A 56,590-nucleotide genomic window follows, 5' to 3' on the forward strand; every position below is an offset into this window, starting at 1 on the left:
TTAATTAGACCCGGGAACTAATTAATTAAGTTGTCCTTTTCAGAAATAAGAGGGTGATCATGAATAATGAATAATATTAATACCTTATCAATCTCTTATGTATACTCAAGCTTTTCATAGCCAAAAGGATTAGACAAGTAACCAACAAAGCCATGATAGCTATACTAGCTACCATATGTATATGATCATCACATTTGAGACCAGATAAACTATATATCACCCAAATTAAATTTCATCCAAATACCATCATTTTGGAGTTTAAATTAAACATTTTTCTAGGCCAAGGCCATTATTACTAATTACTTGATGCTAATAAGAGTTTCAAGTTATCTAAACATCGAAAATGATTGATTTTATATTTTAATATTTTCTTTCAAATAAGAGTCTCTTTTAAGTTTGTTTAATTTTTGTATAAGTATTATTTTTTCTTTTTATTTGTTTTATGCTATTTTTTTTAATCTTTTGGACGTAGAATTCTAAAACCATATTATGAAACCACTCATTCCAAAATCTCTAACATTTGATATATAATTTAGCAACATGATCAGTTTTTACTTAGTTTTTTTTTTTCTAAATTAAGCTAATTATACTTTATGTAAAAGCAAGGACATGCTAAAACCCCTCTTATAAATAATAAATAAAACGATTATATATATTGATGAAAATAATTAGCTAGCTTAATCAAGTGGTGTTTATTTTCATGTAAATTAGATGTCTCGATCATTTAAGCACATAGTCAAAATAGCTTTAATTTATTATATAATTTGGACAACCCTACCCGGCCTTAATAATTAAACTAGTTTTGTTAGGAAAATAGTGTTTTTAATCAACCAACCAAATAGGAAAATGAATAATAAGGATTGAAAGTTCAAGTTGTTGTACAAAGAAAATTAGAAATATTATAATAACTCTCACGTATCTCAGAAATATAATTTTTATAATATTTATAAATGTGAGACATTCTTTATCTTTTAAACTGATTTTGAAAAAATATAAAAAATTAATTTTCAGTTAATTAACTTTTTAAATTTTGAATATTTTGAAAAAAATTTAGGATTTGGTGTTTATAATTTAAAATTTAGAATTAAAAATTTATGATATTTAGAATTTAAAATAATTAAAAAAATAATTGATGTTGACAAAAAAAAGTTAACTTCCTAATATTATTCATTAGTTTTTTGAATAATACAATTATTTTTTAGACTGTTTTGGATGCGGTTTTTTTAAATTTAAATTAATGTGGAATTTTTGTGCATTGACCGGAGCTACATGGAGAGAAAGGGGGTAACGGTCTCTTAATTTTAATTTTTTACATGTAAATTATATATAAATTTTAGTTTAGTCATCTTTAAAATTTTATTTTAGTCTTATTTTATTGTGTAAATATTTTTGATTCCTTCTAATATTTTATCTAGTTTGGCCCCTGGCATTAACTATCATTTTAGGTTCATTTAAATATAGACCATTTTAATTTGTTTTCTTTTTTATATATAAAAAACCGTATAATCATTCATCAATAATTAAGCATCACTAGATTTATAGAAGTTGTATACATATGTATAAATATCTATCTATCTATCTATATATATTATGGGGTATGGAAAATTAAATTTGTAGATAAAGACACAATTAATGTAGACCTCTCTACACATACACTGAATGAGTGAATGGGAAGCAAAAAACTTTATACTAAAAACTTGGAAGAAATTGAAGTACCAATGAAATTCATTTGAAGTAGTTCTCATCATTGAAATTTGAGAAAATATATTGTGCACTTTTTATCCACATAGCTTCTCTTTTTGGTTCCTTGAGTGCTCATAGTAGTAGTATGGGTAGTGGTATATAGTGTCTCATCATCTTATCTTAATTTATTTGGGTAGGAATTACACCTCATATATATAGAAGGTGCTTTTATTCTTCATTCACAAATCATTAATTGTTCATTGTAAAACAATATATCACTAGCGTCTAATTAATAATAATAATAAATTTAAGAAGCATTGTATAAATTAAAGACGAGCATGAACATAAGTTAAGTACGATAAAAATGAATATATTAAAATAAATAAATAGTTATATATATATATATAGATAAAATAAAAAATAAAAATATAAAAATAAAGTTAGAGAGTAGAATTTATATATTATTGGAAAAATAAGGATAAGTATTGTTTTGGTCTTTCATATTGAGGGTTGAAATCGAATCAATCTTTGATTTAATTTTCGATTTAGAATCGTCCTTAACGTTTTTTTTGTATTAAAATTGTCCTTTTTAATAAAATTTTTAATTTTATTCCTAAATTATCCTTACTTTAATAAAAATTATAAAATTAAAAAAAAAACACGTGTGGGAGGAGGGGAGACGGGGCGGGGGTGGGGGTGGGGTTGGTGGTGGGGGGAGGGGAGGGGGAGGGGGGAAGGGGGGAAGGGGGCAGAGGAGGGGGAGAGGAGAGACCGGGTGTGGGAGTATTTTTGTCCAAAAAAAAATTGACGATTTTAATATGAAAAAAAATGTTAAAGACGATTTTAAATCGAAAATTAGATTATGACGGGTTCGATTTCGACCCTTAACGTGAGGGGCCAAATCAATACTTATCCCAAAAAATAATAAAATTTTATCCCAAATGATTTGAATATATAAGAAAAAAATTAATAAAATACTCACTTAAGAAGGTGGATAAAATAAAAAGTAGCATAGACATGAGACAAAATACAGACAAAAATCTAAAAATATTATACATGAGACCGTTAAAAGAAAATTACGACAATACTTTCATTGTAACATGATATATAATAAAAATCAATGGTATCATTTAATCTATATATTCGACTCCATTTAGTAGAATAAATTTTTGTTGTTTGTTGTAAGAAGCATTAAGATTTTTAATGATTCAATATTTTGATCGCTCAAGAATATGTAAAAAATTAAAAAAAAAATATAATGGCTGTTCTAAATTTTTGCAGCATAAAAATGTAAAAATATATAAGAATTTTTTTTAATAAAATCCTAAAATACTACCGCTATGTTCTCCAAGGAAATAAGAATTATGTATTAATGTATGTGATTATGTCAAACCAAATTAAATAATAATGGATTTATTTATGAAATTAAATTAAGTAATTAACACCTACACCAATGAATGAATTTGGCTTATCATCTGGATTCATGAAATTTTCGAATTATTAGATAAAGTAGATGAATCATATTCCTAGGATCTTATAAAATGATTTCCATGGCTGCCCTACATTTCCTAAAATTCTTAGTGCTAATAATATAATTTTTGTCGTTAAGTTTAAATATGATGATTGCACACAAGTGTAACAATAATATTGTGTATGACTCGGTTTAAAATTGAAAGTTCATCTGTTTGACAGCACCATACGCGGTTGCCATGAAACTAAGAGACCAATAAGAATAATAAAAGGTCCTACATCATGAAACTTGACTATGTTTGTGTTTTGATTTCAGTGATAAAATTAGTCACTACAAGCATGCATGTTCATTATATATAATTGGTGTATCATTCATTTGAGCAATTCATAGGTACCACTAATTGATATCTATTTCTAAATTTCTTATCACTTTATCAAATTTGACTTTAAACATAAAATAATGTAAATAATTATGCTACACTATATATATAAACTTCTAGTGTCTATAGAAAGGTTGTTTATAGATTTTGGTCCTTATTGATTGTTAGTGTTTTTGCTGTTTTTGTAGTCTCGTATATATCATTCTAAATTTTGGTTCTTTTATGCTGCGTTTGATGCTGACAATATAATAAAAATAAGACGCACAAAATAATGACATAAAAATTAGTAATTTTATATTTTATTTGGTGATAAATTATAAAAGTCTAATTTATTATTATTTTTTATTTAAAAAATTTGTGAAGAAATATATAATAAAAAATATAATTATAAAAAATTAATAAGAATAAAAAAATAAATTGCATTTTTTTATTAGTATTTATGTGTATTTTTATCAGAATAAACACAAAATATATTAATTCAATGTCTCTAAATATAATATTTTTATTTATATTTTATCTGTCAAATATAATTTTGTGTCTCTATATTCTTGTTTCAGTATCTCGCGCCTATAAACAAGCGCAGTGTTAGATAGGTTATAAATTTAGAATATGGTTCATTTAGCTTTAATTAAAAATATTGACTATTTTTCTATATTAAAAATTATAAGTATTTCCTAAATTTTAAAAATATTTATATATACATTGCGCCATTCATCACTATAAGGGTATATCGCATATATGTTTAACAAATATGCTTTAATGTTTTTTTTTTGTTACACTTACATTTTTTGAAAATAATATTTTTATTGTTATATCTTTATCTAATTAAATGTTTTTATTTACCTACAGTCGATTTTGTGAATTTTGAATTTTATGCTAGCAGTAGTTAGCACACGCATAAGAAATTAAGAATTTTAAATCTGATGCGGAAATTGGGCCTCAAAGTGGGTCACAGTGTGGAAATAGGTCCACTCCTCTATAATTCCTTTTGTTTTTGGCCATCACAGCTCCCGAAACTCCCACAAAGGCAAGTAAAGTAAATCGAGTGGTCACTGTATGTTTTAAGTAAATGTCGTGACTTTGAATTCTATTTTATATATACAATAATTTATTAGTTAATGATAAACTTTTAAATAAAAACTAATTCAAATGATAAAGATATAACAGTCTATAATGTCGTGAGTTTAAATTCTATTTTATATATACTTTTTGAAATAGTCTATAATTAGTTTTTAACTTTTTGAATTGAAGAATACTATAAACAACAAAAAAAAGACAAGTATGATTTTGTAATTTCATACATATATGGATTGCTTTATTCGAAAAATATTAGGATTGCTAAAAATGATCATTTTTAATTATTTTATTAATTTTTAAATAAAAATAAATTTTATATGTGATATTTTCAAGAATAAAATATATATTTAATTTTTTATTTATTCAAAAGTTCAGACAATAATAAAAAATGAAGGGAAATTCCTAATAATTATTACTCTTTATTTATTATGACTAATAATCCCAAAACAAAAGTATGCTTCATTTTAATTTGATTCGGTCGCTCCCAAATTCAGTTCATTTTTTTATTGGCTTAACAAGAACTACAATAGTTTAAATAAGTTTTTTATCCTTATAAAATATTCGATCTTTTATTTTTATGGTTTCTATATAATTTTCTTTATATAATTGCCTACCCAATCGGACGCGGAATCCAGCAAAAAATGAAATAAAATAAACTTATGCAATCTTTGAGAATTATGAAAAAATTATGTCATCCAGCACATAATCAGATTCTGTTTAAAACTCAAGCATATTGCACACTGATACTTTCCATCTAATTCAATTATTCAACTAACGAATGATCATTGATATGTTATTAGATCCCTGAACAAAACAAGAGTTTGAACGAGTTACAGTCCCAATTATTTGATGTAATTTAATAGTTATACTTTAGTCTTTAGCATTAATTATTATTATAGTGTGCACATAGCTATTTCCTAGTTAAATCAAAACCTCTACTACACACAAATGTAACCTATATTGTTAATTGATAATTATTGAAAATTTGAACTATACATTTTTGATTATCTTAATACTACTAGTTAATATAACAGAAATATTATGTATACACCCAAATTCAACTACTAAATTAATTTGTGTGTATTTATGTTTAATTTATTTTTAATATATGTTATATTTTAATATATATTTTATATAAATAATTAATTTGGTGATAAATTTTTTGTGTTTGTATAACACTAATTATTAATGTATTAGGATAAAAAATACCAAATATGAGATAATTTGGTATTAAAATGAAATTAGGTTTGAAAAAGTTTTTATTATTCACAAGTAGATTTAAAATTAGTTTTTAAAAGACTCTATTTTAATAAAAATTTGTGAATAATAAATTTTTTTTAAACCTAATTTTAAATTTATTTATGAATAATAAAATCTTTTTTAAACCTAATTCTATTTTAACACCAAATTATCTCATATATATTTGGTATTTTTTTTCTATTATAAGATTTGACCTGGTCAATTTAGGATAAACATATAATTGAAATAGTTTTAATTGTAAAAAAAATGAGAAACCATGATTTGATTAACAAATAGAGTATTTTTGTTATAAAAAGAGAATGAGTCCATTGAAAGGAAATGTGTTAATTTTATTTTTTTATATTTTACGTAATATATACCGTAGTAAATTGAATTAGATTGATTAAATTTATTAATAGATTTAGCCTAAATTTCAAAAATGATATAATATTTCTACTATTCTAGTAAATTGAGTTAGTATAATTCGATCTACTTGGATACATGTTAAATCGAATTGGTTTACATGTAAATACTTAAATCGAGTTTGCTTAATTTGATTCATATAAATTTATTTAGCACATAAATTTAACCAATTTTTTTTAACTTAAAATTGATTTTCAATTAATTTATTGACGTGAATTTTTTTTCAATTAATTGATTAACTTTATATTTTTTACATTGGATAATTTACGTCAATAAATTCGAACTCGAAGTAAAACTATATAATTAGTAGAAAATTAACATATTAATTTTTAAAATATGAAAGTTGTAGAGACTGCTATAAAATATCTTCTAAATTCATGTAATATTATCCGACACTCCTATGAAATATCGACATAAGAAAACGATAAGTAATAGAACAATTACCTCCAAACATAGGAAACTGTTGATATTATTTATTTAAGACCAAGAAAAATGACCCATAAACATTACTTCCAAAATCTTGAAAGAAAAAGCTAATAACAAAATATTTGGTGGAAATTACATGCTCTGCTCGCCTTATAATAATAATAATAATAATAATAATAATACCTGAACTTATGTTTTTGTGTGTGAAAGTGTAGATACAAATATTTTAACTAACAATTTTATATCATGAAATTTATAATTTACCTAATTCAAAAAAAAATGAACGGTTAATATATTAATGTTTGTAAAAAAATCTTAATAAAGAAATGAAAAAGGGAAGAGCAAACCCTAGGGGATACCGTTTCGTCACGATGAAACCAACGAAGAAGGAAGACACAGATACGCTGTCATTGGACCAAGACAAAGAATTTACCGAAGGGCAAAAAGGTATATTCGTCCTAGAATAAAATAACATCAACACAATTGGTAGTTAGCTGGAAAAATTTTACAATTTTAATTATATTATTTATATATTTATTTTATTATTCTAAATTTTATGTAAAATTTTATTTTAATTTTAATATACTATCAATATAAAATATTTTATACATATATATAATAAATTTTGCTAACTTATATCCTAAAAACATATTTTAAGATTATTATAAAAGAAAATATTTTATTAAAAATTATTAAAAAATTTAAAACAATTTTATTATTAACTTCTAAAAATGTGTTCTAAGAATGATATATTGATCTAAAAACAAATGTAATTAAATAATCATATAAAATAATACTTTATGAAGTAATAAAAATATAAAATAATGAAAAGCATAAAGCATAGTGTTAAACTTTGGTGAAGAAGAGTGTGAGAGTTAGCAAGGTTTCATAGGCAAAGCCGCCTAATTAATTAACTAAGTAAGAATTTGGCATTTAAGTTGAAAATATAAATAAATAAAGTGGCCCTGCCCCTGCCCTAGTAATACAGAGACTCGTAACACTTTCTGTCTCTCTCTCTCTCTCTCTCTCTCAAAAGTCTGAATCCAATTCCAACTCATTTCCCCAAAAAACGCAAAGGGAAGAAGAGAAGATAACAAGCAGAAGAAAGAGTACTCAAAACACAAAAGAGAAAGTGAAAAGCATTCATTCAGCACAACAACAACAACAAGAAAATTCTAGACATAGAGAGAGAAAAAGGTACAACACTTGCAGGGTTATTATCGTAATATTATTAATCATAATGCCTCTCACCTTACCTCGCCGGAGAATGCATTGAGTTTTTTCCGCCATCACTTTCCAACTCAAAATGAAATCCGACGCAGAAAAAGACCTTCTCAAGCCATCACCGCCGGCAACCGCGGTCGTCTCTACCGGCCGGAGCCGCAGGGTGACACCAACAAGTCTCGTCACCGAACCAGATTCCGCCGTCGAACGCCTCTTACCGAACGGCGATTTGTACACAGGAAACTTCTCCGGGAACGCTCCGAGCGGATCCGGCAAGTACCTCTGGTCCGACGGATGCATGTACGAAGGAGAATGGAAGCGCGGCAAAGCCTCCGGCAAAGGCAAATTCTCGTGGCCTTCCGGCGCAACCTACGAGGGCGAGTTCAAATCTGGTCGAATGGAAGGGTTCGGAACCTTCACCGGATCCGACGGGGACACCTACCGCGGGTCATGGAGCTCCGACAAGAAGCACGGGTACGGCCAGAAACGCTACGCGAACGGCGATTTCTATGAAGGTTCTTGGAAGCGCAACGTTCAAGATGGGCAAGGTAGGTACGTGTGGAGGAACGGGAACGAGTACGTTGGAGAATGGAGGAACGGCGTTATCTCAGGGAGAGGGACGCTGACGTGGCGTAACGGAAACCGTTACGAAGGTCAGTGGGAGAACGGTGTTCCGAAGGGGCAAGGTGTTTTCACGTGGCCGGATGGGAGCTGCTACGTTGGATGCTGGAGTAGGGACCTTATGATGCACCAGCACCAGCTTAACGGTACTTTCTACCCTGGCAGGAGTAGTAATGGGAAGGGTCCCGTTTGGGGGGATAACTTCACCATAACCATGAAGAAGAGGTCCTCCGTCGACGGTGGTGCCGGTGCCGGCGCCGGTGCCGGGAAGATTTGTATCTGGGAACAGGATGGTGATGCCGGTGATATCACGTGTGATATTATTGATAATGTGTCGATGTTGTATCATGATGGAACTGGTTCGGATCGTGAAGATGGTGATAATGTGAAGCTGAATCAGATTCAGAATCAGAATCAGAAGCAGAAGAAGCAGTTTCATACGGAGCCTCGTTGTTTCTCCAAGGAGGTGAAGAGGCCCGGTCAGACTATTTCAAAGGGGCATAAAAACTATGATTTAATGCTTAATCTGCAATTGGGAATAAGGTGAGTCTTTATTTATTTTTTGGTGTCTGAAATGAAATTTCGTCTTTCAATGCTCGCGATTTGAACTGTTTTTGGTTTTTGATTCTGCTAGGTACTCTGTTGGGAAGGAAGCTTCGATATCCAGAGTGCTGAAACAAAGTGATTTTGATCCCAAGGAGAAGTTCTGGACGAGGTTTCCTCCGGAAGGATCGAAGACTACACCGCCGCATCAGTCCATGGAGTTCCGGTGGAAGGATTATTGCCCCATGGTTTTTAGGTATTATGTCTGTTTCGTGTTTTCTTCAACACTTTTTTATTGGCCTCTTGCTTTCTGTTGATCGGATTCTGTTACTGTCCTTTTGATTTTTCAGGCAATTGAGGAAGCTATTTCAGGTGGATCCTGCCGATTACATGTTGGCCATATGTGGGAATGATGCTCTTAGGGAGCTTTCGTCACCGGGGAAAAGCGGAAGCTACTTCTACTTGACCCAAGATGACAGATTCATGATCAAGACAGTCAAGAAATCCGAAGTCAAGGTTAGACTTATAGATACATATCTGTGCTATATAGACTTGTAGCCTTTGTCTCGTGTTGAATCTGTAAACGTCTTTTGGTGTGTGCATTTGCAATAGTGTGTGGGAAATAAGTTCCAAAGTTTGATTGCACTAGTCATATGCAGTGGTCAATGGCCAAATAGACATATGTTTCTGTTTCAGTGATGCCTTGGCTTGTTGTGCAAGTCCAAAGGAGTAGATTGTTGTTGTTAACTTCCTTTCATAATACACACAGTTGGATTTTGTGGAAAGGCTTCTAGTTTTTATAATTTACTGATTATAATGTACTATTGCAAAATCAAAGCATTCAATTCCCTGCATTTGCAACTCTCTGGTGTTATGGACATCTATGTTGATACTTGGATTTGGTGTCTAAACTATAGGTGCTTCTTCGGATGCTTCGAAGTTATTACCAACATGTTTCTCAGTATGAGAATTCACTTGTGACGAAATTCTATGGGGTACACTGTGTAAAACCGATCGGAGGCCAAAAGGTATATTTTTGTACATATATTCTTGTGTTTTTCGGGGTTGACTTTTTGCATCTCAGTTCCTGAGAATTTATCATTCTTGAAATCCAGACCCGATTCATTGTGATGGGCAACCTTTTCTGCTCAGAGTATCCAATCCATAGACGATTTGACTTGAAAGGATCCTCACATGGCCGTACAACTGATAAATCCGAAGAGGAGATAGATGAAACTACCACCCTCAAGGACTTGGATCTCAATTTTGTCTTTCGTATACAAAGAAATTGGTTCCGGGATCTCATGAAGTAAGTTGTTGAGCATGTCCTATCTATTATTTGGCATTGAAAAAATTACAAATCTCTTGATTTAATCTTGTTTTGCTATTATGTCCAGACAAATTGAGCGGGATTGCGAGTTCTTGGAAGCTGAGGGGATTATGGATTACAGTCTTTTGGTTGGCCTTCATTTCCGTGATGATAATACATATGACAAAATGGGACTATCACCGTTTGTATTACGCTCTGGTATGGATTCATTTTCTCCTCATTGTATTCAGCTGATAAGTTTTATGTTATTGTAAAAAAGTGATAAAAGTTATTCTGTTGAACCTTTTAGGTAAAGAAGATTCCTATCAGAGTGAAAAGTTCATGCGTGGTTATCGATTCCTCGAGGCTGAGTTACAAGACAGGGATAGAGTTAAATCTGGACGGTATGTTGACATTTGTTCCAGCTCCTTTAAATTATTTTAATTTTAAATTGATATTGCGGCTTGTTTTAATTTGTAACTCCTGCATCCATACAAAGTAGATGGCACTATGAATTCCCTCAATCAGTTTTTAGTTCCCACAAAGACCAAAGAAAGGGTGCATGGTTATTGCTGTCTCTTGAAAAGCCTAAGATGTTGTATAGACTTGTATATGCAATTATGCATGCTATGTTTGAGCTGTGACTTTTTAATGGCATTCTAGAAGCCTAGTATTTCCCATGGTATTGTTGAATTGATGATTTCCATGGTAATAATTGAAAGTAGCTTGAATTATCTTAGGCAAGTGGGTGGGATAGTTTGGCAGGTTGTGGGGGCACAGGTTGTGGTCCTGATTTCCTTAGAAAGAACTTAAAAGTTATTATTATTTTACCTTTAGCTTGGCAATAATTCCTTGTCAATGGTGATTGTCTCTTGAGATAATTATTTCTGTAGTACCTCTTCATGTATGTTCTTTCTACTTTTGTAGAATTTTCACCCTGCAACTTGATGTATTAATTTTTGTTTCACTTGTTTCAGGAAACCATTGATTAGGTTGGGTGCCAATATGCCTGCAAGAGCAGAGCGCATGGCCCGGCGGAGTGATTTCGATCAATATACAACCGTCGGAATCAGCCATTTGACCCCTTATCGCAATGGAGAGACTAGCGATGTTGTTCTATATTTTGGGATTATTGACATCTTGCAAGACTATGATATCAGCAAGAAGCTGGAGCATGCGTACAAGTCTTTTCAGGTCGACTCTTCTTCAATCTCAGCTGTTGATCCAAAGCTCTACTCCAAGAGATTTCGCGATTTCGTAAGCAGAATATTCATAGAAGACAGGTAGACATGAAAGAAAATGACGGTTAAATTTGCCTGATTGATCCCAGTATCCCGCAAAAACAGCTGGAGATGGAATCCTTCTTGGAGGTTTAGAGTTTGCCAGTGACATGTTGGTCAAGAACAGGTCATCATTTTTATGGCTTAACGAGCGAGCGAGGGAGCTCGCCCAGTATTCAGGTTGTTTTTGTGGCTGAATTTTAACATACAGCCATTGTCAATTATAAGGAAGGTGAATTGAATGCAAGGAGATCTCTGTATATGGAAGATGAAGGAAAGGGTCTTTTTTGTTTCTTTTTTCCCCCTCTTGAAGGGGTTGTGGAATTTTTTTGTGGTTACATGATGTGAAGATGATAGGTGGAGGAATAGTTTAGTAATAAAGAAAATGTACAGTTTTTATAGAAAAAAGGATAATGGGTATGCGATTTTTTTCTTCTTCCATTTTTGGTTTACTAGTTTGAGATGTTTTGGAGACATGGTTATGAAGTGGACGAGTCACTTTCTTTTGAATGTAAATAGTACATATGGCACTCTTTCGTTTGAAGAACATTAAAATGTTTTGCAGTGAAAGCGACGAGGGTTGTGCTGCATGGAAATGGTAGTGGTATGAAAAGCAGAGAAAGCAAGAGAAAGATTCGGTTGGCTTCCTTGTTTATCCTCCTCAATTTTCTCTACTTTCTCACGCCTTCCACTGTTTGTACAACAACAAATATTAATTAAACTTGTTCAATGTTTGACTCTTCATTTTTAAATTCTTTCCTTTTCGGGGTTTATTGAGAAGATAAAAAGTACTCCTCCTACTTGTATTAGTATCAAGTTCTAATCTCGAAGCCTGTCTGATTGCTTAATTGTGGTCGTGGCGCTCCCTGATTCGCTGAAGTAAGTAAAACGGCTATGGATTTTAATGAAGAGGGGAATGGGATTTTGTAAAACAAATCTTATGTTATGTCTTGTCAATTTTACTTTGGGAACCGTGTAAGATGCGTCCCATTTCTGAATGCTCTTTGAAATTCACTGCGCAGGTCAAACTCAGTGGCAGGTGAATATTGTGCTTTTCTCAACTCACAAATTTATTTATTCTTCTTTTATTTGTCTACTTAAATATTTTTCATTATTTAATTGCATGTAAAGCTTTATACACACAGATTTACTATCCTTGATTCAATGTAATAGTTGAGGTGTATGTTAGTTTCATGGTATATAAAATAAAGTAGTTATTTTTATATAAAATTAATAATAAAAAATTATTAAATAAAAATTTAATTAAATTTATTAAATTATTTAATAATTTTTAATTATCAATTTCAAATGCAAAATTCGGCCATAAAATAAAGGGCTGTTTGTTCCATTGTCTTGTTGCTGAGACATGAAGCAAACAATGTACGCTACGTCACTGTGAGTGCAGGAAGGCCCTACCCTTCTCTTCCTCTTCTTTCCCTCATTTCATTTTAATCCACTAATTATTAATTAACCAACCAATTCCACCTACAACTTCCTTAATTACCTCCTTAATTTATTATTCATAAAAAAATCCTCTACAATAATAATATTAAGAAAATAGTAAAATAATACTTTAATTATTTTTAAATTTATAATATTTATTATTTATGAATTTTACTATCTTAATTTAAAGATAATTAATAATGTATTTTTTTTCTAATAACAATATACTTTTAGAAGAGTCGAAATCTTATTTATATTCTAATACTAGCGTGTGCCTTCCAAAATTAAATTATTTGACCTCAGTATTTGACAACTAATTTATCCTCTACATAAATTTTCCTACATATTTTTTTGTTTAACATTTAAGAGGATTTTTTAGAAAACCATACTACTTTTTGGATACTCTTTCGAACTTTATTATCAATTAAGAGTTTAATTAATCTAATTTCAAGAACTAGAACTACCCTTCTCAGCATAGCTTTTATCCTTTTATTATTCTAATTCAAATTCATGATTCACTATGAAGAAATATGGTAATTATCAATTTATCATTACTCTTTAAAATTTATGTTTCAATAAAGGAAAAGTATACGTTATCAAGAGAGAGTCTGCCAACTATTACCAACACGTGATAAATTAGGATTAAACCATGATTAATTTAGATGTGGCTTTATTTAATAGATGGACTTCATGTCCAGTCCAACTCAAGTTGGCAGATTTTGACAGATAAAAAGTTGGTAACGTAGCACTACTGTTCAATAAAATGTGTCAAATAGATGATAATGAAACGTTTCATTGGAAGATGGCAAGCACGTGTTAGATTGATTCATCCTTGACCAACAAGTTCATAAAAATTAAAGTGTCAAAGTGTTGCATAAACAAGCATTAAACCTCACCATATATTAATTATTCATGGATCCGTACAATAACAAATTCAAAATAAATAAAAAAAAAATCCCCGAAATTGTGCTTCTCCGTATTTAATAGGAACACGCCTTTGCCCTTTTTATTTTGTTTAAGCAGAGAGGCAATTGCTTTTTCCATGTGCTCTCTGTCATTCCCACCATACTATTGAACAATAATTATAAAATTACTTAGATTTAATTACGACAAATGTTAAAGTTGTTAATCCAAAAGATTTTATTAAAAAATATAAAATTTACATTTTGGGTAAAGCTTATTTTTTATTTTTGAAATTGTCCCAAAAATTTTTAATTTATATCAAATATATTTTTAATAACTAATTTTTTAAAACTTTAGTACCAAATTCAACAATTTCATAAGAACAACTTTCAATACAAACGAATCAAGCATAATTTTTATTCATTTTTGTTGGACTGATTCTAAATTCTTTAAAAAATTTGTTAGTTAGGGATATATTTGATGCAAATTAAAAAAATTTAAAATAAAATTAAAACAAAATAAAATTTAAAAATAATTTAAAAATATTTATTAAAATTCAAAGACAAAAAAAATTATACTTTATCTTTATATTTTTTATGTATTTTATATATTTATTAAAATAAAATATTTACAATCTTTTACTAATAATGATATTAATATATATTTTTACCATACATGTTGGTTAAACTTTTAATTATTTTATTACTTACCAAAAGACGAGTTTTGTGTATATCAAATAATAATCACTGCATATTGTAAGTACATATAACTTGTTTAATTAAATAATTAAATTAATCTGCACCCCCACATTGATTCAGACTGAAAAAAGCGACCATTCATCTCGATTTATGTTCAGCATGAGATTGAAGCAAATCGGTTTCTTGATCTCTTACAATGATGGGTTCCTTAAATCCCGTTTTAGAGAATATGGTAATGATAATGGCATTTGTTACTTCAAGTTCAATATTATTACAAACCATATAATAATAATAATAATATGTTACAGTGGCATATGCATCAAATTCCGTACATATTGAAATCACTACTTTATTCTTCGAGTCAAACTCAAAACACAATAAGTGCTGACCGACACAAGTATATAAGAATGGATCTGGTGTGATGCTGTATAAATAATCAATCATAATGTAATGTTCAATTTATAAAACACATCGTATTTAATTTGGTTAGGGATATAAAATACTATATTACAGATTAAAATATTATTTTTAAATTAATTGTTATGTATTTATGTATGTTTATATATATTTTTAGTATAAGTGGTTGATTTAATAAATAATTGTTGTTGTACATATAATATAATTGTCATGATATATATAATGTTGGTGGTGGTTATATATATATATATATATATATATATATATATATATATATATATATATATATATATATATATATATATATATATATATATATATATATATATATATTGTTACGGTGGGTAACCGGAGATAAATGCAATGGATGGCGTTGAGTGGCTCAAATGTGTGAAGGAGGAGGACTCCGAATGAATCTGCAACTCGGGAGGCTCCGTCCGACTTGTTCGCGTGGATGAATAGGGGGGTGGTACCTGCAAAGACACTCCGATGCTTAAGTTAGCAAGAGTGTGAGCAGGTCTAGAGAGTATTGGGCTTAGAAATACCTGATAGGTGTCAGTGTACTTATAGTGGTGAGCCAATAACCACCGCTGGTGTAGTGCCGTATCTTTAGGATATTAACCGTCCCATTATCTTGGGGAGGTTAAGATATGGCTTTAGGAAGCGGTTAGAGAGATTTTAGGAGCGGTTACTCATTCGAATGAGTGTTTATCTGCCAGCTAATCTCATATCCGACTTCTTTATACTAAGTCGTGGTTGACACCGACTTCTTAGGTGGAGGTCGGTGCTTTGCTAGGCTTAATCTATAGGGTCAGGCCTTTTGGTTGGACCTGGGCCCTTAGCGTTGGGCCAGGGTATGAACAGTGCCCCTACTTGAGCCCAAGATCTTTTTAAGGCTTGGGTTCAAGTATTCAACTCGGGTTCGTAGCCGACTTTCACGGGTTTTGAAACCGACGTGATTTTCGCGACCTTTTGTTTCTGACAGTTACGTCAATTCAAGCGTCGTGTCCGTTGAGGAAGCGTTTAGGGATTGAGGGCTTTGGTAACGGTGCAATCTCATTAATGACTGCCTCGTTTTTACCATTATGCCCCTCAGCCTATTTATAAATACTTTCTCTCTCTTTCGTTTTTCCGTTTCTGCAATCTTTCAAACTTTTGCTTTGCTCGTGCTGTATTCTTGTGTTCGAAGCTTCCCATTTTCTCCAGCCTTCATTTCTTCGGATAAAGGTTAGTTTTGTTTCTTCCATGTCGTGCCTTATGTTTGCATGTTTTGTATTGTGAGTGGGTAGGTTGGCCTGTAGATTCTAGCTTCGTATCTTTCCTCTTTAGGGGCCGTGTTTTTTGATTTTTCTTTTTCTTTTTTCTTTTTGTAGGTTTCTGCCACTTTTTTTTATATAAAAAATGGCTTCCGTAGATGTTCTTTCTCTGTGGGTTGATGACACTGTCCTTGGGGAGGAACCCCTGGTCGATGCTGAGTTTATCACTCATCTTCGTACTCATCACCGGCTCTGTACTTCGGAGGAGGACGAGCCAAAATATGAATTGATAATCCCGGGTCCTGAAGACCGGGTCTGTTTTGGGAGAGTTAATGAGGCGGCCCCTCATTTCTTCTTCATGTATGAATGTATGATCACCCGTTTGGGTGTTTTTCTTCCTTTTTCGGATTTCGAGATATCTGTTTTGCACCACTGTAGAGTTGCCCCTACTCAGCTTCACCCCAATTCTTGGGGTTTTTTGAAGATCTATCAGTTTATTAGCCACGCTCTGGACTTTCCGACCTCTTTGAGGATTTTCTTCTTTCTTTTCCATATGACTAAGCCCTTTAGTGGGCTAAACAACAAACAGCAGTGGGTATCATTCCGAGCCATACAAGGTCGGAGGATTTTCACCCTTTTCGACGAATCTTTTCATGACTTCAAAAACTATTTTTTCAAAGTTCAAGCCGTAGAGGGTCACCACCCCTTTTTCCTTGATGAGCACTCCTCCCCTCGCTTTCCCCTTTATTGGTTGGCGGCCTCCCCTTGTGAGAAGTATGGTCTAGATGACCTTGACGAAGTGGAGGCGGCCATTGTGGGGTTTTTCTGAGAAGCGTGGGGGAGGGCTCCTTACTTGGATACCAGAAAAATCCTCCAGGGAACGCCGACTTTTGTTCAATCCCAATTAGGTAGTGCATGCATTTCTGATTTCCGAGTTGTTTCTACCGACTTGAATGTTGCCGACTTATAACTGTTGGTTGTTTTTTCTTGTAGATATGGCAAGGAAGAATGCTCAGGAGGCTTACCAAAGGGTCCAGGAGGCTAAAGCGAAGTCTCGGGCTAGGTCCGGTGGTGCCAGGGCGATCACCTCTCCTCCTCCTCCTCCTCCTCCTCTTCCTAAAAATACTGGCACTCCCTCTCAACCCATTGTCATTTCTTCCTCAAGTTTGTCTCGACCACCCCCTTCTGCCCAAATTCTCTCTGAGCCAGAGAAGAAAAAGCGTAAGACTTCAGAGTCTGGCTCTTCTTCTTTCGATGGTGGGGTTAAGGCGGATGCTCTGGCGTTCGTCCGAAAGAACATCTATCCTTTTATAAGTATGGATGATGTTTCTGTTCGAAACCACCTCACCACCATGGCCGAAGAGAGTTTTAGGGCAGCGGGTGTTTGTGGCAAACTTTTGGACATTTTTGAGAAGACTCCCCTCAGCTCTTTGGGGGCATCCTCGAAAGTTGAGGAGTTGGAGGGGAGGCTTCTTATTTATGAAAAACATGAGAAGGAGTTGAAGGAGGAGAGAGATAAGTTGAAGAAGGAGAGGGATCACCTTAAGGAGGAGGAGGGTAAGCTGCGGGCTCAATGTACTTTGGAGGCGAATTTGAGGAAAACGGCACAAGACAGCTACCACAGTTTATTTCAGGATATTGTGGCCGTGAGGAAGGACTTACTAAATTCTCGGAACGCATACGCCGAGTTGGAGGACTCTATTGCCGAGGGCGCTGAGGAGTCTTGGAGAATTTTTCTGGAACAAGTCAGAGTTATCGCTCCTGACTTGGATCTTTCTCCTCTTCATCCTGACAAGGTGGTTATTGATGGCGCCATCGTTTATCCTCCTGCCCCCGAGGTTGTTTCCGAGTCAGATTTGAAGACTCGGGGGCAGAGGATTATTGAGTCTCCTCCTTATTCTCGAGATCCTCCGAGTTCGTCCTCCGTTCCTCCGATTTCCTCTTCAGCTCCCTCTCCTGGTCCTGGTGGCGCTCCTCCTGAGTCTGGCGGTGGTGATTCCTCTACTCCCTTGAAAAGATAACTTTGTTTTTTATGGCTATATGGGGGCTCGGCCTGTGAGCCCCCCCCCTTTTTTAAACTTATTCATTGTTGTTGGTTGTGTGAACAATTTCCTTTTGGCCTTTTAAGGCCGTAAACAAAATATTCTGCTCTGTGCCCTTTTTTGGATAAGGGCTTTTAAACAAAAGTGAATTCCCCTTTTTCGGATAAGGGTTTTAGGTTACCTTGTGCGTGTATGCTTTTCTGATTTCCCCTTAGCTTTTTCTTGAAAACCTTTCTTTTTTGGATTGCTCGTTTTTCGTTAAGGACTTTCGGGTCGTCCTTTAAACTTTTTCTTAGGTTTTCCTATCTCTTTTTGTTATTCCTTTGTACTCAACTTTGCTTTTTGATGAGTTTTCATGACTTAGGTTATTTTTGCGATGCGTTTTTCTTCTGCTCGGTTCTACGCTCCGATTTAAAGATCGGTGTATTTCTGAGCTTTCCTACTCGGAATGTTGTTCCGACTTGTGAGTCGGATTCGTCTTCCGAGTTTTTATGATCGACTCATATAACCTCTTTACACCGACTTGTACCTCGTCGTTTTATCCTGACGACCATCTAGGTCGGTTCATGGGATTTTCACGTTTTGTCGAGCTTAAGTCGGCGCGTTTCGTAGAAGGACTTAGAAAAATAAAGAAGGATATTTATAAGAGATATTATGAATGAAAAAGATCTTTATTAATTGGGGAGGTACCTTCTTTTGCTACTAAGGGTCTTGATAGCCTATTTTTCCCTTAGTCTCTACTATGATGCCTCGTTAAAAACCCTTCTCCAGAAAAAACCCTTTTTTGGGAAAAAATCATGAAGTTGGGAAAAGAGTACATCAGGGAGTAGAGTTCGTTTTTAACTGTAGTACCTTTTCATATTACAAGCATGCCACGACCTAGGTAGCTCAGTTCCGCTTAGGTCGGTTACTTTATAATAACCTTTCCCTAATACTTCTCTGATTTTGTATGGTCCCTTCCAATTTGCGGCGAGCTTTCCTTCTCCCGATTTGTTGACTCCAATGTCATTTCTGATTAGGACCAAGTCATCTGTAGCAAATGTTCTTCGAATGACTTTCTTGTTGTACCTTGTAGTCATTCTTTGCTTTAGCGCAGCTTCTCTTATCTGGGCACTTTCTCGGACTTCGGGGAGCAGGTCGAGCTCCTCTTTGTGTCCCTGTATATTTCCTACCTCGTCATGAAGAATTACCCTTGGGCTTTGCTTATTGATTTCTATTGGAATCATGGCTTCTACGCCATAGACTAGTCGGAAGGGTGTTTCTCCCGTGGCGGATTGAGGGGTTGTCCTATAAGCCCATAATACTTGGGGGAGCTCTTCAGCCCAAGCTCCCTTTGCTTCCTGTAGTCTTTTCTTTAATCCTGCCAGTATGATCTTGTTAGCTGCCTCGGCTTGCCCATTGGCTTGTGGGTGCTCCACCGAGGTGAATTGGTGCTTGATTTTCAGACTGGCTACTAGACTTCTGAAGGTGGCGTCGGTAAATTGAGTTCCATTGTCTGTAGTGATGGAATAAGGTATCCCATACCTTGTGATGATGTTTTTGTAGAGGAACCTGCGACTTCTTTGGGCGGTGATAGTGGCCAGCGGTTCTGCTTCTATCCACTTTGTGAAGTAGTCTATTCCCACGATCAAGTATTTGACTTGTCCTGGTGCTTGGGGAAAAGGACCTAACAAATCCATTCCCCATTTTGCAAAGGGCCAGGGAGAAGTGATACTGATGAGCTCTTCCGGTGGAGCTACGTGGAAATTTGCATGCATCTGACATGGTTGGCACTTTTTCACAAAGTCTGTGGCATCTTTCTGCAAGGTCGGCCAGTAGAATCCAGCTCGGATTATTTTTCTGGCTAGTGACCTTGCTCCGAGATGATTCCCGCAGATCCCGCTATGTACTTCCTCCAACACCTCGGCGGTTCTTGAGGTCGGTACGCATTTTAACAATGGTGTTGATATCCCTCTTCGGTAGAGGACATTTCTCACCAAAGTATAATGCTGTGCTTCCCTTCGGATCTTTTTAGCTTCTTTTTCCTCTTTAGGGAGGATGTCGAATTTTAGGTATTCGACTAAGGGATTCATCCATCCGAGGTTTAAACCGACTACCTCAAGTACCTCCTGCTTATCTTCTGTTTTTGCAACTGAGGGCTCTTGGAGGGTTTCTTGAATCAGGCTTCTGTTGTTTCCTCCTGGTTTGGTACTTGCTAGCTTGGATAGGGCGTCCGCTCTGCTATTTAGATCCCGAGTTATGTGTTTGACCTCGGTTTCTGCAAAGCGCCCCAGGTGCTCCAGAGTTTTTTCCAAGTACCTTTTCATATTTGGGTCCTTTGCCTGATACTCTCCACTTATTTGGGAGGTCACCACTTGCGAGTCACTGTATATCATCACTGTTGTGGCACCGACTTCTTCTGCTAATTTTAGCCCAGCAATCAAGGCTTCATATTCTGCCTGATTATTTGAGGCTGGGAATTCAAATTTTAGAGAAACCTCAATATGGGTTCCTCTTTCATCTACCAATATTATGCCTGCGCCGCTTCCTGTTTTGTTGGAGGATCCGTCTACATAGAGTTCCCATGTAGTCGGCTTTTCCTCTTTGTCTCCTGCGTATTCTGCTACGAAGTCGGCGAGGCATTGAGCTTTAATTGCCGTCCGAGTTTCATATCTCAGATCAAACTCGGAGAGTTCTATCGCCCATTGAACCATTCTCCCTGCAACATCCGTCTTTTGGAGGATTTGCTTCATGGGTTGGTTTGTGCGGACTCTTATGGTGTGAGCTTGAAAGTAAGGTCGTAGCCTTCGTGAGGCTATCACTAAGGAGTAGGCAAACTTTTCTAGTTTGTGGTACCTTAGTTCAGGGCCTTGCAGGACCTTGCTGATGAAATAGACCGGGTGTTGTCCGACCTCGTCTTCTCTGATCAGGGCTGACGAGACAGCCCTGTTTGCTACGGATAGGTATAGGACGAGGTCTTTTCCCGGTACTGGTCGGGTTAAGATAGGAGGTTGGCTTAAGAACTTTTTGAACTCTTGGAATGCCTCCTCACATTCCGGAGTCCATTCGAATTGGCATCCCTTCCTTAATAAGGAAAATAGTGGAAGGGATTTTAGTGCCGAGCCTGCCAAAAATCTGGAGAGGGCTGCAAGTCGGCCATTGAGCTGTTGAACCTCTCTCAAGCAAGTCGGGCTCTTCATTTCTAAGACGGCTCTGCATTTATCGGGATTGGCCTCAATTTCCCTTTGTGTTAGCATGAACCCTAGAAATTTCCCTGCCTCGACCGCGAAGGCGCACTTTGCAGGATTTAGCCTCATCCCATGCAACCTTATAGTGTCAAAGACTTGTGAGAGGTCGGTTAAGAGGTCGACTTCTTCCTTGGTCTTTACTAGCATGTCGTCGACGTATACTTCCATCAAGCTCCCTAGGTGGGGGGAAAACACTTTATTCATCAACCGTTGGTATGTGGCTCCTGCATTCTTTAATCCGAATGGCATGACCACATAACAATAGTTTGCCTTTGGTGTGATGAAAGATGTTTTCTCTTGGTCGGGCTCGTACATCGGGATTTGGTTATATCCCGAGTAGGCGTCCATGAATGATAAGTATTGATACCCCGAGCTGGAGTCCACCAGGGTATCAATACTTGGTAGGGGATAAGGGTCCTTAGGACATGCCTTATTCAAGTCGGTATAGTCGACGCACATTCTCCATTTACCATTCTGTTTTTTGACTAGCACTACATTGGCTAGCCATGTTGGGTATTTGACCTCTCTAATAAAGCCGGCTTCCAGGAGCGCCTGTACTTGCTCTTCTACTATTAGGGCTCGTTTCGGGCCGAGCTTGCGTCTTCTTTGTTGCACAGGTCGGGACCCTGGGTAAACCGAGAGTTTGTGGGACATGAGCTCGGGATCAATCCCGGGCATGTCGGAAACCTTCCATGCGAAGAGGTCAGAATTAACTCTCAGGAGTTCACCCAACCTTTGTTTTAGGGTTTCCCCTAGGTTGGCTCATATGTAAGTGTTTTTTCCTTCCTCCTCCCCGACTTGTATCTCCTCGGTTTTTCCTCCCGGTTGGGGTCGCAGCTCTTCTCTGGTCCTTGTGCCACCTAACTCTTTGGTGTGGACTTCTTTGCCCTTTCCTCTCAGATTTAGGCTTTCGTTGTAGCACTTTCTTGCTAATTTTTGGTCTCCCCTCACCGTTGCTATTCCCGCTGGGGTCGGGAATTTCATGCAAAGGTGGGGAGTGGATACCACTGCTCCGAGGCGATTAAGGGTAGTTCTGCCGATTAAGGCATTATAGGCTGACCCTTCATTAATGACTATGAAGTCTATGCTCAGAGTCCTTGATTTTTCCCCTCTTCCAAAAGTAGTGTGAAGGGGTAAAAATCCTAGTGGTTTTATCGGCGTGTCCCCCAATCCATATAGGGTGTCGGGGTAGGCTCTCAACTCTTTTTCATCTAACCCTAGCTTGTCGAAAGCGGGCTTGAAAAGGATGTCCGCCGAGCTTCCCTGGTCTACTAGGGTTCTGTGGAGATGGGCATTGGCTAAGATCATAGTTATCACCACGGGATCATCATGCCCGGGAATTATCCCTTGCCCATCTTCTTTTGTGAATGAGATAGTGGGAAAGTCGGGTGTCTCTTCCTCGACTTGATAGACTCTTTTGAGATGTCTTTTGCGAGAGGATTTAGTGAGGCCCCCTCCCGCAAATCCTCCCGAGATCATATGAATATGTCTCTCTGGAGTCTGCGGTGGTGGATCTCTTCTATCCATATCATCTCGCTTTCTTTTCCCGTGAGTGTCCGACCTTTCCATGAGATATCTATCAAGCCGACCTTCTCTAGCCAGCTTTTCTATCACATTTTTGAGGTCGTAACAATCGTTGGTGGAGTGACCATATATTTTATGGTACTCGCAGTAGTCGCCGCGGCTTCCCCCTTTTTTGTTTTTAATAGGTCTAGGGGGTGGCAGCCTTTCAGTGTGACAAATCTCTCTGTATACATCCACTATAGAGGTTTTGAGAGGAGTATAAGAGTGATATTTTCTGGGCCTCTCGAGACCGAGCTCTTCCTTTTTCTTGGCTTCCTTTTCCCTCTCTTTAGATGAGGGAGGGGGTCCAGGTCGCCAACTCAGGTCTCTTAACTTTGCATTCTCTTCCATATTGATGTACTTTTCAGCTCTTTCTTGTACATCACTTAGAGAAACGGGGTGCCTTTTAGATATGGACTGTGAGAAGGGACCTTCTCTAAGTCCATTGACTAACCCCATTATGACTGCCTCTGTGGGCAGGTCTTGGATCTCCAAACATGCCTTATTGAACCTTTCCATATAGGCTCGTAAAGACTCTCCGACCTCCTGTTTTATTCCCAGGAGGCTCGGTGCATGTTTTACTTTATCTTTCTGAATTGAGAACCTCATCAAAAACTTCCTTGAGAGGTCTTCGAAGCTAGTGATTGATTTCGGGGGGAGGCTATCGAACCACTTCATCGCTGCTTTCGATAAAGTGGTCGGGAAAGCTTTGCATCTCGTAGCGTCGGAGGCATCAGCTAGATACATCCGACTTTTGAAGTTGCTTAGATGATGCTTTGGGTCTGTGGTCCCATCATAGAGGTCCATATCAGGGCTTTTGAAGTTTCTCGGAACTTTTGCCCTCATTATGTCCTCGCTGAAAGGATCTTCTCCACCCGAGAGTTGGTCTTCCTGTTCGTCGCGGGAGTTGTGACTCTTGAGGGAGGATTCCAGCTGTAAGAGTTTTCTTTCTAACTCTTTTCGCCGCTCCATCTCCTCTTTGAGGTATTTTTCGGTTTCCTTCTGCTTCTCCCGCTCTTGCTCCAATTGTTCCAGGCGGCTATGGACTAATCCTATTAATTCAGCTACATGGGATGGTCCGCCTTTTTCCGATTCTCGCCCATCTGAGGAATTTACCTTCGGGTTCTTCACTCCGGAGGTACCCTCTCTGTGTTGATTATTATCCTCCTGGTGTAGGGCCAGGTCTTCATCGTTGTTACCCATGCCCAGATTCTCTTGTTCAGAATCTGTTTCCGCATGGCCTTCTTCGTGGGATCTGTCCGCCATCAATGGGTGATCTCTCGGGTCCCCGGCAACAGCGCCAATGTTACGGTGGGTAACCAGAGATAAATGCAATGGATGGCGTTGAGTGGCCCAAATGTGTGAAGGAGGAGGACTCCGAATGAATCTGCAACTCGGGAGGCTCCGTCCGACTTGTTCGCGTGGATGAATAGGGGGGTGGTACCTGCAAAGACACTCCGATGCTTAAGTTAGCAAGAGTGTGAGCAGGTCTAGAGAGTATTGGGCTTAGAAATACCTGATAGGTGTCAGTGTACTTATAGTGGTGAGCCAATAACCACCGCTGGTGTAGTGCCGTATCTTTAGGATATTAACCGTCCCATTATCTTGGGGAGGTTAAGATATGGCTTTAGGAAGCGGTTAGAGAGATTTTAGGGGCGGTTACTCATTCGAATGAGTGTTTATCTGCCAGCTAATCTCATATCCGACTTCTTTATACTAAGTCGTGGTTGACACCGACTTCTTAGGTGGAGGTCGGTGCTTTGCTAGGCTTAATCTATTGGGTCAGGCCTTTTGGTTGGACCTGGGCCCTTAGCGTTGGGCCAGAGTATGAACATATATATATATATATATATATATATATATATATATATATATATATATATATATATATATATATATGTATGTATGTATGTATGGTAAGTTAATAAAAAAAATTGATTATAGTATTGTGTCATGAAATTATTTTTTTAAACGTTTAAATCGATAGAAAGAGATACATAAATGGATATAATAGTTATAATTTTTAATGTCTTCTTATATAAGAGTTTTTTTTGTTTATGTATTTTTTGTATAGATTTTTTTTTTACAATGAAATTTTTTTTAAGATTTTAATAAGTATCAAATTTTAGACCTTTATATTATAGAAACTTTAATATCATGTTATAAAATTATTTTTTCTAAAAGTTTAATAAATTAACAGAAAAATACACATAAATAATTATATTTCTAACATTTTCTAAAAGTTTTGATTATTCTATTATGATGTGTATAATTATTTTTGTAATTAATTGTTTTATGAAAAAAATTTTCTATTTCCTCACAATCAAATAAAGAATTGAGAAAATAAAGGAAAATTTTAACATACAACTAAATAGGTAAATCTAATAGTATTCATTATTGCACATCTCCCATGCCCTAACCACATTTAATTAATTAATTAATTAGGTACCCTATTTTCTCTGATGAGGTACATGTGAGCTATTTAAGTCTTTCCTTTTGCGTGCATTTGCGTGTAATACCGTACTTAATTAAAATGAGTTAGGTGCATAATATAACTAATAATTAGTGCTAATAAGTAGAACTAGAACGTATAATGCTGTACAATAATTATATATACATATATTATTACTTACCAAACTTTCACATTTCTCACGTGGTGATTTAATTTACTGATTTAAAGGTATTACAATTATGATGAATAACTTATATTAATTAATAAGCTATTTATTTCGTTGTTTATACTATCACGTAGTTCTTGCGAGTTACGTACTATATATATTTATTTCGTCTCTGTCTCAAAACAAATTTCATTCCTTCAAATTAATTGATATACATGGATTTGTATAAGGTAAGTACTGAAGAATACTAGTGTGACTTATATAGAGAGGCCAATAATATTCATCAATTAAATAATAATTATATGAATAATACAAATAAACACTACCCATAACTATATATATCTTCAATCGTTGGTTCATTCTTTTTCATTCATTATTAAAGGTACAAGTAAGGTAGATATATAGTATGAATTCAATTGGTTTGTGTGACATAGCTTCCAAATTTGGGCCAGCTTAAAGTCTCAAATGCACAGCTAAAAAGTGAAATAGCAATAGCACAGTAATAACGTTGCATTCAGAAACTTTTGTCACTTTTTCACTTTTGGTAGGTTATTAATAATATTCAACAATAATGTCCAAACCAGTAATAACATTCCAAACCCTAGTTTTTATGTTTCCGTTTTCATTATTCAATGTTTACCTACCTAGCTAGGGTTAATTTTTTGAATATTGGATGATATTTGGTATAATGCGTGATTATAATATATGTACCTGTGTATTTTAGGATGATATTGAAGGTTAGTAGAAATTGTTCCCTATGATTTGTATACAGTAAAAAGTCAAAAAAAAAGAGAAAAGAAGAAAATAGAAGAGGCAACTAAAAGTATGTAAGAACGAATTGATGTATGATGGATATAATTTGCAAAAGAGATAAAGAGAGTTGAGTTTTATGGGCTATAAATATCAAATTTTGTTATTTCTTTCGTAAATTGCTCTCACTATGCATTAACTTGTCCCTACTATATTTCTAATCGTCTCCTCTATTTTTTTTGTCTTCTTGCTGTTGTTTACAAATTACAAAAAACAATTACTGCTAATTTCTAATATCATAATAAAACACATAATTACATCTTAATTATGCAGTCACCAACTAACAGCTTAATATTTAAAAAAAATAATCGCCTAGCTAGCAGCTACCATTATGTATAATTGCATTTTTCTTCCCATGCCATGTATGATATGGTTAGGCTTCAATAATAATGAACACAGCTTCTATATATAGGGGTGTTCATGGATTGGATTCGATCTGCATATCCGCAGTGTTTATCTGAATTTGATCTAAAAATTGTGGATATAGATCTAATCCGCACACTAATCGGATTGGATTGCGGATTTTGTGTTGGTATCCACATATCTGATCCGCATATCCGACTATCTACAAAAATAAAGAAATAAATAAGTAAACATTATTTTATGTTTTATTTTAACTAATAATTATCATATATGTTGCATTATTTTATTTTATTATTTAAAAAAAGTATGTTTAATATTATTTTAAGAGTAAACATATTTAAAAGAATAGAAAAAATAAATTTATTGATATTTTTTAATAAAATAAGCTTTTAAAAATATTTGTATGTTTTGTGGATATATCCGATATTCGATCTAATCTAAACTTAAAAACTGCGGATATTAGATTCGATTCGATTCAATGATTTTAATGCGAATCGGATAAAAAATTTAATCATATCCAATCTGATCCGTCTGCGTTCACCCCTAAATTATATATATACGTACTGTTGGCCATGTCAGCATAAAGATATATGAGAGAGAGAGAGGGGGGGGTGAGAGAGAGATTATGATAATTATTGATACAATTATCATACATTATTATTATTATTATTGAAAGCCCTCCTATCCTTGGCCTAGCCCTCTATCTCAACTCGAGTCTTAAGTTCAGCGGCTTTCATCGTTGACGAACACCTGCGCTAATAAGACAAAGAAGTGGGGAGTCTTCATAAAACGAAAAGCTTTCAGTCCTTGAATGAAAAAGTAACAACGAATTCGTGGAATGAGGGATCAAGAAACGGATAGGGAGGGGAATGGCCTTTCCATTTTTGGTGGACCTTCCCTTGAATTGAACCGGTCACGGAGCTCTCAATTGAGTTGTTTAGGTGATGGAATTCCATCTCTAGTTGGGTTCGAAGGTTATAAAATGTGGTGCGGGTTCATCTCTCTCGACCTGTTCAGGTTCAAGGGGAGGGCGATCGAGGGGACCCAGACTTAAGATCTCTTTCTTCTCTATGGCGGGAGGTTTCTTTCGTATCAAGAGTGTGTGTGTTGGGGAGGCCAGGGAAAGACGGATTGGATCGAGAGGCGATGCCTACTCTACTCGTTACCACTAAACGACGAAGCCAAGAGCGGAAGGAGGGACTTGAACCCTCAACCTCAGCCTTGGCAAGGCTATGCTCTACCATTAAGCTATTTCCGCCAGCGGGGCAACATCAAGCAGCGAAGCACTACTGAGCAATTCACGTATCACTTGAAACGGACGACTTCTGTTTTTCCGCCGGACCACACTCTTAACCTCCGATCGAGCTACGAGCACGAGTAGGTAGGCGGCTAGCTAGGGGGGAGGGGCGGCTGGGCTGGGCTGCCTTTTCAATCAATCTCCGCCGCCTTAGACAAATGGGGCCGCTATTGGTGCGAGTTGTAAGGAGTCTTGGTCTCGAGTCGAGCTGGGGCGTCATTTCATTCTCGTAACGGGAGTGAGTGCACCGCAAGATCAGACGAGTTACTCCCTCGCCTCCTTACTAATAATAAGAAAGGGGGTGGCATCTGTCTTTTAAGTGAAGTCATTTCCTAAGACGGCTCCCCTTATTTATTGATAATCCAAGCGGATCGGATCCGGGAGCAGAAACATGAGTGTTTGTATCTTTTTCAACAGGAATGCATCAACAAAAAAGCCCTTCCATATGGGCATGAACTTTGTCAAAAAATGAATTTCTAGCCTTCCTATTGATCTTGATTAGTTCCAGCTTGTTGAGAGTTCTCTTTTCTTTCTAGACCGTCTCCTGAAAGACCTGCTTATCCCGCATGTGCTTTCGGGGCCCCCCACTCATTCAATCACTTGCTTGTGATTGCAGCCATTCCCCGAAAAAGGGAGAGACGAGGGAATCGTCTGCTCCCGTTCATGTGACGAATCGAACATCGTTAGGTCCCGAATTCCGCGAACCACCGGACCTAGACCAAGATCTCCATTACGTCGTACGATATATCGATCCGAAGAACTAGTTGTAAGTCATCCATTCTGCTCCTATCTAAAGTGATGCTAGGCTGCTTCACGCGGGTGCGCTTCGCTCGGCCACATAACATGTTTTAAGCTAACTGCATGTCGAGCGCTTAAGCGGAGCTTGTGGTCACTCGTTCCTCGCCTGTTCCAATCCTAGTAAAGAGCTTCAGATCCGATTCTACACTACATACGATATTCCATTCCGGCCCTCACTAGCTCTTCGCTTGGTTGTACAAAGAGCATGCCCGAGGGGCTACTACGCTCACCGCGCACTTGCATCACCACCTGAGCTTCGCTACCGCTTCGCCCAGCTCCTACGCCTACCACGAATCTTGAATCATCACGTGGCTGCTAAATCTATGCTTCACACGACCCTGAGGAAGCCAAAATACCCTCTCACGGCCGAAAGCTCCGCAACACGTTAGAGAACTTTTAGATTCCGCCCTAAAACTCCCATTTTCCTAGAGTTTCAAAGTGATTTTCATTCTCTCCGCAACCTTCTTAAGCCAGCCGAAAGAAAGCCGGACAAGAATCGTATTGGTAGTATGAAAGGGGAGCAAAATCGTATCTGGCGGATCGATCACGGATTTTCGGTCCCGTCGTTTGACTTCCACTCCAGTTGACCTCTCTTGTTCTCCCTCCCCTGACACAACCGGGTGGAGGACTCATGTAAACTTATTCCTGTAAATCCCGTTCAGGAAGGCATTATTATTATTATTATTATTATTATTATTATTATTATTATTATTATTATTATTATTATTATCAATTACCCATAATCCAAGCATACGTGCATGCATGTCTTATCTCAATAGTTATCTTTTTATATAAATAATTTTAAAAATTTATTTCCACAGATAATGGGTATGTAACCATATGTCATGAAAGCGCATAAACTGATCTTCATTTTTTTTTAATAATTATTACATCCGTTAAATATTACTCAAGAAAGTACCTTAACTTTTTTTTTTTTCTACAGGAGAATGGAAAATATTACTTATACATATAGCTAGCTTGTAGACACTTAATTATTTGGGTCATAAAATCACTTTTATCAAAAATTTAAATTGATAAAAAAAGACACATAAATAGTTATATATTTTTAATATTTAAGAGTAATTTTTTAGGTTTGTATTAATTTTTTATAATTTTTTTGTTTGCTTTAATCTTCTTTTTGAATCAATAAGAATTAAACTTTAAATTTTTAAATCATAGAAATTTTGATATTATATTATATTATATTATATTTTTTTTAAAATTTAGACTGATAAAAAAAACACATAAATAATTATATATATCTCTAACAATTTAGATATTAACATCAAATTGGTGGATAATAATAATAATAATAATAATAATAATAATAATAATAATAATAATAATAATAATAATAAAGTGTTTAAAAATATATAGAGAAAATAATACTCTCTTACTTAGAGATATCTAAATAATATTATTCTCATTTTCTCACGCTCCTCTTTTTTGAAGGATTAAAATAACATACACTTTATTCATTTGACCAAAATAATTTTCAATAATAATTATAATTATATAGATAAATTAATGATAATTTTTTGGTTAATTCAAATAATATATATTAATAATGCAATAATTTTTATTTATTTGTATATTTTATCATTATTCATGGAACATATAAAAAGTTAAATTAAATAATTTTTTAACAAGTAAAAATATTTTATCTTACGCAATAAAATATTAAAAAATAAATAAAATGTTATAATAATAATAAATATATATTTTATTTTATTATTTGAATCAACTAAATAGTTTTCATTAATTTATATATAATTATAATAAACTAAATTGTATATTATTTTAATATTGTAAAAAAAAGAAGTATACATTTCATAAGTAAAGAAACTAAAATATTGTTTAGATATTTCGCAGGAGAAAAGAACATTATTTTCTATAATATATATAAAAGACTAATAAAGGTATCTGCTATTACCAAATTTAAAAATTTAAACAATAGTACTCGGATGTTTTCACCCAATAAGTTTAAGTATTAAAAAGGTAATCAAAACACATTTGTCTACAAATATTGATATATAACACTTCATCATGAGTGATATTACATCAACTAAAATTTTAATTCTGATTTAAATAAGGTGGAAACTCAAGTGCAGTCGACTTGACGTGAAATTGATACCTGAGAGTCGTTAGATGAAAATTTAGTCAAATCAGTCAAATCATCTAACGGCTCTCAGATATTAACTTCACATGAAATCGACTCCATCTAAATTTTTACCTTCAAATAATAATAATAATAATAATAATAATAATAATAATAATAAATTTGATGAGTGGCTCCATGTATATATTTTGCATTTTGAATTGATGTATTAATTTTATTAGTGAGAAACACCATATGATGAGCATCATCCGAAATTCTTGGGTTCATGTCACACTCATAGAGCAGCATGAAATTAACGAGGATAAATTAAATATTTAGTTTGTCGAAATAATTATGTTCCTAAAGAGCCCCAGTCACAATCCTCACTCAACATTGAACAAATGAATCCACTAATATCTTCTGGCTTTTGCTTCTGTCTAACAGAATATTCATATGACAATATATATATTATATATATAATATAATAATTAAGTTTCTAGGTCCCACTCTCACTATGGTGCACTTATAAATTTTTGTTAGTGGGTTAAATTTCTTTTATAATAATAAGAAAAACATGATTGTGGTTTGAATTGGTTTTACTATGTATAATTTCTAATTGTTTCATTTTATTGCATCTCACGCTATATTTCTCGATGATTAATTTAAAAAGAATGATATAAATGATAAAATTATGGGAATATGTTGAATTGAAAATTAAAAAAAAATCTATGTGAAGATAAAGGATTATTGAGAAAATATAGCAATTTATTATTTGGTAGGTTTAATGGCTCCTTGGCCTGCAAAATAAAGTTCATCACCAACCAGTTTTAATTAAATTATAAATGTTATCTCTTGTTGTTATTATTGTTTGCTAAAAATATTTTTTATCGAGTTTAATTTTGATGCATTGACAGTGTACAATATTTTATATTATTGTGCAATCACATCTGTTTTTATGATAACTATTCATACGGTCAATGTAAAAGATAATTATTTTTAGTATGTGGTGTTACATAATTAAATACACGTATAAAATTATTTTACACGGACAGTGCATTAAATTTTTTTTTGTACCATCCTCATAACCCCTAATAAATTCTAAACCCTAAAGCACTAAGAAGAAGTCATACATACATACATGATTCAATATCTGATGGGTAGTTAGGACTTTAGAGCAATAATAAGTAGGGAGTTGGGAAATTAAAAAACATTGAGAAAAGGGAAGAGAGGAGCCTTCACCTCATTGAAAATTTTAGTACTACAAAGAAATAAAATGAGAGTTTATTTTGAGTTTTTAATGCATTTGCTGCCCCCAGCCTGCTAACTGCAAAGTAGGCCTATTATTTATTTATTGAATTATTGAGAGTTAAACCTATTTATTGGGTGGCCATCTTATGTCGCCATAAAGGCCTAAACTGAGGCCCCTTTGGAAATTAAATTATTATTTCCTAACTAGTAATTTTAGTAGTAGATTAACTTATTATTAATATATGATAATCAATTATTACTAACTTAATTATATTGTGTCAATAATAATAATAAGTTAGATAAATAAGCTAGCTACACATTCACCAAATGTTTAAGAATTCCTGGTCACGGTTGAATCCTAAATATTCAAATATAAAATTAAAGTTTTAAGAAATAAATGTCAAAGAAGATTAGAAGTGTTTGATTGAAAGAATAAGATTAGTAGTGTGATTGTATGCTACATTGTTCATTTATTTTTCTTTTGACAAGATTGTTTGCTACATTATTAGTCATGAATAATAAGTTGGTGATTTGTAGTACAACGCATTACTTTTTCAAAAATCTTTTACTCCATTCAGAGGAAATGGATCCTCTCCATTTTTTTGGTCATTGGAAAGAATAAAGTGTAATTTTTTATCTTTAATTTTACAAGTGGAATAAAAAATAAATGAGAGAAAGAATGCAATAAAGGATGAGATCTTCCATTGAATACCATCCAATTTTTTTTTCACTAAAGATGATCCACTCTCGTATTCAAAAACATCCACAATTCTCCTCCAAACTAATTTTTTTCCTAAATAAAAAATGTCAAAGCAGAATCAACGCATTTCAAAATACAGATGCTAATTATGAAGCCAGCTCAATTAGGATATCATCTAATTATTAGTTAAGTTTACAAAAAACATTAAAAACCAACGTGTAATTCATTTCAAAAAGTCAAATTTACATATTATCGCGGAAAAATATAAAAACTATCTAAAACTCTAATCACTTTATTTTCCTCTCCCACATATTTCTCTCTTCTAAATAAAAAAACCTTCTTTCGCCGCGCATTCTTTTGCCGTGCATGCGCTTTCTTCCATCGTATGTGTGCTTTTTTCTACTGACTTTTGCTTCTTTTTGCCATGCATTCGCTTTCTTACGCTATGTCGTTATCCTTCTTCCGTACGTCTCTTTCTGATGTGGTCAACCTCTCTGCCGTGTTTATTTTCTATCACACATAATTATTGGAAAAAAAGAAACATCCAAAACAAAATAAAAAATATCCTTTAATTAATGGTTGTTATATTTTGATTTTTTAGATTTTTTATTTAAAAAAGAATAATCTAAAATAAAAAACATCTAAAATATTAAAAATAAATTAAAACTAAAAAATATTTAAAATTATTATAAAAAAATACTCAAAATCTAACAAAAGAGGAAAGAGATTAGAGAGTATACATTTTTTTTAGCATAAAATTAATTTTTTAAATTTTAAAATAGGAATTTTTTAAAAGATTAACTACTTAACTGCCTATAGAGTTAATTTTCTAAACTTTCTCTTATAAAATCAGCACAAATGCAAAAAAGAAAAATTAGAAAATTAGCGGATTAAAAAAATACATAATATATAAAAATAAAGATCATTATAATAGAATTATATATTTTAATAAATAAATAATAAAATATGCATTAATAGAAAAATTTAGATTTTTTAATTTTTAATTTATGAGTTATTAGTCCGAACAAAATTTAACTTATTAATAATATAATATTAATAAATTATGTAAATATATATATATGTTGAAGGGTATCTGACTATACATAGGAGTGGTAAACGGACCTAAATCTATCGATTTGGCCCACGTAACTCACCAAAAAATTAGGTCAAACTGAAAAATTGAGACCGCTACACTTTGAAAGCTCGCATAACCTGCACCGCTTAAATCGTGGATTTTGGCGGGGTAGGGGTGGACCTCCCCAGTGGGCCAACGCTTTTCTTTTACCAATGTTAATTTTATTATTTTGTTTCAAAAAACTTGGTTTATGGAGTAAATACCCAAAATGGTCCCTAAATTTCAAATCGCTATTCAATTTAGTCCTCGACTTTTTAAAATGACAAATTAAATCTCTGAAATTCGAAAAAGTGCATCTCCGTTAGTCCCTTGCAGAAGTGCCGTCAAAACGTTGATGATGTGGCATTCTAGCTGTATGTTGATGTGTACCAAAGTTAAATTTGATTCAAATTGGTACCTGAAATTGCTTAATAATATCCAAATTAGTTCATTTTCAATTATAAAATCCTAATCCCCAAATTATTGTCTTCTCTTCTTCAATGTCTCTGCTGTCTTCTTCTCTTCTTCGACCTTTCCGCTATCTTCTTCTCTTCTTCGACCTCTCCACTATCTTCTAGTTCATCTTATTTTCTCGTTTGCATGAGTGATGATGGGTGGTGGGGAGAGAAGCCAAATTAGCTCAAGTAGGAACAACTCTGTAGGGAGACCTTACAGCAGCAAAAGAATATGCAACATGGGAGGTAAGGTTATGGCTTTAAAAAAAATGTTAAGATAGTTTTCACTTTAAGTTTGGATTCACCTGCGTTTTTTACTTTGCAGTATTGAATCTATTGTAATTTTTTCTGTTGGGTTGATGGAGGTGAAGAACTAGTTTATGCAACACCCATTTCACAAAAATTTTTGCATGAGTTCAATTGAAAAATGACAAACTTAGAAAGTGATGTTAAGACCTTGAAGATGATGAGAATGGTTACCTTCTTAAAAGTGAAAAATATATTTTAGGTTAATGGACGAACCTGCAAGGATACATATAATTTAAATCTGTGTTGAACTTAAAATTAATCCAACCACATTAACTTGTAATTAAAATAGGTTTTAGGTAGGTGAGCTGATCTTGTAGTTTAGGATGAATATGAACTGGAAGATAGCGGAGAGGACAAAGAAGAAAAGAAGACAGCAGAGAGATTGAAGAAGAGAAGACAATAATTTAGGAATTAGGGTTTTATAATTGAAAATGGATTAATTTGGATATTATTAAACAATTTCAGGTATCAATTTGAATCAAATTCAACTTTGGTACACATCAGCATACAGTTGGAATTCCACATTATCAACGTTTTGACGACACTTCTGCAAGGAACTAACGGAGATGCATTTTTTCGAATTTCAAGGATTTAATTGGCATTTTAAAAAGTCGATGACTAAATTGAATAGCGATTTGAAATTCAAGAACCATTTTAGACATTTACTCTTGATTTATGATGATATTTATTACATATTTATAATTATAAAAACTTTATGAATTTAGAAATTATAATTTTTTTTATATTTTTTAAAATTATAAATTTATTAAAATTATTGTAAAATTATATATTATTTAATATTTAATAAAAAAATTGACGAAATTAACGCCAATCCACCAAAAAATAGACTTTTAATAGAACAGAACGAAATGAGACAGACTTCTCCATTTATCACTCTCTAACTATACAGATCTCCTCTATCTGTAGTCTCTGTTAGAAGGTAATTAATTAATGAATTAAACAATATACATAAAAGTAGTTTGATGAGGCTTCCCCATGCTGTCCCAGTTTGAACAGTAGATAAGGTGTGGCAAATTAATAGTTTAGATTTTAGACTAATTAACCTCAAAACCAAACATGAGGTTCCAAATAAAGGGGACAAAATTCCCCAACTCATTGTTTTATATATCTTTATATATATAATTTGATATTGAATGTTTTAACTAATGTGAAAGAATAACTAAGCCCCTCCACCTTATGTGCGCCAACAATTTAATAATAACATATGATATATCCATGAGGTGTAAGATAAGGCTTTATGAGCAGAACACATTATTCTTTTTCATTTTGTCTGTTATTATCATGTCTTAAAATATCTCATTAAATTAATATATCTTAATATAATTTAAATATAATAGTTTAAATAATAACAAATGAAAAAAAAAGAAACATAAAAAATAATTGGTATTTAGGTAATTTAAAAGACAGAAAATTTGGTTAAAAAAAAAGTAGCCAAGCTATGGTGTATTCATTTTTTTCTCTTGTATGAAAAAAAGAAAAAGAAAAATAAAGACTTTCCTTGGCTAATGCCTATAGTATTTGTTAATTTTGTCTTTTCCTTTTCAAGGGTTACCAAAGTCATCTCAAACATCTTTTAGATTCGCACTTTCTAGCACACTAGTGAATATAAGAATGAAGAATAAACGATTTTCAAATTTATAGCAGTAATATTACTATAAACATATATATGAGGGAAGCATTTGGCTGATGTAACTATGACGTCATAAAATGTAGGTACAATTTTTGACATTGATTGGAATTATTGGAGAACCAATTTTAGTGAGTGAAATTCCCAGCCCCAGCAAATGGAATCCTTCTACTTATGGTGGTTGATACTATGGGCAAACAGTAGTTGACAAATTCGAATAGGAGAAAGCAATTGGAATAAGGTGTAATTTTATTTTAATTTATTTTTTTATGGTGTATAAAGTAGGAGATAGAAAATGTCCCAAGCACTTATTAGCCATTTGTCTTTGAAGTTGGAGAGTGGAACTCTTTATCAAGATTTTATATGATGTTAGTGTTTAGTGCCCTACCACATGAAAGCTATAATCAAGTAGAATATTAAATCTTAAAAAGCAGAGAGATCATATAATAAAACCCACACAATAGGAATCTATAATTGATAGTTAATATTTTATGTTCTCATAGGTGGCATACACATCCTGATAATGAATTGAGAAAATATATCTTGAGTGGAAATTGAGAAAATTATAGTTTATAAAGTTCTGTAAGGTTTTTGCCAGGTAAAGTAGATGTAGAATGGGAGTAATGTGTGATATGTAATTTGAAAGAAATTTATGGATTAAAGAGGTTATTATTATTGTTATTTACAAAGAATGAGAAAAGTTTAATAAGAATAACAATCTTATCAAATAATGATAAAGCATATTTTTAAATAATACGACCCGACCCCTCCAGCACGGTGCTTGATAGTTGAGAGCAAGAAAATTTTCTGGAAGGCGGGTCTGTTTCTGTGGGACCCGTCCTAGGCGCAGAGTATATAGGGGAAGGATCCTACCCCTCTCCGAGGGACATCACTATCTCACCTTTACTGCTATCTGTACGAATTTCTAGTTTGAGCGTCGAAGTCCTTTTTGCAGGTAGCTCCCCCCTTACACCTTTACTACGCGGGAGGTCACGAGATCCTAGACTTCCACTCTCCAACACCACAACCTGGGAGATCCGCCCGTTTGCCGACAACCAGGTCCAGAATCACTTACTTTTTGGTGCTCAAAACACATTATTAGTGATGAATAATTAAACCCAAAAAATTCTCTCTCTTTCTCTTCGGTTGGAAATGGAACTTGAAAGAGTGGATTATCGATATAAAGTGGAGTACATGCAATATCATTATAGAACCAAAAGAAGGTCCATTGTTCATCAAAATGAAAATGAAAGCCACAGAATAAGAAAAGATGAGGACTTGAAAACAAGGATTGTCATCAATGAGGTCTCTTAATCTGAGTACAAAGAGACCCTACTTTGAGACATCAACAGTTTCAAATTTTATGTCAAGCAAGATAATAACAATAATGATTGACACATTATCCCGTGGGATGTTTGGTCCTCAAAACTTGTTTGGTTTAATATAATGGAAGCTCTAATAATTCTTATATATGTGGCCATGCTGGAATTTTGGGACACCAAAAGGGTTCGAATCAAACATCAATTTGATAGATACTGAATCATATGATTGCTATTAATGCTTGGTTTACAGCTTCAAAGACAAGTTATCTGTGGTCCTCCTCATTGGAGTGGCTGATAGCAATGTGCTAAGAGTGACAACGTGGCATGGCCTGCTTAAATCTTATTTTTGGTTGTGGCCTGCTTAAGCTTTTATTACCACTGTCGGCTTTTGCGGGGGAGGTTTAAAAAAATCGCTTTTTGCCTGATACAATACATGAAAACATTTGATACGTAATGAAATATTGTTGACAACAGTTTTTTTTTTTTCTTGGTCTGGTTGGGACAATAGCTTCCCATGCTTGTTTTGTAAACAACTTGGGCTTATGTTTTTGGTCAACAATAGTATTTTTACAACAACAAATTTTCAAGTGGTTTCAACTTTCATACCACAAGTTGGGCTTCTGCATGCTGTGTCATTCAATTTGAACCCAAATCTCAAGTTTAGGGAACATGAGGCCCATTATAATCACAAAAATGGGAACAAAAATTAAATTACAATAAAAAGATTGACAGCCCATGTATGGCCCAATGCAAACCATCTCATAGGACAATCCGTCCAACCCAACACACACAGTTTAAATAAGCTAAGTTCAATAGGGCTTCCAGCCTTCCCTATAGCCCAACAAGGTTTGCATGAAGGGTCTTGCCAGGTGTTACCAAATACCAATGATGAACACTGGTTCGCCAATGAGCCTTGGCTCTAGTGGCATTTCTCCCCTCTCCCCACCTCAAGGTCTAGGTTTCAAACCCTAGAGAATGCAATTGAGAAAAAAATGTGATAAATATGTAAGGAGTGTGTGGGTGTGTTATGTACCTAGGATTGGGGGTTGTCCAATCCACCGACCAAAAAAAAAAAAAAAAAACACTGGTTCGTAATTTACTGATTTTTATAAGCGAAATTCTAAAATCTAATTGGCTGACAACTTTTTTGTCTTATTTTTAAACTAACATTACCCAACTCTTTCTTTTTTACACTAAAAAGTAGTAGTCTCTATCCCTTTTTTTCTTTTTACAAAAAAAATTCAAAGACCACCAAAATTTATTATTTTTGGTCAGTATTTTTAACAATTAGTCTAACTCCTTTAGTCTAACAATTCAATACTATACTTTTAGTCCACACTTTTAAACATCGTTGGTTCTCACAAAAAAAATTAATAAAAAAAAAATTTTACGAACCTTCTAACAATCCTTTTTTTTTTTTATAATTCAATAAAATTTATCCTTATGTTAAAACATGATTTGTATATTATTGTTTTCTCTTTTTAGGACGAATTGGGTTGCTGTGTAAATTATTATTACTTACAGAGCACACTTTTACATGGTGATATTGCTAACCTATGCCAAAAGCACCGTGTTTAGTCGTGTGTTCCAGCTACATTGATTTTGCAAACTAGTAATCAAACGTGCAAATCGTTCAACTTGTGAGAACAGTTCAAGAACCCAAAAACAGAAAGCAGGGCAGTAAGGTTGCTGCAGAGAAATGATGGAACTCAGGCATTTTTGTGAAAAACAGAATTCTACATACCTTGATTTATAAATATACTACAACATATCTAATATAAAATGGAGAGAGTATTTGACTACCACAATATTGCAGCACCAAGGCCAGCTTTCATTCATGGACATGTACGTGGGCACTGTCGAAGTGTCTAGTGTCTAGAATTGAATAGAAATGATTCGAAAATACCGCTGGAAAATCATGAAGAATTACCATGTTGTATACAGAAGGAACTTTAGAAGACATAGTTTAGAAAGGTATGGTTAAGAATTTCTTATGTTCTGAATTCTCTAGTGCAAACATTAACAGACTACATTATTTTCAGATTTACTATCAAGCTGCAAGATGAGCCTAAGAACAGAAACATAGAGGAGAAAACAATTGTAAATGTACTAACCGAGCAGCTGCTAAAACATTGAATATACTAAAAGGAAAATTACTTTCTCACTATGCCTATTATCAAATAATCTGATGCATTAAATAATTGATTACACAATTACACTCCAATAGTAAAACTGCATTTTGAAGAATGCATTCAAATTACTCGATTGCCCCATGCAAATCAGGTATATAAGCTAGTAACAAGTATTCTACAAAATAAGCACATATTAAACAGAATGCAGCATTGCTAATAAGAAATTACAAGGAATTAAATTGTACTCACAGAATTGATTACTTCTTCTTCTTGCCAGCAATAGCAACCTTCTTACCCTTCAAGGTCCTGCAATTGTTCTTTGTACGTTGTCCTCGGCAAGGAAGACCCTGAATATGCCTTATTCCTCGGTAGCACTGAATCTCCTTCAGTCTCCTTATATTCAAGGCATTAAACCTCCTCTGATAAAATCAATAAACACATCAATAACCTAAACGTTTCTTCTTAATTAACACAATTGCTTAAATGAAAGGAAACTAACCAAATCGCCTTCGATGACGTATTTGGAGACTTCATCCCTAAGAGTGATGAGTTCCTCTTCGCTGAGATCTTTAGTGACCTTGTTGTCCATGCTAATATCGCAGAGAATCTTGCGAGCTCTGCTTCTCCCGATTCCATGGATGTACTGTAACGAGAACTCGATTCTCTTGTTGTTCGGAATTTCCACTCCGCCAACACGAGCGCACTCTATGCTTAACCCTCTCACCTGAACACACAAATTTAAAGATAAACAAAAAAATTTCAAAAAATGTAGGAGGAGTTTGATTTATGTTACCTTGGGAGGGTTGAGAACGGGGAAGGAGACGGTTCTCGAAAGAGTTTTAGGGTTTGAGATTAGGGCGAGGGAGGGAGATACGGGCATTGCTAGCGTTTGTGCCATGCTTGAGTTGTTCTTCTCTTTCTCTGCTGCTACTAACTCCAATCATCTTCATATTTGATAGTCACTCATATCTTTATCCAATTATTTCCATCTCTTCCTTACCCGAATGTTTGGATCCGAAATTCAATTTTCTTTTTTCAGTTTAAGGCCTATTGGGCCAAACTAATTGTCTTATGACTTGGACTTTATTGTGCTTCTTGGGCCAACTATTTTTGGGGAATGGAAAACCCTAATCGTATAGCATACGGGATTTGAATGGATAGATTCTTATTTTCTTTTTTTCTTTCCTGAAAAATGAAAGAATATAAAAGAGAGGGGTTGGGTTGGTTTTGGAAAATGGGGAGTGGGAAGAAGAAGATAAGGGGGTTAATGTTATTGGTATGAATTTTGCTAAGGAGTCAATGGAGTATTTGTATAATGGGCTATTTATTTGGCCCAATATAAGTTAAAAAATAAATATCTAAGATAAAATATTACTAATTTCTCAAACACAATACACACATACTATCTAGAATAACCATCTGAGTACCATGGATAATAAACATCTGATATCCTACTGAATCGAACATCCATATACCCCATTATACACATTGTACATATACTCCATTGGCTCCCTATACTTCCTCTATTAGTATTAGTTGGTGGGTGCGACGATCGGTAGTGGCAACAGAAACTGGAGCGTTGCGCGGGATTAGAGATCTTCCCCTTCCCCCCAGCGAACACATCCTTCCGCTGTTCTGTCCGCCGCTAAGGATAGGGAAGGAGTCTTCGGCGGTGCCATAGCTTTCCCCAGCTTGGCGCAGCATCAGTTCCTCCGCAATCACCTTTGGCGGCCGTGCAGATTGTCATCGTTCCCTCTCTCATGAGTGTTTCGCGTTGCTTTGGTGTAAAATGTTTTGGACGAAAGGTTTAATCTGTTTGAAAAGGGGTAGGGGAGGGAATAGTGTTTCAACGTGGTTGTTAGAGTGGGTAGTGTTGGAATCCTTTTCATTGTTTCCGGGCTTGGGTCTTGGTCTGGACAGGTCCTCATGACCCAGATCCGTCCAAAAAACCAAAAAATAAATGCATAGAGATTAGGTGAGTTTTAACCTTCACCTGGTAGGATAAGGTGAAGAATTCACCCAGTGCTGTCACACTTCCATTGTCAACACGTAGCACAAATTTTAGTGGCGTGGCAAAAATTTTCCTGCTTTGCTACCAGGAAACTTGTTTATAGGTTTATGGGAGAATTGTTTATTCCCCCAAACGTGGGGTTTATTTCATAAATAAGAGAAGTTTGTGTTGAATTTTGGACCAATAAAAAATGTATTAGAATTTTTTTAAAAAGTGTATTGACCTTCAATTGTTAACAAACTATAGTTAATTGTGTTTGAAGGCCACATGCTGAAAGTATGCAAGGCCCTATTTAAAATGAAAAAAAAGAAGCCTTTAGATCCATTAAGTTGAATATATATTTGTAGTTCTGCCTCTGAGAATTGAATTTTTTTAGTTCCACTCCACTGTACATCAAGTGAGTTGTACAAGGATAGAACAAGATGGATGAAACTCTTAAAACATTTTTTCTTCTTTGCTGTAACCAAGGGACGTCATCCTGGTGTTTTCACAAGTTGGGAAGAGGCCAATGAATAGGTCATTAACTTTATCTTCCCGGAATTTGAATGCTTCAATAGCTATAAACATGCATCTATGTGCTTCAAGTCAAGAATGTCATCCATTTCTTCAGAAGAGGCTGCCTGTGCTGAAATGAGTGGCGACAATCACGAAGCTCTTTCTGAAAATAAACCCTCCTTGTTGTGTCCAGGTGTTCGCCGTCGTCTGGTTGTTGCATGTAAGTAATAATTCCACGTTGATTTTTTAAACCTTAGTACGTGTTATTTTTTTAAAATATAGATGATATGTGCCCCTTTACAAAAGTTGATTGTGGGTAAATTTTGTTGTTTGTTTTTGGGATTTGATGCAAGGGCTTCCTGTTATTTCGGTGGGGGAGCTCAACTTTGAGTTTGCCATTATAAACGATATGGAGGAATGGCTTGTCAAGGTTTGCCACGATGCTCGAATTTTGGATCCCTAATTTTTCAAGCAGGAACACTTTATGAAAGACGATGGCCCATTTTTTGGGTTCAATGTGGTGATTCCAGGTGACCCATTTGATGGTGAACTATTTACTAAGGGTTGATTCTCGCTCGAGGAAAAAGCTGCCAGAGAAGATGCAGCCTTTGAGATTTACTATTTAGGTTATTGAGGTGATACATTTGATGGTGAACTATTTACTATTTAGGTTGTTTGTTTGTTGCTACCCTCTGTTCAGTCTGTTTTTTTAATTTATTTTCGGTTTCTGTTTTTTTAATTTATTTCCAGTTTAGAGAAACATGTTTGAGTGCATTGAACGTGTCCTCTATATGTTTTGATACCATTTTTTTTCTAAATGCCAAAATAATTTTACTTTCTTAACTTGCATTTTCAAAAAGCTAGAAATGGTATCTTTTACGTTTAGAAAATTACGTTAGGATTGAATTTATTTTTTTTTCTTATCAATTCTACTTTTTATTTTCTTACTTGTAGTCTCTTTGGTACTGAAATAGTTCAAATATATAATTATAGTTTTTTTTATAAAATTTGTATTTCTATTTTTGTATTAAAAAATGTATTTTTTGTTTGACTCTGTTAAAATTTGTAATTGTAATTCTTGTAGATTAATTTGTTATTATAATTTTGTTATAATATAAATTATTGATTCCATTAAAAAGAACCAAGTAAATAAGAAACTAATTATAACTAATAATAAAATCATACATAATTAAAATTTATACTTTAAAATAGTATTAAATAAAAGAGTACTAAGAGTACTAAAAAAATGATAAATAATATAAATTAATAAAGTATATGTCGAATACATTACCTTTTCTTTTGATATAAAAATATAAGTTGCCAATTTTTATATGTTATTGTTATTTTAGTAAAGGAAACATTAATTTTATTATAAAATTAATTAATAAAATTCATTTAAATATCTAAATTAAAATGGTAGGATAATATAAAAAATTTATTTAAGTTGATGTCTATTTTAGGATTTTTTTTCTAAAGGTAATTTTGAAAAGTGTAATCCAATCAACATTTACTTTACTATAATTCATTTGGATATAAAGATTACCAAACAAAAATCACTTTAATACAAACTTACTTTTCTTCAAAATCAAATTTGTAAAATCAGTTTTATGCAAACTTCCATTTATAAACTGTAATCTAAATACACACTTAGTCTAGAGGCCTTTGCTTCAAATTTTAGGGCCAATTTCAGTAACTTAAATTAGTTGATTTGTGTTCTATTCCTTGTAATTGTTATTTATATATATAAAGAAAGAAAAGGCATGCATGATATATTTTCAAGTTATGTTGATTAGGATTGATTATATGTACAACATTTATATTCTTTTTGATATTAATCAATTTTGTAAAACATATACTATACGAATGTTCTAAGTATTAGACAAACATATTCCGTTTTATCTACTATTATAGCAATAAATAATTTTTCATGTGTTAATAACTTATTGACCTATTAATTGTTTTTTATTGTGTTGAGAAGAGTTGTTAATAACTTATTGTCTGCTTCTCAGGAGCTTGTTAAATGTGAAATGGTTTGGCATTAGTATTAGCATATCAGGAGGTTCATGTTGGCCAGATATAAAGACAAAGTATCATAAATATACTGTCAGGTAGCAGCAACACTATATTGGTCATAGGGTCTTAAAAAGGCAAAAACATATTCTAATCCACTTTTAGCTAGTTGGATTGCAAGTAAGCTGGTGATTGAGTTTTTTTTTTAATAACTTTTGGCGGATTTTTTTCTACTACGTGCTTGTTATATATTTAAGCAAAAGTATGAGCATAGGGTTTATCTTTATCCAAATAGTGTTGTTTTGTATTGAGAAGTGTTAGCGTGACTTGTGAAGAAAATGGAGTCATCCAAGTTATGGTTTGGATCCCCAACCACTCAGTAACCTTCATTTTTTTGGCACTTGGTTGTATACTATAATTTCTTTTTGTGCCATTTAAAGTTACCCTTGACGCCACATAGATTTCCATGCACAATGATCTGATTATCTTTAACATGATAGGAATGAATGTGAGACCAATAAAGGTGTTGTGGTACAAGATGCGAACGACTCAATGGACGTAATGTTCTCCCAGGAGTGTGGTGTTGCAGCAAATACAAGTACAGTTGAGACCAAGGTGCCCGCATCCAATGCTCAGGAAGACCCATTGTTGGTCATTCTAGTCCTACGGAGGTAGTTGCTGATTCGGAGGAGGCTAAGTCCCCAAGGCTAGTTACGGAGCCAGTTGTGAAAAGGAGGAGGCTCTTTCGGTCGCCGATAGTGAGACAACATGAATCCGCACCCTCCAGGTGGTCAAGGGCTACTAGCTCTGCTTTGAGTTCATCACGGGTAAACGTATTCTGTTGATGCAAATTTGAATCATGCAAATTTTAATCATGAATAGTTTCTGTTTCCTTTCCAGTTGGTTAAACATATTTTAAAACACGTATAGTTTGGATTGGTCACATGTTTGGTTACACTAGTCCACTTGATCTGTTGTACAGAAGGTAACTAAAGTTCCTAAGACGAAGTTCAAGGCAATCTATTACATGGACTTTAATCGGGCAGACACTCTACTATTCAATTACTTGTTTTCCGACGGCCACTCATTGGATTAAGCGTTTATTTGACTGTTGACATTTTTCCATCTATTCTCGCACGAGGACCTTTAACTAAACTATTTCAAGTCTCTCTTCCATGTAGTGAAACTATTGTGAGGACGATACAATATAGGTTGAGTAGGCGCCACATCCAAAGCCTGGTCCCTGGCCGTCCTATTGATGGGAGAGTTGTAGAAATGGTGGCCGTGCACAACACCTGCTCAATACAGCATATGAAGCATCCACATTTTTGGTGTCTCCCTCCTAACTTTGCGGTGCGTTTTTATATTCTTCAATAATCAGTACCATAATAGACTCTAGTATGTTGAAGTTAATTTGAGATGCTTTGATGTATTAATTTAGAAATTGCATGAGGACGTTAGTAAAGGACTATCTACTGAGGAACTAACTGAGACTTGTGTCCCTTTTTGGGTCAAACCAAGCAGATTCGTTAGACATGTTAGTAAAGAGTTTAATTTGTATGCCTTCTTTTTCATGTTTGACGAAGGTTTCCCCCCTTACTAAATTAATGTTGGCTTTAGATTTTCATTCCCATTGAGGACATTTTCATGCATTGGTACTGTATGGTGGTTGATTATGGCATGAACACAGTATACCATTTGGACTCTTACTCGGATCCAAAAATGGTGACCGAAAGGAAAAAATTTATGCAAATCATGGTATTGAACAAATTTTTTTGTTTGGGTCTTTTTCATGTACATTGAAAATGACTGACAAGCCTTCAATAGGTTATTAACATTGAATTAATTTTTATTCAAAGCTTGGAAAGCTTCATGAAATGATGACTTTATTGAGCTATGGGCCTCTCCGAACGTTCATGCCACTAGACCTGTGTAGTTGGACAATTAGGAGAGGCAATGGGGTCCCCAATTGCAATACAAGGTTATATTCATATGTTTGAATAAGAAATTCATTTGGTTTTGCTATATCAAACTCACTTTTTTCCAACATGCATCACCAAGCGCGGTTCATTTTGTATGTGATTCAGTGATAGCTCTGGTGCTTGGGTTATTTCTTGGCTCCACCCGGAAGGGTCATTCAATCACTTGCGCATCAGTGGAGTGGTAAGGAAGACCTTTTTATTAGTGAAATGTGCTGAAAAAATCTTCATCGGTTTAGTTTGATAATAATTCAATCATTTTACTTGACTTTGGCAGCTTGAGGATCTTATAGTTTGAGTCACCACAGCTGTCTCCCTTGTTGGGGGACCTTTCAACGCCATTGGTGGCTTAGTTAGGATGTGGGCTCAGAAGTGACAAAGTTGTGGACGTCCGTGAGTAAACCACAAGCGGGATGGTTGGCCAAGGGAGAATATCGTTGTTTAAGTTAGGAAGCATCTTTAGCATATTGCTCATGATAGCTATTCAGCTTATGACCCTAATAAGATTATGAGGGGCTATGTTCCTAGAATCATTTAGTTTCTTTTTTATGTTTAGCATTAAATGTAATTTGTCTCCCTAGGTCGAGTTTGTGTGCCATGTTGATGAAGAAAATTAACTTAAAGAGACTTTTGTTTGTATTAAGGTTTTTATGTGATGTTTGGATGTTAACTAGTAGGCTTACTTTTATTCGTACCATATTTTTAAGGATGACAGATGATGCAGGAATATCTGCAAAATCTATAAAAAAAAAAAACGGCCAAAGTGTAGTCTAGAATTTGTCCATATTTGTTTTTCAACGAGGAATCAATCTTATTTTCCAATTATAGTGATAAGAGGATTAGTTATCGTAGCTTTATAGGTTTTGGTAGTTAAACAAAGATATTTAATAATAGGGACAAAGAGCATGTTATAAATTGTAAGTTAAGCTTAGTAATTCGTTTACATAAGAGTTATGGGTATAATATGGTATTATGCATAGGTCTTCTATTGTATTATATAATGATATAAAATATAGCATGATATAGTCAACACATAGCCCAATAAATTGGTTTGAGGCATAAAGAATGAGGCATAATTCTGGGCCCCAATCACGAAGAGTGATCATATGACATGCTATTTCAGTATGTAAATTATATTTTATGTATTGTCGTTTCTTAGTAAGTGATTGCATAGAAAAATTATTTTTTATTAATGGTCTGTGCTAATCCTCGTATGATGTAATAACAGCAACTTTGCTTAGGACAGTCTCATGATATTGACGTATAATAACGCTTAGGAGCTATAACATTCTAGGGTCCACCAATTACCTGAGATTTATCCGATTATTTGGACCTTTGTAAGTTGGAAATGGGATTGTGACAATTTGTATCCTGCATGGCAAATTGGTGATTAGTCTCACCCTTTAGAAGGTATTAAAAGAGGTACTCACCATATACTTGCACAAACATATTCACACACAAAAGAAAAGAGATGTCATTTGAGAAAAAGTCCCCTGAGGAAAGAGAGATTCCCATGGCCACTCAAGAAGGAGAGATCCCCGTGGCCATAGACATGCCTCAAATACTAGAAGGGGCAATGTTAACACAACCTTGTCAAGAAGTAAGTATCTCCATACACCCGGGTCAAATGGTATGATTGAATCTTGTTGAAATGTGACTTATATTTTCGTGTCTTTATCCCAGGATAAGACTCCAGTGAAGGACGATGTTATCTCAACTCTGAAAGAATTAACTGCCGCTGTCGAGGTACTAACGTCGAAGATGGATGCATGTGAAGCGCGTCAATAATAACGTGACCATACTCTATCTATGCTATGCTCCACTGTTGCAGTCATTGAGCATAACTTTAACAACACAGCATTTCACAAGGGTGCCAACGATGCAACATTTGAAGCCAGCAAAAGGCCAAGAACGGAGAATGACTTTTCCAAAGTCGCTGGCAACTTGCCAGCAATGAGTACACCCATGACGAACCATTTCGTCACAGGTTGCAACAACTTTGTTGACCTCGAGAGAACCGTTGACGTCTCCATTCAGGATGATGACAAGGTGGTTATATCGCTAGCAACAAGCAGTCGCATGGTCACACTGGTTGGCCAAGCCACTCCATGCTTGGTCATCAGGTATGGGTATAAAAAACTAATTTTTTTATACTGTTCCCTCATTGCATGTGATTTTCTTTTCTTTTTTTTTTGGTCAAACATGTGGTTTTCCTAAAAACTGTTGGTCCCTTTTTTTATGATGGTAGTTTATTTTTTTAAATAGTTAGGATTTTGATGAATTTTTGGTTTGTTTATAGTTCAAGATTTTGTTGAAGTTTGTGTTTACACAGAGAAGTTTTTTTTGGGCCTTTAAATGGGATACTATGTGAACTTGGATCCATTGCTCACTTATAGAAAAAATAGCCCAGTTGTATTGTTGTATTCTAGAGACTTGTATTATTAAAATGAAGTTGTTGTTCTAAAATATGGATTACCAAAAAAATATTAATATGTGCAGTAGCAGGATCGTTGAAAGATGACAAAACTTTTAAAGATACTCAACTAGGGGTGTTCATGGATTGGATCCAATCCACATATCTGTGGTGTTTATCCGAATCCGATCCGAAAATTACGGATATGGATCCGATCCGCAAGGCTTTCGGATCGGATCAGATCGGATTGCGGATTTTGTGTTGGTATCCGTATATCCGATTCGCATATCCGCAAAAATAAAGAAATAAATAAGTAAATATTCTTTTTATGATTTATTTGAACTAATAATTATCATATATGTTGTATTATTTTAATTTTTATTTAAGAAAAGTATGTTTAATATTATTTTAAGAGTAAACATATTTTAAAAAATAGAAAAAATGAATTTTATTGATATTTTTTAATAAAAATAAGCTTTTAAAAATATTTTTGTGTTTTGCGGATATATCCGATACCCGATCCGCAAATGTGCGGATCAGATCCAACCTTAAAAACTGCGGATATTGGATCCGGTCTGATCCGATGATTTTAGTGTAGATCGGATCGAAATTTTAGCCATATCTGATCCGATCCGATCCGATCCGCGTTCACCCCTATACTCAACTCTTTTTAAATGAAACAATTTATTTAAAAATTCAAATTTCTGGGTGTCGGTTACCTTTATCTCTTTTGTATGGAAGGTAAAACAAGATTGGCCACTGCCACAACTATAAGTTACGTCAAAGTTACCAACCCATGATGAGTCACCACGTCTAATTTCATCTCAAGGTATCCATTTTCCGTCTCAAGCCGATTCAATATTTCTTTCTGGCGGAAGCCTCGTCGGCACTTATGGTCTTTCTCAACCCCCCAAAAGGAACGCACCTTTGGTTGGGCGGCCTACAATGATGTATAGGAAGAGTAGCGAAGGGCTCCAACCTATGTTATTTAGAAAGGAGTCAACAGGAACGAGTAGCAAAGTCCGTGTTCGTGACGATGTTGACCGGACACAGGGATTCGCATCCAACCGATCTTTAGGGTATCAAGGTAGCTCTTCGAAGGCATCACCTACACATCCTGTGAAATTGTTTAGGAACCTGATGAACACGGTTCAGATTAATGCCGCTGACGGAGTTCCCTCAAAGCCAGTGGATGGGAATGACTTCCTCACACCAATAGACCCCACTCAGGGACGGATCCATGTGTAACTGTGTGGGGGCAATTGCCCCATTGAACTTTTGAAAACTAATAACAAGTATATATATGTGTAAAGAATTGCCCCCTTATAATAATTTATTTACCCCCACACTTCAAAAAAAATGATCTGTAAGAAACATTTATATTATTAAATATTAATACAATAATAAAAATTATTGTATTATATAAATTCAAAACAAATATTAATAATAACTAATAATAATCTAATTATTTAATTGCCTAAAGTTAAGCTTAACTTTTTAAATATAAATGAGATTATTAATATTTAATACTTTTTTATAATATATATCATTTATTTAGTTTTTATTGTTTTGTTTAATTTAATTTTGTTTATACATACATATAATATTGTTTTCGTTAAAAAAAAACTTACTATAATATTATAAAATGTCAACTTTGCAATTAAATATTGAAAAGTTATTTGATATTCGTTTAATAGAAAAAATATATTATTTTATCTATAGCTACATATAAATATGATTGTAGTTGTTTGATTTCAATTTTTATTTTTTTCACAAATTTTTTGTCTTTCTCGCATAATTTTAGAAAAAATTCAGACACCAAAATAAACAATAGTCAAAATTTTAAATTAGTTCATTCGAGTTATATTTCTCATAGATTTTTTAGCTATTGAGTTATAAATTTTTTTTTTGTATCATATAAAAAATAATCAATATAAATAGAATTTGACGAATATTAGATGCTTGACTAGGCGTAAGTATTAATAATAAATGTATTACTCATGTAATATTATCGAAATATTAAAATAAAAAAATATTTTTAAATTAAATTACTATATTTTTAGATGTATTAATTATATTTATTTATTAAAAATTTAATTAGCTAATATACTTCAAAATTTAAATATTTAAATATATTAATATTAATATTTTTTATTATTTTATTATATTATTTTAACCCCACTTCCAAAATTTTCTGGATCCGTCACTGACCCCACTCTTACTGAGGTGCAAAAAAATGTTGCACTATATGCGTTCGACCTACATCTGGATCCCATGTAAGTGAAAGCTGATTTACTCAATGACTCATATTTTCTTCTTTGACCATCGTTGACCAGTCTCATATTCACCGTTCTGGTGACATAGGGAAGAACTTGTAAAGTTTCAGGACATAAGTCACCAGACAACAGTTGGTGACGCTAATCCCGGGACATTTTTCAGACTAGAGGATTCGGCTTCGCCATTGAGGATAACGCTGGAGAGTCAAACAACAAAGGGCCCAACAACTTGGTGCTTGCCACTGTCCTTCGCGGTAACACCACAACGAAGAAAATTTTTCTTGACTATTTAGATTATGTTGACTGAATCAAAAATTTTACTTTGTAACATGTGCAGAGTGACGTCCTCGAAGAAAAGCTTTTGTTCGAATTGGTTGATACTTACAAGGAGCGATGGATGAGACCATCTTCGACCTTGAAATATGTGAGCCATGAGTAAATTTTTCAAATTTAACATGATTTTTATTTTCATTTTTGGCCATACCCTTAACAAGCCCCCACACAATGTAGGCTTATATCCTGATTATAGAGGAGTCCAACCACTGGTACCTCATGGTAGTAGGGTTCAGGAAGCAGAGCATGTACCATTTAGATGCGTTAATAGGGGAGAATGATAGCAAAACTAGAAAATGTGTAATAGGAGATTTGGGGGTTGCGCTGTCCCGCATAATATTCCATCCCAAATATCCGCCGGCGTTCAGGAAAAAGGCTACAAGCGTTTTGTGTTTTCGCATATTTGATGCAAAAGGTCTTCCATCATGCCAACCGAGGTCAATTAAAATTTTCTTGTCCATATTAAATGGTGTAATTAGTATTAATCCACTCACCTAGTCATACCGTGTTTATCCAGTGAGACAGCTGCTGTATGGGTGCTTAACTGGATGGCCATGACTACTACATTTCAAAACAATCTTGTTCTACATGTAAGGGCTATTCCACATTTGTAAACCTTTTGTTACAGTGGTTCATTGTGTATTTAGTAATAACATTGAATCATGCATCTTAAATGCAGATGGAGGAAAAAGTTGTTCGAATGCAAACTACAATTGCTCTTCTCATGGCTCCATTCAATGAAGTTACTTAATGGATCACGAATTGCCTAACTAACAGAAACAGATCTTTAAATTTCAGATCCACAAAGTTTGTTAAGTTGGTTTATTTTGTTTTGCTTAGTTGTGTTAACAGAAGATTGTTAAGTCTCTTTTGCGAATATCTTTTAATCGCACTGTGGACCATCTTTTGAAACTTTGGTCACATTGACTCCCCAGGTCTAATAACCTTGTGTGTAATGTGAACACCAGTTAAGTGTACATTGTTTTCTTTAGATGTATTAAATTGGTGTTTGATCTAAATAGATTTATTTAGTGAACTACATTTTTCTTGGAAACTAAAAATAAAAAAAAGTTTACGACTATTACAATACATTACTAAAATAAATTTATTCAAAGAAATTTCTTATGATATATTTTTAAAAAAAATCTTGTAACAATTAATAAGACCGTTAAAATTTACTACTAGATTTTATGTACACATATTAAGTACTAGATTTAAGGAATTAACAATAATAATAATAGTAAACTCAATTTAGATTAGTCGAATGATAAACTTATTCGTTTGTTTAAATAGATGTTAAAAATTTAAATTTTATTATGTCTATATAACAATCTATTAATTAATATAAATGTTTAAATAGAATTTTTATTTGTAACAAATTAACATTTGACTTAGCAGACTGAGAAATAAATAGAAGAAAAAATAATTATATAATGTTAGAAAAAAAATTCAAATATTTTATTTAATATTAATAACATAAGTATTAATTTTATTAACTATTTTTGCTATCAAATATTTTTGAAAATAATAGTAGTAGAAATAGGAATGGGATAAGCATGAGAAAACTGATAATAATACAAACTAAAAAGTAGAAAGTAGAAAGCGCAACTAAGCTTAAAAGGATAATAATAAGAATCAATTGTAACAATGGAGAGTTTGCGCGTGACGAATTGTTGCTGCTCCCTACTACTTCTCTACCTTCTTTCTCTTCGGCATTTCATCAAACACATCGCAACATAACACAACAACAGTCAAACAATTACACATAGTCTATTACTCCCATGCACAGAAATAAAAAACAATTAATATGCTTTCTTTAAGGACCAGCACAACTGAGACCTAGGGTTGAGAACTAAAGTACGGATATTGAATTTTCGTATCATCATGAACTTCATCATCCGTTAGTTGTGCACTACCAAAGTTGCTCCAGCACGTTTGAAAATTTTTATCCTCCTCCTCCTCCTCCTAACAAGTAACAAAGGCAATAATATGCAACACACATTATTAATTCATGTCTAGTTTGAAGGCATTTTACCATATTAGCTATTGGTATCACTTACAGAATATAAAGAACATGTGAATCCAAAAAAGTAACACATAATTTTAAAAAATCATTATCCATTTCATGCAGACAATAACTTAATCAAAGAAAGCATCACATCATATTCATAGAATATTATTAACACTCTAATGAACCCAAACAACTAGAACCACAAACCTGGTCTGACCATTGCCCAAGACTTCCGTTATACAAGTCGCTCCAAATAGTCTTTATCGTTGTCATGCCTATTACTACGGCTGTTTGCATTCAAGTGGCAAGATAATCGGTTATACCCCACCTTCCTACAAAGACCACACCTCTTAACCCCCTTCACTGATGGACGATTAATCGAATCATTTCTTTACCTCTTCGTGTGGCGGGTCAGTTGCGGATCCCTAATGCATTCCTCAAGTGTCGATGACTGTGCCACACCAGGTTGCATGCCTGCTTGGGGGAAATCTTTTTTCTATTTTAAATTCAGTAACTCATTGCGAATTTATCCCTCAGCTCATTAAATTTGGCTTCACCAGAAGATGCAAGAGCACAAATCTCCCTGCACATATCGTTTAACATCCAATTACGGCACGTTCTCATTGATTCCCAGCAAAAGGGTTCCTTTTCCATAAATTTCCACACTTTTGACCGAGCATTCTTCGACCATCGATCTATAAGAAGACTCTTTGGTATCTCTTCCGCATCAAGATGTACTAGAACTGCCACGATATGATCACAAGGTATGCCAAGTGATTCCATCCTGAAACAACAGCACTTAAATATTGATCTGTCTCGATAGTGAGACACGTTCCATTTTTTGTTAGAATTTTTCGACCTGGACAGTGTATAAATCTCACAACTTGGTGTCAATGTACATGAACGCACCTTTAGCGTACAAGCTCTTGACAACATTGGCCTGAATAACATGAAAATCTCTCTTGTCAATGTGTTGGCGACAGATCTTTCCAATGCATATAGTGGACTCTGCAACACTAAATTCCCAACAACAGATGTCAACTCACTTTGTGCTTCCCTTGATAGAGTGCACGAATTTACCATGCATAGAATGCAATCCCTCACACTTTGATGTTGTTCAAAACCCACCAAAGAAATGCCCGCGAATGTAAGCAGTTGCCCACATTTTTCTCCTAGCATACAAGTCACAAACCCATTCATTATGTTGAAGACCAAGCTCTGTAACCAATTTGACCCACTGATCTTCGAACTCTGAAATCTCATAATAAAAAAGCATGCACTTCTTAAATTTAGATGTGAACGTCGGATTGCTAAGATTAGAGGTTGCATTCCTAAGCAAATGCTATGCACACAACCGATGGTAAGCATTTGGAAACACATATTCGATTGCTTTTTTCATGGCATTGTCCCTGTCAGCTATTACACAATCTGGTGCTTTACCCTTCATAGCCTCAAGAAATTGTTGTAGCAACCATGTATATGTCTCCTCCTTCTCATTCGCAACAAGCATTGTAGCAAACACAATGGTTAGGTTATGATGAATAACCCCAGAAAATACAACCAACGGGCACATGTACCTGTTCTTACAATAAGTCGCATCGAACACTAACACATCCCCAAACAAATGATAGTTTAGTTGACTACAGCTATCCGACTAAAAAAGGTGTATCAAACGACCCTCTTTGTCGACTAGGTATCGAACAAACATTCCTGGGTTTTCCTCAGTCATTGACTCCAAGAACTTCAGGCATCCCCCCTATGACCCTCCGTTGCTTCACTATCTGGTTATACATTTCTCTCTTCAGGAAGGGTACATTTTGAAATCCACCCGCAGTGTGCACAAACGATGAATATATTTGAAGTGTTTTGATCCCAACTTTTAGCATTAGATTCATTTAATCGATGGTAGCATCATTCCTGTTCCTATGCCCGGGAAGCATAAAGGTCAATCTATCATCAAGCATGTCATGGTTGTGCTCATCCTGAAAGTACGAAGTGATCGATCTACCACTTTTGACATGTACATGAACACACATTTCAGCCAGATATCCACATCTAGTCTCAGGCTTCGGCTCGTGTTTGCATCGATGGGAATCATTCTCAGACCCCGGATCTATAAACCTCTCCCTAAAGCAAACAAATTGTTGCTGTGTCACCTCGTTTTTTACATTTCTTCTAATCCTATTCTTTCTAACAGCAAAACCGTTCATCTTTGAATACAGTTGGTAGAAAGAAAATGTAACAGTCCGATCCCAAAAATGTAACAACCTAACCTCAATTGCAGTTATTTCTTTCAGATTCATATACCCAAACTCATCAAAACCGTCAACTGCTCTTTCATCCCAGTTGTCATAGAAGGTGCCACCAAAAAATTCATCGACATTACAATCAACACCGTGCACTTCCTCGGCATAATTTTCTGAAACACGACAACCCTTAATGTCCTTCCATGCCAAAGGATCATTGTCAGCACACACATCTTTATCTTGCAAAAACAATGAACTCTCGAAATGGTCCATTACTTCCTCATCCAAGCACGCCTATATATAACATCAAACTAACTTTCAGTACCAACAGTTTTTTTTTATTCAATACTTTCAATAGTATATCATACTCAATCACTATTGAATATCAAATAGCTTATTAAAAATATTTAAATCATGCAAGTTATATTGAAGACATCAGATAAGTTCTTCAACCTATTTTACATTGTGAAAATATCAAATAGCTTTATCAAAAATTTTTTTTTCCAGTTGCACTAGGGATCAAATACGTTCTTAACATTATTTTCAAAAAAATACCCACAAGACAGCTTAATACCATTCTACTTTTAAAATCTACGCCCAAAATATTATGATTTTTCCGTGCTTCAAAGAAAAAACTTCTAAACTATAATCACACTCCGAAAAGATCTATTATAAATAAT

General features: G+C 34.3%; 2 protein-coding genes and 1 non-coding gene across 3 annotated transcripts; 1 reads left to right on the forward strand and 2 right to left on the reverse strand.

Annotated features, from left to right (window-relative positions):
* The first annotated feature begins 7,695 nt into the window (after positions 1-7,695).
* On the forward strand, positions 7,696-12,185 carry LOC130944643 (phosphatidylinositol 4-phosphate 5-kinase 1). The gene is made up of 8 exons (XM_057873065.1): positions 7,696-9,086; positions 9,178-9,342; positions 9,437-9,602; positions 10,004-10,114; positions 10,202-10,395; positions 10,484-10,614; positions 10,706-10,799; positions 11,373-12,185. The coding sequence occupies exons 1-8, from the start codon at positions 8,005-8,007 to the stop codon at positions 11,680-11,682; spliced, it is 2,253 nt and encodes a 750-aa protein (XP_057729048.1). The 5' UTR covers positions 7,696-8,004; the 3' UTR covers positions 11,683-12,185.
* Positions 12,186-28,201: 16,016 nt separating this feature from the next.
* Positions 28,202-28,273, reverse strand: TRNAG-GCC (transfer RNA glycine (anticodon GCC)). The gene has a single exon. It is a non-coding gene; the product is annotated as a tRNA-Gly (tRNA).
* Positions 28,274-40,177: 11,904 nt separating this feature from the next.
* Positions 40,178-41,151, reverse strand: LOC130945128 (30S ribosomal protein S13, chloroplastic). Its single transcript, XM_057873819.1, has 3 exons — positions 40,930-41,151; positions 40,636-40,860; positions 40,178-40,555 (listed from the first exon to the last, which is right to left on the reverse strand). The coding sequence occupies exons 1-3, from the start codon at positions 41,032-41,034 to the stop codon at positions 40,394-40,396; spliced, it is 492 nt and encodes a 163-aa protein (XP_057729802.1). The 5' UTR covers positions 41,035-41,151; the 3' UTR covers positions 40,178-40,393.
* Between the last annotated feature and the right edge of the window lie 15,439 nt (positions 41,152-56,590).

This window comes from Arachis stenosperma, chromosome 8 (genome assembly GCF_014773155.1).
Source record: "Arachis stenosperma cultivar V10309 chromosome 8, arast.V10309.gnm1.PFL2, whole genome shotgun sequence".
NCBI lineage: Eukaryota > Viridiplantae > Streptophyta > Magnoliopsida > Fabales > Fabaceae > Arachis > Arachis stenosperma.

Coding starts and splice junctions, on each gene's coding strand:
- LOC130944643 (XM_057873065.1), top strand. CDS start 8,005: ATGAAATCCGACGCAGAAAAAGACCTTCTCAAGCCATCACCGCCGGCA. Junction 9,087..9,177: donor AATCTGCAATTGGGAATAAG/GTGAGTCTTTAT, acceptor TGATTCTGCTAG/GTACTCTGTTGGGAAGGAAG. Junction 10,800..11,372: donor GATAGAGTTAAATCTGGACG/GTATGTTGACAT, acceptor CACTTGTTTCAG/GAAACCATTGATTAGGTTGG.
- LOC130945128 (XM_057873819.1), bottom strand. CDS start 41,034: ATGGCACAAACGCTAGCAATGCCCGTATCTCCCTCCCTCGCCCTAATC. Junction 40,861..40,929: donor CCGTTCTCAACCCTCCCAAG/GTAACATAAATC, acceptor TTGTGTGTTCAG/GTGAGAGGGTTAAGCATAGA. Junction 40,556..40,635: donor ACGTCATCGAAGGCGATTTG/GTTAGTTTCCTT, acceptor TGATTTTATCAG/AGGAGGTTTAATGCCTTGAA.